The 72,089-nt window shown below is 40.6% G+C and overlaps 2 pseudogenes; both read right to left on the reverse strand.

Annotated features, from left to right (window-relative positions):
- Positions 1–19,864: 19,864 nt before the first annotated feature.
- On the reverse strand, positions 19,865–23,382 carry LOC147003479 (kinesin-like protein KIF11 pseudogene; annotated as a pseudogene).
- Positions 23,383–23,451: 69 nt separating this feature from the next.
- LOC147003480 (oocyte-specific homeobox protein 4 pseudogene) lies at positions 23,452–47,907 on the reverse strand (annotated as a pseudogene).
- Between the last annotated feature and the right edge of the window lie 24,182 nt (positions 47,908–72,089).

Here is a 72,089-nt window from a genome sequence, read left to right on the forward strand (position 1 = left end):
AGATGGAAAGAGCTCCCTTGCTCATGGATTGGAGTGATCAATATAGTAAATATGGCTATCTTGCCAAAAGCAATGTACAGATTCAATGCAATCCCCTTCAAAATTCCAACTCAATTCTTCACAGAGTTAGAAAGGGCAATTTGCAAATTCATCTAGAATAACAAAAACCCTAGGATAACAAAAACTATTCTCAACAATAAAAGAACCTCTGGTGGAATCACCATGCCTGACCTCAAGCTGTCCTACAGAGCAACTGTGGTAAAACTGCATGGTACTTGTATAGTGACAGATAGGTAGATCAATGGAATAGAATTGAAGATGAAGAAATGAACCCACACACCTATGGTCACTTGATCTTTGATAAAGGAGCTAAAACAATCGATTGGAAAAAGACATTATTTTCAATGAATTGTGCTGGCTTAACTGACTGTTATCATGTTGCAGAATGTGAAATGACCCATTCTCATCTCCTTGCACAAAGCTCAAGTCTAAGTGGATCAAGAAACTCCACCTAAAACTAGAGACAGGGAAACTTATAGAGGACAAAGTGGGAGGAAAACCATGAAGATATTGGTACAGAATAAAAAATTCCTGAACAGAAGAACAGCTGTGGCTGGTGCAGTATGATCGAAAATTGACAAATGGGATCTGATAAAATTGCAAAGCTTCTGTAATGAAAAGACACTGCCAATAAGACAAAAAGGCCACCAACATCTTGGGAAAGGATTTTTACTAATCCCAAATCCGATAGGATTATCCAATATCCAATATATACAAAGAACTGAAGAAGCTGAACTCCCAAAATATCAAATAACCCCATTTAAAAATGGGGCAGAGAGCTAAACAAAGAATTCTCAACTGAGGAATACCGATTGCCTGAGACGTACCTGAAAAAAATGTTCAACATCCTTAATCATTAGAGATATGCATATCAAGACAACCCTGAGATTCTACCCCACGCCTGTCAGAATGGCTAAGATCAAAATTTAGGTGACAGCAGATGCTGGCGAGAATGTAGAGAAAGAGGAACACTCCTCCATTGCTGGTGGGATTGTAAGCTTGTACAACCAATCTTGAAATCAGTTTGGCGGTTCCTTAGAAAATTGGATATAGTAATACCTGAAGATCCAGAAATACCTCTCCTGGCCATGTACCCAAATGGTGTTCCAACTGGTAATAAGGACACATGCTCCAGTATGTTTCTAGCAGCCTTATTTATAATAGCCAGGAGGTGGAAAGAAGCAAGAGATCCATCAACAGAGGAATGAATACTGAAAATGTGGTACATATACACAATTGAGTACTGCTCAGCTACTAAAAACAATGAATTTAGGAAATTCTTTGGCAAATGGATGGGTCTGGCGCATATCATCCTGAGTGAGGTAACCCAATCACAAAAGAACTCACACAATATGCACTCACTGATAAATGCATATTAGCCTAGGAACTTAGACCACACAAGGGACAATTTGCAAAACACATGAAACTCAAGAAGAAGGAAGAACAAAGTGTGGATACTTCGTTCCTTCTTAGAATGGGGAACAAAATACAAATGGAAGGAGTTACAGAGACAAAGTTCAGAGCTGAGATGGACGGAAGGACCATGCAGAGTCTGCCCTGACCGGGGATCCATCCCATAATCAACCACCAAACCCAGACACTATTGCATATGGCAGCAATATTTTGCTGACAGGACCCTGTCTCTTGTGATGCTATGCCAGTGCCTGACAAATACAGAAGCAGATGCTCACACTCATTTATTGGATAGGATACAGGGCCCCCAATGAAGGAGCTAGAGAAAGTACCCAAGGAGCTAAAGGGTCTGCAACACTATAGTTCGAACAACAATATGAACTCACCAGTAGCCCCCAGAGCTTGTGTCTCTAGTTGGGTATGTCATAGAGAATGGCCTAATTAGCTACCAATGGGACAAGAGGCCATTGGTATTGAGAAGATTATATGCTCCAGGACAAGGGAGTGGTAGTGGATAGGTTGGGGAGCAGGGTGGTGGAAGGTTAGAGGGGACTTTTGGGAAGGCATTTGAAATGTAAATTAAGAAAATATCTAATAAAAGAGGCTCCTGCCTCTTCAGAGACAAGCAGGTCTCCAAACAATGGATTTGAAGGCTTATTCACCAAAAAGAAAGAAGAGTGGAAGTGTGCTGTTTATTCTGTACAAAATGAGAGCTCTTCCCTAAAATGTGTGGCTTGTGAAGCCTCCAAGCCATCTCTTAAGCCACATTAAGCTCATTCAGCTTTTACAGTGGGCTCAAAGTCACAGTCAAATGAATCTGCAGGAAGTCAAGTGGGAACAGAATTCAAAAGTAACTTTCCTGAGAAGAATTTTAAAGTTGGCATTTCAGAGAAGAAATTTAAATTTGGGCATGTGGATCCAGAAAAACCACCTTCCTTTGCCTTTCAGGGTGGCTCTAATACAGAATTTAAGTCAATCAAGGATTGATATATTGGAGAGATCAGGAAATCAAGGCCCATTCCTAAACATCCTAGAAGCAAATTACTGCAAATGAACATCCAATAGCAAATTAAATGTAGAGATATTTGAAACAATCACTTAAATCAGGGACAAGACAAGGATGCACACTCTTCCCATATATATTCAATATAGTACTCAAATTCTAACTAGAGCATTAAGACAATATAAAGGGATCAAGGGGATGGCAAAGAAGAATTAAAGGTATCACTGATTGTAGACTATATAAGTGTGTCCATGAGTGACCCCAAAAATACTATCAGAGAACTACTACATCTGATAAACAGCAAAGGGACTGAACGTGAAATTAACTCAAATAAATCATTAGCTTTCCTTATACCAATGATAAACAGGCTGAGAAAGTATTTAGGAAACAACACCCTTCACACTAGCCACAAATAATATAAAATCTTAGGGTAACTCTAACCAAACAAATGCAAGATCTATATGAAAATGACATCAAGTCTCTCAAGAAAGAAATCGAAAAAGATCTCAAAAAATGAGAGTTCTCCCATGCTCACACATTGGCAGAATTAATATAGTAAAACTGGTCATCCTACTAAAAGCAATCTACAGATTCAATGCAACCTCCCAAAAAATCCTGACACAATTCTTCCAAAACATCTAAAGAGAAATTCTCAAATTCATCTGGAAAGCCAAAAATCTACAATAGCAAAAATAATTCTTTTTTGTTTGTTTGTTTTTTCAAGACAGGGTGCCTTTTGTAGCCCTGGCTGTCCTGGAACTCACTCTGTAGACCAGGCTGGCCTCAAACTTAGAAATCTGCCTGCCTCTGCCTCCCAAGTGCTGAAATTAATGGTGTGTGCCACCAAGCCAGGCTACAAAAATACTTCTTAGAAATTAAAGAAATCCGGGCATGGTAGCACATGCCTTTAATCCCAGCAATCAGGAGGCAGAGGCAGGCTAATTTCTGAGTTCAAGCTCAGCCTGGTATAAAATGTGAGTTCCAGGATAACCAGGGACATAGAGAGAAACCCAGTCTCGGGAAAAAAAAAAAAGAAATTAAAGAACTTCTGGGGGAATCAACACCCTTGACCTCAAGCTAGACTACACTGAAATAGTGATAAAAACAACTGTATGGTGTTGGGACAGAGATAGCCATGTTGAAAAATGAAATAGAATTGAAGATGCAGAATAAAGCCACATCCTTATGGACACTTGATCTTGGAGAAAGAAACCAAAAATATACAATGGAAAAAAGAAATCACCTTCTATAAATGGTCCTGGTGTAACTAGCAGTCTGTACACTTAATAATGAATATAGAGACATATTAGACACAGTACACAAAGCTCAATTCTAAGTGGATGAAGGACCTAAACATAACACCAGACACAAGAAATCTAATCTAATAGAAAAGAAAGTGAGAAAGAGCCTTGAACTCATTGTCACAGGAGGAAATTTTCTAAACAGAAATCCAAAATGGGATCTCTTCAAACAGGAAAGCTTCTATAAGTCAAAGGACATAGACAATAGGTAAAATCGGACACGTATAGACTGGGAAAAAAATCTTCACTAACCCTACATCCCAGGGAGATAATATCCAAAATATATAAAGAACTCAAGAAGCCAACCACAAAAAAATAAAAAATAAAAAATGGGATATAGAACGAAAATGAGAATTCACAACAGAGGAATCTGAAATGGCTCAGAATCACTTGAAGAAATGTTCAAAGTCATCAGTGATCAGGGAAATGAAAATTATATAGATCTTGAGATTCTACCTTACAATACCCAGAATGGGTAAGATGAAAACCTCAGGTTACCGCACATGTTTGACAAGATGAGAAGAGAAAGGAAGACTCATTATTTGCAAGTGGGATTGCAAACTGGTACAACCACTCTGCAAATCAATCTGGAGATTCCTCAAAAAATTAGAAATAGATCTACATGTAGACAAGCTATAGCACTCTTGGGCTTACACCAAGAAGATGCCACACTATGCCACAGAGACACATGTTGCACTATGTTCATGGTTTCCTTATTTATGATAGCCAGATGGTGGAAACAACCCGGATATCCAACAAAAGAAGAATAGATATAGAAAATATGGTTCGTTTACACAATGAAATACTACTCAGATATTAAGAACAAGAATATACTGAGTTTGCAGGCTAAAGGGGAGAAATAAAAAGTATCATCCTGAAAGCCATAATTCAAAACCAAAAGGATATGCATTGTATGTACTCACTAATAAGTGGATATTAACCAAAAATATAGAATGCCCAGGATACAATCTACAGAAAGCAAAATTTAGCAACCCAAAGGTCTAAAGTGAGGATAATTCAATACCACTTGGGAGGTAAAAGAAAGCAATCACAGGAGCTAGGACAAAGGGACCTGGGACAGAGGGACCTGTGTGGGAAAGGGGACAGAAAGAGGTAGATGGGGACATGATCAGGTATTGGGTGGGGGGAATAAGAAAGAAGCCCCGAGGGCCAACAAAATAATGGAAACAGGCAACTCTGGGAAGTAGGAAGTAGGGGGACACCCCAGAAAGTAGCCAAGTCCTTTGGGGGGGGGTGAGACTCTCAGGTCTCAAAGGGAGGAACCTGAGATGAAATGCCCTACAGTGAGGTGAGGGAATTTGTAAAGCCCACTTCAAGCAGAAAGATAGGACATCAAGTGAGGGATGGGATTACGATCCCACAGCAAAAATCTCTGACCCAGAATTGTTCCTGTCTGAAAGAACTGCAGGGACAAAAAAATGGAAAAGATCCTAAGGAGAAGGAGGTCCAGTGACAGGACCAAATTGGAATTCAGCTCCAGGGGAGGCACCAGAGTCTGCCACTATTACTAAGGCAATGGTGTACCTACGAAAGGGGGCCTGTCATGACTGCACCTGGAAAGACCCAAAAAGCACTTGAAAGAGTCAGGTGCAGATATTTATGCCCAATAATTGACAAAAGCTGCTGACACTTGTGGTTGAATTGGGAAAAAGCTGAAAGAATCTGAGGAGAAGATTGACTCTATAGGAGGGTAGAATTCTCAACTAACTTGTATCCCCAAGTTCTCTCAAAAACCAGGCCACCAGTCAGGAAACATACACCAGCTGATATGAGGCGTTCAACATATACAGGAGAAGACTGCTGGTTCTACACTCAGTCAGAGAAGATGTGTCTAATTCTCAAGAGACTAGAGGAACAATGGAGTGGGGATGTCTTCTATGATAGGGGTGTGGCGGGTAAGGTGGGGACATCCTTGTGGAGACAAAAGAAGGAAATATGAGATATGGAACAGTCATGGGGTGATTAGGAGGGATATAAAATCTGGACTATAAAAAGGATTACATAAAGTTTACATTAAAAAGGAATATTATCATAAATATAAAGAGAGAGTCCCAGTTTCTCCTCCTTTCTGCTGGACAATCAGCCACAAAACAACTAATAAAGGGCCATTGAACAGCCAAGATCCAATGGACCCCATTCCACCCACTTCTTCTAAACAAGATCATTCATAACATAATTACCCTGGATATCAAAAGGCTCATTCACCTAACACAGATGCCCACTGTTATTGAACTTCTATACCAAGGACTTAGCCTTATTTGAATCTCCCTATACAGGACCCTCCCACAGGCTCCTCCTTGCATCCTCTCATAGCCAGCATACTTTCACACCCTGGGGCCACACCCAGTCTGTAGCCACACCTTAACACCTAATGGAAACCTGGCCAGATGAAAGACAATTTTTGTTTGCTTTTCTTTCTTTTTTTTCTCTTCTCTTCTTTTCTTCTGAGACAGAGTTTCTCTGTATGAACTGTGCTGTGTGTAAGTCAAACTGAAGACAAGGCTGAACTAGAATTCAAAGGGATGCACCTGCCTGCTCCTTCCCACACAGGCCTAGGATTAACAGTATGTAACAAACAACTGACACATCCTTTGAGATTTATTCCCCTTTCTGGCTCCATCCAGAAAAATATTTTCTTTATATATATTGGATATTAGTCCCCTAACTGATTTAGGATAGGTAAAGTTTCTTTCCCAATCTGTTCATGTTTTTTTTTTTTTTTTGACTTATTGACTGTGTCTTTTGCCTTGCAGAAGCTTTGCAATTTTATGAGGTCTCATTTGTCTATTCTCGATCTTAACAGCACAAGCCATTGCTGATCAATTCAGGATTTTTTCCCCCTGTACCCATATCTTCGAGGCTTTTTCATACTTTCTCCTCTATATGTTTCAGTGTCTCTGGTTTTATGTGGAGTTCCTTAATCCACTTAGATTTGACCTTAGTACAAAGACATAGGAATGGATCAATTCCCATTCTTCTATGTGATAACTGCCAGTTGTGCCAGCACCATTTGTTGAAAATGCTGTCTTTTTTTCACTGGATGTTTTTTGCTCCCTTGCCAAAGATCAAGTGACCATAGGTGTGTGGTTTCATTTCTGGGTCTTCAAGTCTATTCCATTGGTCTACTTGTCTGTCGCTATACAAGTACCATGCAGTTTTTATAACAATTGCTCTGTAGTACAACTTTAGGTCACCATGGTGAATCCACTGGAGGTGTTTTTAATCTTTGAGCAGAATTTTTGCTATCCTAGGTTTTTTGGTATTCCAGACGAATTTGCAGATTGCCCTTTCTAATTTGTTGAAGAATTGAGTTGGAATTCCAAACACTAGTTCTCTTTATCTTGTACAGATTTTTCTCTGTTTGAACACTTCTTCAGGGAACAGCCTTATATACCTTGTCTGGGCAGGAACCTCAAAGCTCCGCCCACTCTTTGGCTCCTCCCACTCTGTGGACCTGCAAATTCAGTAGATAAACACACCCTTCAGTGCCACTGGGATTTTGGCCCCACCCTAGAGAGTCCTTGTCTTATTGATTGAATTACATTTTTTGTTTTGGTTTGTTTATTTGTAAGTCAGGGTCTGTCACTACAGGAAGTTGTCTTCACAGTCTATAAGGTGTCTAGTTCTCCCAAGAAAACAAATTCTTGCTTATTTAGGGGAAAACTTCCTACAATACATTCTATCAGCCTTGCTGGCGGTATACCTTAATTCAAACTACTCAGGAGTCAGAGGCAGGTCATCTCTGTGACTTCTAAACCGCCTTTCTCTACACAACACTTTACTGGACAAATAGAGCTACACAGAATTAAACAACCTCAAAATTAAAAATTTGTATCTATAAAGATGAATATTGTTTTAATCACATTCTTTCTCCTCCCCACGCTCTTATTCACATGTATACCCATCATACTTCAAAGCATTCTCTTAGCCATTCTGACTGGTGTGAGTTGGAATCTCAGGGTTGTTTTGATTTGCATTTCCCTGATGATTATGGATTTTGAACATTTTTTCAGGTGCTTCTCAGCCATTGGATATTCTTCAGGTGAGAATTCTTTGTTTATCTCTGAGCCCCATTTTTTAATGGGGTTATTTGATTTTCTGGAGTCCACCTTCTTGATTTCTTTATATATATTGGATATTAGTCCCCTATCTGATTTAGGATAGGTAAAGATCCTTTCCCAATCTGTTGGTGGCCTTTTTTGTCTTATTGACTGTGCCTTTTTCCTTGCAGAATCTTTGCAATTTTATGAGGTCTCATTTGTCTATTCTCGATCTTAACAGCACAAATCATTGCTGTTCTATTCAGAATTTTTTTCCCCTGTACCCATATCTTCAAGGCTTTTCCCTACTTTTTCCTCTATATGTTTCAGTGTCTCTGGTTTTATGTGGAATTCCTTAATCCACTTAGATTTGACCTTAGTACAAGGAGATAAGAATGGATCAATTCGCATTCTTCTACATGATAACTGCCAGTTGTGCCAGCACCATTTGTTGAAAATGCTGTCTTTTTTCCACTGGATGTTTTTAGCTCCCTTGTCAAAGATCAAGTGACCATAGGTGTGTGGTTTCATTTCTGGGTCTTTAATTCTTTTCCATTGGTCTATTTGTCTGTTGCTATACCAGTACCATGCAGTTTTTATCACGATTGCTCAGTAGGACAACTTTAGGTCACCATGGTAAATCCACCGGAGGTTTTTTTTTTTATCCATGAGCAGAACTTTTGCTATCCTCGTTTTTTTGTTATTCCAGACGAGTTTGCAGATTGCCCTTTCTAATTCGTTGAAGAATTGAGTTGGAATTTTGATGGGGATTGCATTGAGTCTGTAGATTGCTTTTGGCAAGATAGCCATTTTTACTATATTGATCCTGCCAATCCATGAGCATGGGAGATCTTTCCATCTTCTGAGATCTTCTTTAATTTCTTTCTTCAGGGACTTGAAGATCTTATCATACAGATCTTTCACTTCCTTAGTTAGAGTCAGGCCAAGGTATTTTATATTATTTGTGACTATTGAGAAGGGTGTTGTTTCCCTAATTTCTTTCTTAGCCTGTTTATCCTTTGTGTAGAGAAAGGCCATTGACTTTTTTGAGTTACCTTTATATCCAGCTACTTCACCAAAGCTGTTTATCAAGTTTAGGAGTTCTCTGGTAGAATTTTTAGGGTCACTTATATATACTATCATATTATCTGGAAAAAGTGATATTTTGACTTCTTCCTTTCCAATTTGTATCCCCTTGATATCCTTTTGTTGTCGAATTGCTCTGGCTAGGACTTCAAGTACAGTGTTGAATAGGTAGGGAGATAGTGGGCAGCCTTGTCTAGTCCATGATTTTAGTGGGATTGCTTCCAGCTTCTCACCATTTACTTTGATGTTGGCTACTGGTTTGCTGTAGATTGCTTTTTATCATGTTTAGGTATTGGGCTTGAATTCCTGATCTTTCCAAGACTTTTATCCTGAATGGGTGTTGGATTTTGTCAAATGCTTTCTCTGCATATATGGCTAAGATAAAAAAATTCAGGTGACAGCAGATGCTGGCGAGGATGTGGAGAAAGAGGAACACTCCTCCATTGTTGGTGGGATTGCATGCTTGTACAAACACTCTGGAAATCTGTTTGGTGGTTCCTCAGAAAATTGGACATAGTACTACGGGAGGATCCTGCAATACCTCTCCTGGGCATATATACAGAAGATGTTCCAACCAGTAAGAAAGACACATGCTCCACTATGTTCATAGCAGCCTTATTTATAATAGCCAGAAGCTGGAATGAACCCAGATGCCCCTCAACAGAGGAACGGATACAGAAAATGTGGTACATTTACAGGATGGAGTACTACACAGCTACTAAAGACAATGAATTTAAGAAAGTCTTAGGCAAATGGATGGATCTGGAGTGCTGAGTGAGATAATGCCATCACAAAAGAACACATATTGTATACACTCATTGATAAGGGGATATTAGCCCAGAAATTTAGAATACCCAAGATACAACTCGCAAAACATATGAAACTCAAGAAGAAGGAAGACCAAAGTGTGGATACTTAGCTCCTTCTTATAATTTTAAACAAAATACCCATGGATTGATTTACAGTGACAAAGTTCAGAGCAGATCTTGAAGGAATGACCATCCAGAGACTGCCCTACTTGGGGATACACCCCATAAACCACCACCAAACCCAGACACTAGGCAGATGCCAGCAAGAGCCTGCTGACAGGAGCCTGATATAGCTGTTTCCTGTGAGGCTATGCCAGTGCCTGGAAAATACAGAACTGGATGCTCACACTCATATATTGGACTGAGCACAAGATCCCCAATTAAGGAGCAAGAGAAATACCCAGGGAGCTGAAATGGATTGAGTCCCCATAGAAGAAACAACAATATGAACTAATTAGTACTCTCAGAGCTCCTTGGAACTTGTCTTAGTCAGGGTTTCTATTCCTTCACAAACATCATGACCAAGAAACAAGTTGGGTAGGACAGGGTTGATTCGGCTGACACTTCCATACTGCTGTTTATCAGCAAAGGAAGTCAGGCCTGGAACTCAAACAGGGCAGGAAGCAGGAGCTGATGCAGAGGCCATGGAGGGATGTTCTTTACTGGCTTGCTTCCCCTCCCTTGCTCAGCCTGCTCTCTTATAGATCTAAGACTACCATCCCAGAGATGGTCCCACTCACATGGGGCCTTTCCCCTTTGATCACTAATTGAGAAAATGCCTTACAGTTGAATCTCATGGAGGCCCCTGACCAGTGTCTCTAGTTGCATATGTAGCAGAGGATGGTCTAGTAGGCCATCATTGGGAAGAGAGGCTCTTGGTATTGCAAAGACCATATGCCCTAGTACAGGGGAATGCCAGGGCTAGGAAGCAGGAGTTGGTGGGTTGCGGAGCAGGGCAAGGGGAGGCTATAGGGGACTTTTGCGATAGCATTTGAAATGTAAAGGAAGAAAATAGCTACTAAAATTAATTGATTAATTAATAAATACATAAACACATGAATACATAAATTAATAAATGCCAGCAGAGGAATTGAAAAGGTAAAGAGAGGTGCTGGAAGTGTGAGGAGGGAAGGCAGTTTTGCAGAAGATTTTGTTAGCACACAGTTTGTCCAGGAGAAGCAAACCTGTGAATGACAGTAGGCTAGATCAGTTGTTATAATTTAGAGTATGGCATTGTGAAACTTGGAGAAGGGACTGTTTAAGCAATCTTTAAAAAACCAAGGGAGGAACTGTTGGTATAAATGTTTATAAGAAGTGGGCGGGAAACTTGGAGTGGGCAGGGACTTAAGAGAATTGTTCAGTGAAAATAGCCACTTTACAAAAGAGTCCCCCAGGTGGTGCTGGTTTTGAAGATCTGACAGGAGCATAAAGAGCAGCTGAGCCTTGGCACTCTGTAGCTGAGGTGGAGTCCCTGAAGGTAGTCCAGGTGAGGCTACTCGTTAAAATGCAGTCGAGTTTCATCAGAAAACCCCAGCATTTTGGAGATAGCAGTAACCATGGGATGGTTACCCAGAACACCAGCAGCAGTGAGATGGATCCAAGCCAAACCCTAGGAGACAAGCTGTGATGCAGAGGCCAGTGCTGCAGACATTCTAATTGGAAAATTGCATTTAAAGTTGTCTTTTTTACCTTTTATTAAACATAGCTTCTCTTCTCATACAATATACTAGGGGAGAACTAGGAAAGGGGATAACATTTGAGATGTAAATAAAGAAAATGTTGAATAAAAATATTAAGAAGAAAGGAAGACAGAAAGAAAAAGAGAGAGAGAGGAAGGAAGGAAGAAGGGAAGGAAGGAAGGAAGGAAGGAAGGAAGAAGGGAAGGAAGGAAGGAAGGAAGGAAGGAAGGAAGGAAGGAAGGAAGGAAGGAAGGAAGGAAGAGATTCTTTTGGAGAATAGATATTCAGAATTGAAATGCCATCTTGTTGGATTTTTTTCTTTGAGGTGTATAAGGTTTAATTCCCCATCTCTTTTGATTACTTATGGCTGGAAGTCTATTTTACTAGTTATTAGTATGGTGACTCAAGCTTTTGGGGTCCATTTGCTTGCATAACCTTTTCTAATTTTTTTTACTCTGAGATAGTCTATCTTTGTTGGTTAGAATCTAAAGAACATCCCTATTGATATTGAATGTCTACTGCTAGGACTTGGCTGTAATTGAATCTCCACCCAGGAAAATCTCAGCAGCTCCAATTTCATCCCTGAATATCCAGTGGATACTCTCCCTGTCCCACTGTGTGACTCCTCTATGTATGGTCAAGGTGAGGACATCAATCTTTTTTTTGGTTTTTGGTAGGTTTCTATTTATTTGTTTTTTTTTTTCCTGGCTGTTCTTTTTGAGAGGGGATTTCATTGGATAAACTCCTTGGCTGTCCTGTAACTCAATTGATAGAAAGAGCTAATGAGGAACTCAAAGGTCTGCCCACCTCTGATTCCTCAGAACTGAGATTAAAGGTGTGATCCACCACATCTGATTTTGAGGATATCATTATTACTTCAGCAGACATACTCAATTCAGATTTGATTGTGTCTGAGAAAATATCACAGCCGTTGCCCCATCATTGGGGGTTTCCAGTTCAGTAGAGATTAGGCCTTCCCTAATCAATAACCACATCGAGAAATGGGTCTCATCTCATTCTGTCATACAGGGGTTTCTTGCCCACTGGGGTCACCTCTTAATTGTTCCCTCCTTTCTAAACAGTTCATGTAGTCATCAACTCACCAGGAAACAAGTGGTCTGCTGCAGCTTCCCCATTCCTGTCTGACCTCTACTCAAAGGACCTGCACTTAAATATCTCTCCAAGCTTGAAACTCATTTTTTTCTCCCAATATTTCCATCCACCCACTCCACAGAACCTCAGATCCATCATGCTTACCCACACTTTGGTGCCACTCAGGTTTCATCCTTACCTCATTTAGGCTTAGTCCTGTAGATTTAATTACTCCTGCTTATTTTCTTTTGTTTTTGTTTTGAGACAGTCTTTCTGTTTTTATAGCTCGTTCTACAGATGACCTAGGGTCAGCCTCCTGAGTCCTAGTTGTGGGTCAGGACAATGTTCAAGACTTAATCATTGTTCCAGAGCAATTATAGGGTGACAATGGGTTAGTGTAGTAATTGAAAATTAAGGGAAAATTGGCATTTGTCTCATGAGGTTCCAGCTTGGTAGACACTGGGGCTGCATCTCTAGTTACTTTCTCAGGAAATAGATTTCTACATAGTCTACTTCCTTGCTTCCTACCCATTATTCCTCATATAAGCATCTATCCTTAGAGGCCAACATCCTGTTCAGTCTTCAACCACCTTTTTTGCCCCCCTTATTCAAGCACCCTCTCCATCCTGGACAATCTCCAATATCTAAATGGCCATTGGAGATCTCTGTAAACATTGTGGTATGTATGAAGATGCTCCAGTGCTCCTCAACAGAGGGCTTAAGGTTTTGAAATTTTGGTGCATAAGTCTCTGCTCCCAGATTGTCCCCAGGCTAGATATCATTAAGTAGAAAATGCTGGTGTCTTTTTGTGAAGGAATGAAGTGTTTTTAAATCAATGCTTAGGAAATTCAGCTTGTTTCCCAGGAGTCCAGCCACTCACAAGTGGAAGAATACAGAATCTCCAGCTGGTCCTTTACTTATTCTCAAAACTTGTCTTTGGGATCACCTTACATTACTAGGCCAAACCCTGGGAAGCTTTCTTGACAACTACAAAGGATTACAATTAATCACAGAAGCACCTGCAAATTCTCCAAAAAAGGATGCGGTGAGGTCTTTGTCATGGTATTGGCCTACATCTTTGTGAGATTCTAAAAACAAACATCAATATTTTGAGGGAGCAAAAGGAAAAATAGGAAGTTATTTTTTCTTATGCCATGCCTTATTTTGTGTATGACTTTGGTCTTTATCTTACCAGGGTCCACGTGTGGATATTAGAAAAGAACATGTGGAAACTGGTTTTGCCTTTCCACTATGTGGACATTAACCTCGGGTTTGATGGCCCAGTCTTTGGTTGCGTGATCACACCAGCTTCAGATTTTTTTTTTTTTTATTTTCAGGATGAGCTCAAACTCACTGTATGACTGAAATTCTCATTTAATTCCTGAACAAATAATGCCATTAGAGATCAAGATCTCTTGTTTGAGCCTCTGCCCTATATGAATAGTTCATTTCTCTTTGCTTAGAAAACTTGTGTCCTCAGGGGACAATTTGTCCTGCTTACTTTTATTATCACTGTGTCTTTGTCTCTGTCCTCCCTGTGTGTGTCTTCTTTCTTTCTTTCTTTCTTTCTTTCTTTCTTTCTTTCTTTCTTTCTTTCTTTCTTTCTTTCTTTCTTTCTTTCTTTCCTTCTTTCTTTTCTTCTTCCTTCCTTCCTTCCTTCCTTCCTTCCTTCCTTCCTTCCTTCCTTCCTTTCTTTCTTTCTTTCTTTCTTTCTTTCTTTCTTTCTTTCTTTCTTTCTTTCTTTCTTTCTTTCTTTCTTTCTTTCAGAAATTGTTTCTCTGTGTTTGCCTGACTCACCTGAAGAACATGCTGGTCTCAGATTCACAGAGATATAACTGCCTCTTCCTCTCAGGTGCTGGGAATAAAGTACTCAGCCTCTCCTGCCCAGTCTTTATCAAGATTCTTTGGCTTCTACAAAGACACTGATCCTACAACTGACCTTTGTATAAGCCAGAGCATTTATATTGCAGAATACTTGACCAGTGTACTTTCTATTGAAAAAAATTCTTACCGATACTTTTATTTTATGTCATGCCTTTTATATCCTAAATGGGCCTCAAAATTGCTGGATAGTTGATGATGACCCTGAGAAAATGGGATTATAGCATGTCCCACCACACAGTAGACTGGCTAGTAAAGATGGTGCTATTTTACACACAGAGCTCCCACACAATACTTTTTTTTGGTTGATTTGCTGAGGAACCAAGGTGGAGAAATAAGGACATTAACCAACCCATGGAATATTTTACCCAAAGTTTGTCAGGTCTAAAAGAAATTCAGGATAAAGTTGGACCACAGAGCAAAAAACTAGACCAATTTGAGACTCATTCCATGGGCAAGGAATGTTAAATCCCTAACAACATTATGCTTGCACACAGTACCTTAGCATAACTGTCTTCTGAGGGGCTCCATCCATTAGCTGAAATAAAGTCAGAGAACCTGAACCAAACACTGAATAGAGCTCAGGGACTCTACTAGAAGATCTGCGGAAAGATCGAAGGCTCAGAAGGGCATAGGAACTCCAGAAGAAGAGCAACAGTGTCAACAACCTGAATATTTGAGGGCTTCCAGAGACTGAAGCACAAACCCAGAGCTACCTTGGGATAGACCTAAACCCTCCACATATGTAACAGATAGGCAACTTGAATTTCAGGCATGTCCCCAAAAAACTGAAGAGGAGACTGTCTCTCAAAACGTGTTGTATCTGTGGATCTAATTATCCTAGCTGGGATGTCCTACTTGGTCTCAGTGGGAAAGGATAAGCCTAGTCCTGCAGAAATTTGATGTACTGGGGTGTAGTGATCCTCAGTTGGGTCTCCCTCTTCTCAGGAGAGACTAGAAAAAAATGAATGGTGTGAGAAGTTGTGGGATATGTGAAGACTGGGAGGAGAAAGGGGTGATATTTAGGTGAAAAGAGAATAAATAATTAACAATTAAAAAAAGAAAATATCACATTTGAATCAATCTGCAGTTCTACCACACATTGTACCATGCAATGTCATGTGCTTCCTCTCTTTCTCGCTCTCTCCCTCTCTCACTTTCTCTATCTCTCTTTCTTAAATCATTTTATTTATTTACATTCCAAATGTTGCCCCCATCCTGATTCCCCCTCCTAGAGTTCTTCACTTCATCACCCCTCACTTTTGGCTCTGAGATGGTGCTCCTCTATCTTTACTCCCCATATGCTCCCAGCCCTCACTTCTCCATTCTTCCTGACACTACACACCCCTCCCATATTCCCCTTACCTGGGGCATCAACGATCTACAGATCAAGCAGATCCTCTCCCACTGAAGCCAGACAATGCACTCCTCTGCTACTATGTGCTAGGAAATATGGAGCAGCACATGTATGCTTTTGGGTTGATGATTTAGTCTCTGGGTCAGGGTTAGTTGACACTGTTGATCTTCCTATGGGGTTACCATCTCCTTTGATTCCTCATGCCTTCCCATAGCTCTTAAGTAGGGGTCCCTGACTGATCTCAGTCCAGTAGTTGGCTGTCCATATCTACACATGTCTGAGTCGGTGACTGGTATATCCTCTCAGAGGATAACCATGATAGGTTCCTGTCTCAAGCACAACCAGACACCAGTAATAGTATTAGGGTTTGGTGCCTGCCCATGGTATAGATGCCAAGTTGTGCTAGTCACTTGATGGCCTTTCTTTCACTCTCTGTACTAATTTTACCTCTTTATTTTTTAGACAGGAAAAATTCTGGGCCAAAAGTTTTGAAGGTAGGCTGGTGGCTCCATACCTCCACTGAGGGCCGTGGCTGGATGTGGTCTCTTCCAGTCCAATCTAACCACTATTGAGCATTTCTGCAAAGGTCATCCTTATTGAGTCCTGGGAGCCTCTCACATTCCAGGTCTTTGGTACTTTCTAGAGGTTCCACCCAACTCTTGTAGCTGCATATTTCCATTCATTCTTCTCACCCACTGGGCTTCTCTCCTGTCTTCTCCCATACTGGATTCTTCCCCCATTTCTGCCCTTCACCCTCCCACCAGTTCCCTTCCTTCTTTCCACCTCCTGTTATTATTTTGTTCCTCCTTCTAAGAGGGATTATAGTATACTCAATGGGTCCTTCCTTTTTTTTATACTTCTTAGGGTCTGTAACCAAGGTATTTTGTAGTTTATGGCTAATATTCACCTATACGTGAGTACATACCATGCATACTCTTTTAGGCCTGGGCTCCCTAAGTCAGGTAGATATTTTTAGTTCCATCCATTTGCTTGCAATATTCATGATGTCCTTGTTTTTTCACAGCTGAATAGCACTCCATTTTGTAAATGAACCACGTTTTCTGTATCCATTCTTAAATTGAGGGACATCTGGGTTGTTTTCAACTTCTGGCAATTACAAATAAGGCTGCTATAAAAATAGTGGAATACCTGTCTTTTCAGTATAGTAGAGCATCTTTTAGGTATATGACCAGGGGTGATATTCTTAGGTCTTCAGGTTCCTCTGTCATCACATCCTAGACAGCATGTGCTGGCACTTGAGTCTTTGATCTTAGACATGCTGGTTGCTGTAATGTGGAATCTTATGGTTATTTTAATTTTCATTTCCCTGATGAGTAAGGATGTTAAACATTTCTTTGAGTGCTCTTCGCCATTTGATATTACTCTGTTGAGAATTCTGTTTACCTTTGTACTCAATTTTTAAAATAATTTTACTTATTCATATTCCAGCTATGGGGAGAAGACAGGAAGCCCAGAAGAATCAATGGAAGTATGCAACCTCTGGGTTTAGAATGTACAGGTACCCTAAGGAAAATACCAGAGAGGAGGTGAGGGACTCTCAGGACCCAATGGGAGTGACCTTATCCAAGATGTCCAACAGTGGGGAGAGGCAACTCCAAGAGTCCACCTCCAGTAGATAGTAAGGACCTCAAGTGGAAGGATAGTGTTACCAACTTCACAGTCAAAATTTCTGACCCCAAATTGTTCCTGTCTAAATGAACTGTAGGGACAAAAATAGGAAAGTAACTGAAGAAAAGGAGGTCCAGTGTTCGGCCCAAATTGGGATCCATCTTAAGTCCTGCTACCAATGCCTGACACTCATATTGATGCTATGATATGCTTACAGGAGCCTAGCATGCCTGTCCTCTGAAAGGCCCTACAAGCAGCTGACTGAGGCAAATGCAAATACTTATCCTAACCATTGGACTGAAGTCTGGAACCCCTAAGGTTGAATTAGGAGAAGGATTGAAAAAGCTGAAGGGGAGGGCAACCACTTAGGAAGGACAGCAGTTTAAAATAACCTGGATGCCTAAGAGTTCCCAGAGACTGAGCCACCAATCATGTAGCAGACATGGGCTGGTTTGAGACCCCCAGCACATAAGTAGTAGAGGACTGCCTGGACTGGCCTCACTCGATAAAAATTAGTCTGATCCTTGAGAGACTTGAGGCCTCAGCGAAGAAGAATGCTGTATTTAGCTTTTGAAAACTAACTTCTAGAATTCTTTATATATTTTGAATATTGGCCCTCTAACAGATGTAGGGTTAGTGAAGATGTCCTATTGGCAATGTTTTTTACCTTACAGAAGCTTTTAAATTTCATGAGATTCCATCTGTCATTTTTGATATTAAAGTCTGAGACATTGGTGTTCTTTTCAGGAAAATTTCCCCTGTGCCACAGAGTTCAAGGCTATTTTCCATTTTCTCTTCTATTGGATTCAGTGTATCTGGTTTTATGTTGAAGTCCCTAATCCATTTGGACTCGTGGTTTGTATAAGATGATAAATAAGATAAGATGTACAAATATGGATCAGTTTGCACTCAGGTACAGGCAGAACTCCAATTAGGCCAGCATCACTTGTTGAAGATGCTTCCTATTTTCCCACTGTATGTCCTCAGGTTCTTTGTCAAAGATCAAGTATGCACAGCAGTGTAGGTGTATTTCAAGACCTTCATTGTATTTGATTCATCAACAGGTCTTTGTCTATACCAATACCATGAAGTTTTTATCACTACTGCTCTGTAGTACAGTCTGAGGTCGGGGATGATGGTTTCCATAGACGTTCTTTTATCATTGAGATAACGTTTGGGTACCTCAGGTTTTTTGATTTGCCATATTGTTGAAAGTTGTTCTCTTCATGTTTGTTAAGAATTATGTTCGAATTTTGATATGGATTACTTTGAATCTGTAGATTGCTGTTGGCTTTGTTCACCATGTTAATCCTCCCTATACCTGAGCACGGTAGATCATTCAATCTTCTGAGATCTTCAGTTTCTTTCTTCAGGGATGTGTAGTTCTTGTCATATAGATCTTTCACTTGCATGGTTAGAGTTACACTTAGATGTTTTATATTACTTGTGGCTATTCTGAAGGGATGTAGATTCCCTAAGTTCTTTCTCAGCACATTTATTATTTGTATCAAGGAAGACTACTGATTTATTTGAGTTAATTTTATTTTTATTTTTTTTTTGAACAAAAATTAAAATAATTTAATTTAAAAAATTCAAAAACAATTACCAATTAGAGATTTACCAAAAGCAAATTAGATAATATCCACAGATTAGGTTGACATCTGTTTGTAGAGAAATTTATGCATTATTTTTATTAAAATAACATTTCTATTTCTACAAGGAGTTGGAGAAATGATACAAGAAAATAAATTTCTTAAAGTAGCGTTTTTTTCTAATTTTCTACTAGCTCTTTGTTACAAAGTTCTATTTCTTTTGGTTTTTTTGAAATAGGGTTTCTCTGTAGCCCTGGCTGTCCTGGAACTCACTTTGTAGACCAGGTTGGCCTGGAACTCAGAAATCCCCCTGCCTCTGCCTCCCGAGTGCTGGGATTAAAGGCGTGTGCCACCACGCCTGGCCAAAGTTCTATTTCTAAAGCAGGCATAGTGATGATGTCTGTAGCCCCAGGCCTTGGAAGGATGACTGTCCTGCTGCATAGTGAGACAAAGCCAGCCTGAGCTCCATAGTGAGACTGTGCCAAAACCATAACAAGTCACATTTCTCTGAACCGTATACATGAACTTGACGTGACCACACTTACTCTCTGCTTACACTTTTAGGTAGGTGCTCTGGTTCATCTTAAAATGGCCAACTTCCAGAAACAGGCTTATCAAAGCGAAAGAGCAAGGGTTAATATTTCAACAGAGGGAATGGTATATATACATTTTTATTATATACAAGGAATAAAGTTTTAAAAGATAAACAAAATAGAAGTTATCATCATAATTGGTAGTTTGAAAACAATCTTGTCATTTCTAAGAGACTTAAAGGCCTTAGAGCGGGGCCTCAAGGATGAGTTAGAGCTTTAGACAGGTCTCCTGTAGTAGGAGCTGACACTACAGGGAGGCTGGTGATGTGTCAGACCTCAGGAAGGAATGAGATGTGTGCGAGGAACAAATGAAGAGCTGGGAAGGAAGGGTCCTTCCAGGGTCAGGTGTTCTGACAGTGATTGTAAAGGTAATCAGTGAGATAGAAGAGTTCCAGGTAAAACCCTGGGTTTCTCATACTAAAGAAACCTTTCTGTAGGCTACAAATGGTTAAGGGACAGGAAAAGGGAGACATGAGCCGAAGACAAACTAGAAAAGGCTGGTTGGAGATAGGGAAATAGCCTTAGCCAGACAGCAAAGGAGATGGCATTCACCAATACAAGTCTAAACCTGGAACAACGATTTCCATATATTTGGTATTTAATTATATACAAGAAAAATACTTACTTGTTACAGAAGAGCTTCTTTATATAAAAAGCTAGAAACACACACACATATTCAATGTAAATCCCAAATGGCACCCAGCTTACTACATCCTTGGACTACAGGGATTATAAAAAAAACTTTCAGTTCAACTACAGTTACTGTGGGGCCCTCATACAGCAGTCCCCTTTTCATCTGTACATATCTTCAGACTGTGGAGTTTCAGGTTGTATTTTAAAGATGACACCCTAAGCCTCAGATCAGCTAGAGGTTTATGGAGGTGTGCAGGGGCAGTCTACTCTTGGAGATGGAGAGATCCGAGGCCTCTTCCACTTTATACTTCTCCACCGGGTTAAGGCCTCTGTTTTCTTTGTCTTTTCCATGTGGCTTTTTACGCTGGAAAAAAGGAAGCCCTCTGCTGGAAGAGCAATCCGCACTGGTGTGTTCAGTTGTCTCTGGACTTACAGGTTCCTCAGTGCACTGCTCCAGAGCCTCCCTCTCTTCATCCATGTCCTGACTGGTCTCCTTGCTGGTTTCTGAGCTGTTTAGCATCATTAGTGGCTGTTTCTTTTGCAGCTGATCAAGCAGCTGCTCTCGTGGTTCAGTTCTCACAAGTGTTGTTGGATATAAATATTTTTTCCTCTCTGGTGTCATACCTGTTGGGATATCTAGTTTGAGATCCTGTTTCAGAAAGCAATTCAGCTTTGTTAACCCAGTCTTTATAGTTTTATCAAGCTCCAGGCTTCCTGCTTTACATTTTTCTTCATCAGAAGTCATCTGAGCAACAAAGGAGCTGTGCTGGTTCTCAACAGCTGTGCTCTGTTCTCTTACTTTCTTAGTGATCTCCGAACTTGAAGCTTTACAACATCCATTTACAAACTCCATTAAATTCTCAAGTTCTTCCTTTCTCTTGCTTAGGCAGGATGCCCACTGATCAGAGAAATGAACTGTGCTTGTGTTCAGGGTCCCACACTTCTGGGTGATCTCTTGGGATACAATCTCCAGGTTGCTGTTGAGTGAACTGCAGTGTCCTACAGACTCTTCAACCAACTGTGTGCCTTCTTGATTAAAGTGTCTGAGTTCTTGTAATAATCCATCAGATTCAGCAAGAAGTTTCTTACTGTGAACTGTTGTTTTATTGATTATATCAGTAGACCTCCGCTCTGTATTTTCTTGAATACTGTTCAGTGGTTTCTGGATGTTTTCATACTTCTTCTCCAAAGCACAGAACCTCTCTGCCCAACTACTGCTTAACTGGCAAAGTTCCTGTGAATGGGTTTCCTTTATTGTCTTCAGGTCTTCAGTTAGGTTTCCACAAAGCTTTTGTGATTCAACCAAGGAAGAAACTGTGTTTTCTCGGAGTTCATGTAAATTGTTACATAATATGCTGAGAAAACTGTCTATTTCTCTTTTTTGATCTTCTACCTTTTCAGCCACTGTCGATGAAGCCCTGAAAATATGCTGTAGCTGCCTATTTATGTTCAAGATGGAAACCACACCAGGGGCTACGATGGTCTTCAGGGAAGTGAAAAGGTCGGTCACAAGTTCATCAATCAATCCTTGCAGAACACTTTTACTTTGTGCTGCTAACGATTGCTCTTCCAATATCATATCAGAATTCTGAGAAACACGAGCTGACACATTTTCTGGAATAGACATGAGAGATTCAAGTGCTGTCGTGGTAATGGTGTCTAATGCAGAGACACTAGAAGACATCAGGTTACCAAACAGTGTCTTATGAACGTCTAGCATGGCCTTTTGTTTCTCACTGCCATCCTTAATCAATTCTTCCATATTATTAAACAGACTGTTGAGGTTTTTGCCAAAGCTCTCCTGAGCTTCAGCATTGTGTTCATCAATTGCTCTCTTGCGGTCCAGTTTAGAATGTAGGCCAGATACAGCCCTGGTGGTTTCTTTAACTGTGTTAAGCAACTTGCTGGCAGTGTCATGTAGCGTCTTCTCGGTTCTTTCCAAGGCTGAAGAGACGTATTCCTCTTTAACAAGTTGTAATTTTGTTTCTTGCAAATGTTTCTGAGTGGTTTCAAGTTCCTGTGTCTTGGTTTGCAGGTCAGATTTACACTGGTCAAGTAATAACTCTTCCCAGAGTCAAGAGGGATTGGTTGATATTTCCAGCTTCCCGGGCCCTCTTGTCAACAGCTCCAGAACGCCCAATATTTTCACTTCCTGCGAGATCAACCAAATTCAACTTTCCTATTTTAACAAGCTCTTCTCCATCAATTGTTGTTTCTTTCATGTGTATCGTAACAGAGAAAACTGAGTGTGAACGACTAGAGTAAGCATTCATCAAGGTTGCTGCAGTTGTCCTTTTTGCTGCTCCCTTCTCTAAGATTTGGTAGACTTCATCTTTATTGTGTACTGTGATTTCCTCTAAGCCTTTGATTATCACTCCTCTCTTGTTCCGGGGATCATCAAACATCTGCAGCCTTTCAGAAACATCAGAAGATGGACTAAGAAGATCAAAAAGCTCCTCATTATAGATTTCCAACAGGGACACTTTAACTGAAAACTCAGTGCCATTATCAGAAAGTTTCTCAAAAATTTGATGAAGAGTGCGTGGAATTATACCAGCCAGAGGATCCTCCTCCCAGGTATATACTTCATTAGGTGACCTTTCACCTTCCATTGTAAAAGTTTTTCCAGTGCCAGTCTGACCATATGCAAAGATGGTGCAATTATAGCCCATAATAACTTCATCTAGAATTGGACAAACAACACTTCGGTAAACATCAATTTGTTTTGTAGATGCTCCAAACACCATATCAAACGTGTATGTCTTCTTTGAGGTCTTGTCCGTCAACCCTGCAGTCCGTACACTGACTTCTTTCAGTGGGCCCGGGAAGCTGGAAATATCAACCAATCCCTCTTGACTCTGGGAAGAGTTATTACTTGACCAGTGTAAATCTGACCTGCAAACCAAGACACAGGAACTTGAAACCACTCAGAAACATTTGCAAGAAACAAAATTACAACTTGTTAAAGAGGAATACGTCTCTTCAGCCTTGGAAAGAACCGAGAAGACGCTACATGACACTGCCAGCAAGTTGCTTAACACAGTTAAAGAAACCACCGTGCATGGTCACATTCCACTACTGAGTGGGCATTAGCTTTCCGCTCTGCCAGATTAAATGGTCTGCATCTCACCACCACCTGGATGTTCCTGCCCTTTTCCTCTTTCTTCTTCAAAGAACTCGGCTGGGACGCCATGACGGTCGAGCCAAAACCTGCCGGCCTAGCGGAGACTCCGACACAGTGAGAACCGGGAGTCGCCTCTCCTCACCCCGGTGCTGCCAAGGCCACGAGGACCAAGACTCGCAGCTCGGCGTCCCCGAGGTCCACGCAGGCCTCTTGGCCGTGGCCACCGCCCCGCAAAAGCCGGACAGGACGAACCTCCTCTGCTCGGAAATCAGCAACCTTGAGTTAATTTTATAATGAGCCACTTTCCTGAAATAATTTTTCATCTGTAGGTGTTCTTTGGTATAACTTTGGGGGTTGCTTTTGCATCCTATCATATCATATCATCTGAAAATAATGATATTTTGCCTTATTCCTTTCCAATATATATCCCCTTTACCTCTTATTGTTCTCTAACTTCTCTAGCAAGAACTGTGGATGGTATATTGAATAGATAGGCAGAGTTTGGGTAGCCTTGATTGTCCCTGATTTTAGTGGGATTGTTTCATGTGTGTATTTAATTTTATGTTGGCTGTTGGTTTCTTTATGATTGCTTTATGTTTAGTTGTGTGCAATGAATTCCTAATTTCTGTATGACTTATAACAGGAAAAGGTGTTGCATATTTTCAATTGCTTTTAAGGCATCTAAAAATATGACCACATCTAAAAAAAATTGACCACAGTGAATTATGTTTTTAATGCGTTCTTAAATTTGTTCTGAGAGAATTTTATTGAGTAGTTTTGCATTGCTATTCCTAAAAAAAGTCGCTCTGAAGTTTCTTTGTTTGTTGGGTCTTTGTATCATTTAGGTATCACAGTAACTGTGGCTTTGAAAGACTCCAAAACTCCCAAAGGGAGGCACTTACTCAAGCCTCGGGTCAGCCGCGCACCCAAGAAGACACTGAGACCGAACTTAAGATGTATAGAGAGTAAGATTTAATACAGCAATGACAAGAAAGAACATAAAAAGCACATATACCAGATATCTGGGGTCGAAACTCATGCAGCCAGCAAGGTGGTGCAGAGGAGATTCGGCAATTGGCCCAAACTTTTCACAGGCTTTTATAGGAAATAGCCAGGGGAAAAGTAGAAGTTTTACGTCACCAAGGTGTTCTGCCAAGGGGCTTTACATAACCAAGGGGTCGTGTCCTATATTTTGGCAATGTACTCGATCTATTGGAACATTCTGGGGTGGTACCAGGAGGCCTCCATCTCAAAAATGTTCTTGGCATAGTCTTCAGTTAGGAGGGGTAGGACTAGGTTTTTTCCAGGAGACCCCTTATCTAAAAAATGTTCTTGGAGCAGTTTCCAATTGGGAGGGGGTACCTTGGGGTAAAAAGTTCAGGAGTGCTCCGGGAACAGTCTCTGGATGGGAGGGGTAAGAGAGTTCAGGAAAAGTTCAGGTGTTCAGTAATTTTCCCTCTTTCATTCCCCCCTTCTTTTAGTAAATAATTCTAATCTTAGAATTTCAGAAGTCTATATTTTTATGCGGAGAATACTGCATTTACCCTATTTTAACATGGGAACAAAAACAGAATAAGAAGCATTAGTAAACAGAACTAGGCAGGGGCCCTTTTAGCGAGGCTTGAGGGTCTGGGCATGATGCAGGTGCACGTAGATCAGATCTCTGGCTGGAACTGGTGAGATGTCCTTGGGGTACCCAGCTCGTTCACTGTCTCAGCTGTTGGGATCCCTGGCGCGATGTCGTCCGCGTACTCAGTCCAATTTTTCCCAGTTGTGACCAGACCACCTGCAAGCCTTTTAACTTAGCATACAGATCATTATTATAACAGCATAAGTTTAAACACATCATTTAAGACTATGATGGGCATAGGAGTTTCATAAAAGGATTTTAAAAAGAGTAAAACTGAATCAAGAAATAGGGCATAGGGAAGGAACACCAAGTTCATGCCAGTCTCCACGATTAATTTTGTCAAGGTCTGTCTTAGAGTTTTAAACTAATTTTTATCTATCCTGAGCTCTGAGGTCTATATACACAATGTAATTTTTATTTGACCTCCAAATGCTTGGCCACACCCTGACTTACCTGGGCAACTATTGCTTTTGGCACTCTGAACCTTGGAAAAAAATTTTCTTTAATAGTCTTCTTGATGACTATGTGAGCAGTATCATTTATCCATATTGAGAACGTCTTTTTCTGCAGATGTCAACAGCTTTCTTTGTCTGCATATTGTTCCATACAGTGGCAAAAGCATACCCGCTGTCAGTGTCATTTATAAAGCTTGTATCAAAACCACAAATTTAGCTTTCTGGGCTGAAGTCTCTTTAGGGAGGCTGCTGGCCTAGATCACCTGCTTTTTGTCCACTGCTGCACTGCTGTCCCCGCCTTCCGCTTACCTTTAACCATGAGGCTACTGCCATCCGTGTACCAGTTTAAACTTTCAGGCCAAGGCTGATTTGATCTTTACCTGCGGAGGTAAGTAGCCCCCTCTGTTGGTAGATGGTCCCATGGATATGAGCTGCTTTCCATCTACTACTGCTGCTCCTGTGACAAAGCTGCTGCCATCTGTGTACCAGGCAGGCACACCTGGCCAAGGCTGATCAGTCAGATCTTTCCTTGTTCCAATTTTATCAGCACATTGATGTACAGGAGTGGAGTCATCCGCCAACGGGAGGTGGCAGGATTGAGGATGGCAGGTGGAGCAAAAGTTACTCAATCATTCAGCAACAAATTCTGGTAGTGGGTATAGTCACATGCTGACCCAGAGTAAGCTTGTCAGGGCCCCAGAGTAAAAGGCTCAGTCAAATCTGGCAAAGCCAGGGCGGGGGCTGCAAGCAAGGCTGCCTTTATGCTGTCAAAGGCTTTTTGGTGTTCCTCAGTCCAGGTGAATGGGACTTTTTCTTTTCAGAGCCTGCAAAAGCCCACCGTCCCCAGAAACTCACGTACTTGGCGCGGGGTGGTGGGGGTTGGGATCAGCATCACAGTCTTTTTCTTGGCTTCGGTGAGCCACCGCTTTAGCTGAGCTTTCTTAGCCGATACCCGGTACCCCAACTCACCCAGTTCATTCAGGAGCTTCTAGGAGGGCCAGAATTTTTTCTTTGTCTTTGATGTCTCTGCCTTCAGCCAACCGCAGGGCTTGGGTTAGCGCCAAGAGTTCAGCCCTCTGAGCCGAAGTTCTTTCTGCCAGAATGTCAGAGTGACGAGTAGGTGAAGACTCAGCAGGTTAGCAGGGGAAGCGAAGGTCACTTGTTCTGTCAAAAAAAGCTCTAATAATGTGTCCATCAGTCAGGGAAACAATTGAATCATGTGTCCCTGACCAGAAGCCACTATGTGCAGACAAGCAGGCCATCCCTCAGTCACCAGGTCTAATTTTTTAAGTGCCACTGGTCTTTTAGGGTCCCAATTTCTGAGTAAGAACCTCTTTGGCAATACTTTTGTTCTCAGTCACATTTAGGAGTCCCAAAGTTGGGGACAACATTAGGGCAGTCTCAATAGCATCTAAGGCCATCCAAGGTTGTTCTTTATTTCTTATACGAAGGGCTGTTTATCTTTTTAATGCAGCAAAACCTGGAATCCACAGTTTGCAAAGACCTGTAGTGTCCAGGGACCTTTTAAACTTGCTTTGCACTGGTCAGTGGAGGAATATGAAAACACAGTCTCTTTTTAGCTGCTTCAACAGGTAGACTACCAGTCTCTTTTAAGGACTCAGCCTCTGTGTTAGCACCCCTTCTGCTATCTTTTTCATGAGGGGGGTTCCTCTTCTTTTTGTTAGGACAGTCTCTCATCCAGTGCTCTTCTTTTTCAACAGCAAACACTCTGATCTTTTAGCCAAAAGCTTTCCTTTTTTTTTTTGTTGCCAGGTACTAAGTTTTCTAGTCTCCCTGACTTTTGTGACCAGCATTTCATTTCTCTTATCTTTTTTAGAAAATTTTCTGGCTCCCTATTTCTTACAGATCATCTCTAAGTGCTAGCATTATTAGCAAGTGTCACTTTGCTAGGTTCTAGTCTTTGTCATTTATCTCTCTTTGCTCCTATTTCTTAACTGCAATGGAGATCTCATATAATGTCTCTCTTTCTATCTATATATATCTCTTTCTTGTCTTTGCTTACTTTGAATGTTATCTAATTATTACATCTATATTCTGTCACTTAACTTTTTTCATAGTTTACCTCTATTTACTGTTAGATCAGATTGATGGGACATTTTCAGTCCCACAGAGACGAGACCTCATCAGAGCCTGGCAGTTAGACCCATAGGTGCTCCTTACCTTGTATGTCTCCCTCACCGGAGCCCAGAACAGACTCACTGCCAACAACTCAGGGCAGTGCCTGAGAAGAGAAAACACATGGGGCAAAGAAGGGAGTGCAGTTTTCACATCTGGCTATACCAAACCACTGATATTTCAAAATGAACACAATTTTTCTGTTAACAGTTAACAAGAGACAGGATACAGGGGACAGGGAAATGAGCCCTTCTCCCACCCAAGAGGCAGGCAAAGGCTGAAAACAAATCCTTTGATGTGAAGAGCCCAGCGCCGAGTCTCCGCTGCGCGCCGCCGGAATGCAGCGTAAACTCCTGGGAGTGGCAAACAAACACTGGCAGGCAGAGGCAGCAATTTAACTATTTAACTACTTGATAGACACCCTGTGCTCTCTGCACTGTCTTTGGGGAGGGAGCACGCAGCCAGGCAGGCACAAGGGAGTGCGGGTAGACTCTGGGGGGGGGGGACCAAAGGAGGGACGCGGCTGTAGTCGGCCCCTCCCCAGCTGTGGCAGGCTTCACGGCCACTCCGGGACTGGCAGGCGGGGGCCGGCAGGCCGCTGCACTTACCACCAGCATCTCACAACTCGCCTGCGGGGCACAGACAGCCTCTGCTGCTGCCGTGCCCGCAGAAGCCAGAACCTCAGCGCCACTGCTGCTATCAAAGCCCTACCCGCGCTGCCAAAGCCGGAAATTCTTAGCCCAGCTCTGCAATCTCAGAGCTCTTTTGAGCAGCCTGGGGAGGACCTGCCTGGTGGTTTTCTTTCCTTTTAAAACCATTTCTGACAAATTCTGTCCCGACGTCAGTCCAAGTCTACAGTCGGCAAAGGGTTAACACACACACACACACACACAGTCTGTCATGTGGCCACAAACAAGCACACTCGTCCACGCCTGGACTTACACAACCAGCCAAACACTATTTTCTGACGGGGTCGGATTTCACATTGACTCTTTTTCCTGATAGGGGTGGGATTCTACATCCACTCCCGTTCTGGCAGAGAGAACACTCTCTCTCTCTTTCACTCTGCCAGGCAACAGCCAGGTCTTTTTGACTGTTCTGTACCCTGGGCACTCCCTCCAGGGTCTCCCTTGGAACATCTTTTTTGGGGTGCAGACTGTGAGGCCATAGACAGTCGTCCTCTCACAGCCACTGCCAGAATAAACCCACAATCTCAGAATACACAAATGCAGCAGTTCCACACCTACACACCCAGCAGACTGTCCCATTTCTAGAATAATAGCAAACAACAAGAGCAGACACAAGATTCAGACAAAAAGAAACCAAAAACAGCGGCGACTTCCCGTCGCCCACAGGCAACTCACAGATTCAGATGGCCTTTCCAAGGCCGGCGGCTCAGACCTTCCACCTAAGTGATGGTCTCTCGGCCTTCAGAGGGGTCCGCCAAGCGTCCTTGGCCCTCCCCTTGTCTTCCTGGGGCGTCCCCCAGGGCGATCGGACGGTGAGCACCAGGCACGTCTGTCTCTACTCACCCCGCGCTCTCTATTGAGACCTGCCTGGTCTCCAGCTCCCGGAGCACGGTCTCTGGTGCTCGTACTGAGCACAGAGCGTCACGCAAAACCAGAATTGCGATCGCACCAGATACAGATTCAGATGGCCTCTCCAAGGCCCACAGATTGAGACTCTCCTGGTCTCCAGAAACAGAACACAGACACCAGACCAAAGCAGAACAGTAAATCTTACTTCTGAGTGGGTCCAGGACTTCTGGGTAGTCGCGCTGATTCCCGGCCAATGCACCAAATGAAAGACTCCAAAACTCCCAAAGGGAGGCACTTACTCAAGCCTCGGGTCAGCCGCGCACCCAAGAAGACACTGAGACCGAACTTAAGATGTATAGAGAGTAAGATTTAATACAGCAATGACAAGAAAGAACATAAAAAGCACATATACCAGATATCTGGGGTCGAAACTCATGCAGCCAGCAAGGTGGTGCAGAGGAGATTCGGCAATTGGCCCAAACTTTTCACAGGCTTTTATAGGAAATAGCCAGGGGAAAAGTAGAAGTTTTACGTCACCAAGGTGTTCTGCCAAGGGGCTTTACATAACCAAGGGGTCGTGTCCTATATTTTGGCAATGTACTCGATCTATTGGAACATTCTGGGGTGGTACCAGGAGGCCTCCATCTCAAAAATGTTCTTGGCATAGTCTTCAGTTAGGAGGGGTAGGACTAGGTTTTTTCCAGGAGACCCCTTATCTAAAAAATGGTCTTGGAGCAGTTTCCAATTGGGAGGGGGTACCTTGGGGTAAAAAGTTCAGGAGTGCTCCGGGAACAGTCTCTGGATGGGAGGGGTAAGAGAGTTCAGGAAAAGTTCAGGTGTTCAGTAATTTTCCCTCTTTCAGCTTCATGCAATGAATTAGGTAGTGATCTTTCTTTCTGTTTCTGTTTTGTGGAATAGTTTGAGGAGTATTGGTATTCGTTCTTTTTTGAAGGTCTGGTAGAATTCAGCAATAAAACCATCTGGTCCTGGGATTTCTTTAGCTGACAGGCTTTGAATTTCTACTTCTGTTTCCTCAGGTCTTGTGGAGCTGTTTAGATAGTTTACTTGATGTTGATTAACATTGGTAGGTTGTGCCAGTCTAGAAAATGATCCCATTTCTTCTAGATTTTCCAGTTTTGCTGCATATAGGCCTTAGTAGCAAGATCTCATGATTCATTGAATTTCCTCAGTTTCTGCAATGTCTCACCTTTATGATTTTCTTAACTTGGATACAGTCTCTGTGCTCTTTAGTCGGTTTTGTCAAAAGGTGTATTTATCTGTGATTTTCTCCCAGAACCATGTCCCAGTTTTGTTGATTCTTTGTATCTTTCCCTTACTTTCTTATTTGTTGATTCCAGCCCTGAGGTTTTCCATTTTCTTCCATTTACTGCTCTTAGGTGTGTTTGCTTTTTTTTTATAAATATAGCTAAATAGAGAATTAAATAAACCATACCCAGAAACATACAAAGACAAACACACACAGTAAGAGAGAGGGGGGAAGAGAGACAGATAGACAGACAGAAAGGCAGTGACAGAGAAACTGAAATTGTGTCCATTAAACCAACAATTAATGAACTGACCATGGTGCTTACATAATAGGATGTTTCTTATATTTAGTGTTGAACAATCTCTAACTAACCCTTTGGGTGGAACAACAATATGAACTAACCAACACCCCCAGAGCTCTTGTCTCTAGCTGCATATGTAGCAGAAGGTGTCTTAGTCGGTCATCATTGGGAAGACAGGCCCCTTGATCTTGCACACTTTACATGCCCCAATACAGGGGAATGCCAGGACCAAGAAGTGGAAGTGTGTGTGTAGGGGAGCAGGGCAGGGGGAGGGTATAGGCCACTTTCAGGATAGCATTTGAAATGTAAATAAAGAAAATATCTAATAAAAATAAAAAAATAAAAAATTCTCAATAAAATCGTCACAAACTGAATCCAAGAACACATCAAAATGATGATCCCTCATGATCAAGTAGGCTTCATCCCAGGGATGCAGGGATGGTTTACTATAAGGAAATCCATCAATATAATCCACTATATAAACAAACTCAAAACAAAAACCACATGAACATCTTGTTAGATGCTGAGAAAGCATTTGACATAATCCAACACCCATCCATGATAAAACTCTAGGAAAGTTCAGGAATTCAAGACCCATATCTAACAATAATAAAAGCAATATACAGCAAACCAGTAGTCACCATAAAACTAAATGGAAAGAAACTTGAAGCAATCCCACTACAATCAGGGAGTAGACTAGGCGGCCTACTTTCTCCCTACCTATTCAATGTAGTACTGAAAGCCTAGCCAGAGCAATTAGACAACAGAAGGGCACCAAATTGATACTAATTGGAAAAGAAGAAGTCAAAATATCACTATTGCAGATGATATGATAGTATATACAAGTGACCCTAAAAATTCCACCAGAGAACACCTTAACCTGATACACAGCTTCAGTGAAGTTGCTGGATATAAAATTAACTCAAACAAATCAGTGGCCTTTCTCTACACAAAGGATAAACAGGCTGAGAAGGAAATTAGGGAAACAACACCCTTCACATTAGTCACAAAAAATATAAAATACCTTGGTGTGACGCTAAATAAGGATGTGAAATATCTGTATGATAAGAACTTCAAGTCTCTATAGATAGAAATCGTAGAAGATCTCAGAAGATGGAAAGAGCTCCCTTGCTCATGGATTGGAGTGATCAATATAGTAAATATGGCTATCTTGCCAAAAGCAATGTACAGATTCAATGCAATCCCCTTCAAAATTCCAACTCAATTCTTCACAGAGTTAGAAAGGGCAATTTGCAAATTCATCTAGAATAACAAAAACCCTAGGATAACAAAAACTATTCTCAACAATAAAAGAACCTCTGGTGGAATCACCATGCCTGACCTCAAGCTGTCCTACAGAGCAACTGTGGTAAAACTGCATGGTACTTGTATAGTGACAGATAGGTAGATCAATGGAATAGAATTGAAGATGAAGAAATGAACCCACACACCTATGGTCACTTGATCTTTGATAAAGGAGCTAAAACAATCGATTGGAAAAAGACATTATTTTCAATGAATTGTGCTGGCTTAACTGACTGTTATCATGTTGCAGAATGTGAAATGACCCATTCTCATCTCCTTGCACAAAGCTCAAGTCTAAGTGGATCAAGAAACTCCACCTAAAACTAGAGACAGGGAAACTTATAGAGGACAAAGTGGGAGGAAAACCATGAAGATATTGGTACAGAATAAAAAATTCCTGAACAGAAGAACAGCTGTGGCTGGTGCAGTATGATCGAAAATTGACAAATGGGATCTGATAAAATTGCAAAGCTTCTGTAATGAAAAGACACTGCCAATAAGACAAAAAGGCCACCAACATCTTGGGAAAGGATTTTTACTAATCCCAAATCCGATAGGATTATCCAATATCCAATATATACAAAGAACTGAAGAAGCTGAACTCCCAAAATATCAAATAACCCCATTTAAAAATGGGGCAGAGAGCTAAACAAAGAATTCTCAACTGAGGAATACCGATTGCCTGAGACGTACCTGAAAAAAATGTTCAACATCCTTAATCATTAGAGATATGCATATCAAGACAACCCTGAGATTCTACCCCACGCCTGTCAGAATGGCTAAGATCAAAATTTAGGTGACAGCAGATGCTGGCGAGAATGTAGAGAAAGAGGAACACTCCTCCATTGCTGGTGGGATTGTAAGCTTGTACAACCAATCTTGAAATCAGTTTGGCGGTTCCTTAGAAAATTGGATATAGTAATACCTGAAGATCCAGAAATACCTCTCCTGGCCATGTACCCAAATGGTGTTCCAACTGGTAATAAGGACACATGCTCCAGTATGTTTCTAGCAGCCTTATTTATAATAGCCAGGAGGTGGAAAGAAGCAAGAGATCCATCAACAGAGGAATGAATACTGAAAATGTGGTACATATACACAATTGAGTACTGCTCAGCTACTAAAAACAATGAATTTAGGAAATTCTTTGGCAAATGGATGGGTCTGGCGCATATCATCCTGAGTGAGGTAACCCAATCACAAAAGAACTCACACAATATGCACTCACTGATAAATGCATATTAGCCTAGGAACTTAGACCACACAAGGGACAATTTGCAAAACACATGAAACTCAAGAAGAAGGAAGAACAAAGTGTGGATACTTCGTTCCTTCTTAGAATGGGGAACAAAATACAAATGGAAGGAGTTACAGAGACAAAGTTCAGAGCTGAGATGGACGGAAGGACCATGCAGAGTCTGCCCTGACCGGGGATCCATCCCATAATCAACCACCAAACCCAGACACTATTGCATATGGCAGCAATATTTTGCTGACAGGACCCTGTCTCTTGTGATGCTATGCCAGTGCCTGACAAATACAGAAGCAGATGCTCACACTCATTTATTGGATAGGATACAGGGCCCCCAATGAAGGAGCTAGAGAAAGTACCCAAGGAGCTAAAGGGTCTGCAACACTATAGTTCGAACAACAATATGAACTCACCAGTAGCCCCCAGAGCTTGTGTCTCTAGTTGGGTATGTCATAGAGAATGGCCTAATTAGCTACCAATGGGACAAGAGGCCATTGGTATTGAGAAGATTATATGCTCCAGGACAAGGGAGTGGTAGTGGATAGGTTGGGGAGCAGGGTGGTGGAAGGTTAGAGGGGACTTTTGGGAAGGCATTTGAAATGTAAATTAAGAAAATATCTAATAAAAGAGGCTCCTGCCTCTTCAGAGACAAGCAGGTCTCCAAACAATGGATTTGAAGGCTTATTCACCAAAAAGAAAGAAGAGTGGAAGTGTGCTGTTTATTCTGTACAAAATGAGAGCTCTTCCCTAAAATGTGTGGCTTGTGAAGCCTCCAAGCCATCTCTTAAGCCACATTAAGCTCATTCAGCTTTTACAGTGGGCTCAAAGTCACAGTCAAATGAATCTGCAGGAAGTCAAGTGGGAACAGAATTCAAAAGTAACTTTCCTGAGAAGAATTTTAAAGTTGGCATTTCAGAGAAGAAATTTAAATTTGGGCATGTGGATCCAGAAAAACCACCTTCCTTTGCCTTTCAGGGTGGCTCTAATACAGAATTTAAGTCAATCAAGGATTGATATATTGGAGAGATCAGGAAATCAAGGCCCATTCCTAAACATCCTAGAAGCAAATTACTGCAAATGAACATCCAATAGCAAATTAAATGTAGAGATATTTGAAACAATCACTTAAATCAGGGACAAGACAAGGATGCACACTCTTCCCATATATATTCAATATAGTACTCAAATTCTAACTAGAGCATTAAGACAATATAAAGGGATCAAGGGGATGGCAAAGAAGAATTAAAGGTATCACTGATTGTAGACTATATAAGTGTGTCCATGAGTGACCCCAAAAATACTATCAGAGAACTACTACATCTGATAAACAGCAAAGGGACTGAACATGAAATTAACTCAAATAAATCATTAGCTTTCCTTATACCAATGATAAACAGGCTGAGAAAGTATTTAGGAAACAACACCCTTCACACTAGCCACAAATAATATAAAATCTTAGGGTAACTCTAACCAAACAAATGCAAGATCTATATGAAAATGACATCAAGTCTCTCAAGAAAGAAATCGAAAAAGATCTCAAAAAATGAGAGTTCTCCCATGCTCACACATTGGCAGAATTAATATAGTAAAACTGGTCATCCTACTAAAAGCAATCTACAGATTCAATGCAACCTCCCAAAAAATCCTGACACAATTCTTCCAAAACATCTAAAGAGAAATTCTCAAATTCATCTGGAAAGCCAAAAATCTACAATAGCAAAAATAATTCTTTTTTGTTTGTTTGTTTTTTCAAGACAGGGTGCCTTTTGTAGCCCTGGCTGTCCTGGAACTCACTCTGTAGACCAGGCTGGCCTCAAACTTAGAAATCTGCCTGCCTCTGCCTCCCAAGTGCTGAAATTAATGGTGTGTGCCACCAAGCCAGGCTACAAAAATACTTCTTAGAAATTAAAGAAATCCGGGCATGGTAGCACATGCCTTTAATCCCAGCAATCAGGAGGCAGAGGCAGGCTAATTTCTGAGTTCAAGCTCAGCCTGGTATAAAATGTGAGTTCCAGGATAACCAGGGACATAGAGAGAAACCCAGTCTCGGGAAAAAAAAAAAGAAATTAAAGAACTTCTGGGGGAATCAACACCCTTGACCTCAAGCTAGACTACACTGAAATAGTGATAAAAACAACTGTATGGTGTTGGGACAGAGATAGCCATGTTGAAAAATGAAATAGAATTGAAGATGCAGAATAAAGCCACATCCTTATGGACACTTGATCTTTGAGAAAGAAACCAAAAATATACAATGGAAAAAAGAAATCACCTTCTATAAATGGTCCTGGTGTAACTAGCAGTCTGTACACTTAATAATGAATATAGAGACATATTAGACACAGTACACAAAGCTCAATTCTAAGTGGATGAAGGACCTAAACATAACACCAGACACAAGATTTCTAATCTAATAGAAAAGAAAGTGAGAAAGAGCCTTGAACTCATTGTCACAGGAGGAAATTTTCTAAACAGAAATCCAAAATGGGATCTCTTCAAACAGGAAAGCTTCTATAAGTCAAAGGACATAGACAATAGGTAAAATCGGACACGTATAGACTGGGAAAAAAAATCTTCACTAACCCTACATCCCAGGGAGATAATATCCAAAATATATAAAGAACTCAAGAAGCCAACCACAAAAAAATAAAAAATAAAAAATGGGATATAGAACGAAAATGAGAATTCACAACAGAGGAATCTGAAATGGCTCAGAATCACTTGAAGAAATGTTCAAAGTCATCAGTGATCAGGGAAATGAAAATTATATAGATCTTGAGATTCTACCTTACAATACCCAGAATGGGTAAGATGAAAACCTCAGGTTACCGCACATGTTTGACAAGATGAGAAGAGAAAGGAAGACTCATTATTTGCAAGTGGGATTGCAAACTGGTACAACCACTCTGCAAATCAATCTGGAGATTCCTCAAAAAATTAGAAATAGATCTACATGTAGACAAGCTATAGCACTCTTGGGCTTACACCAAGAAGATGCCACACTATGCCACAGAGACACATGTTGCACTATGTTCATGGTTTCCTTATTTATGATAGCCAGATGGTGGAAACAACCCGGATATCCAACAAAAGAAGAATAGATATAGAAAATATGGTTCGTTTACACAATGAAATACTACTCAGATATTAAGAACAAGAATATACTGAGTTTGCAGGCTAAAGGGGAGAAATAAAAAGTATCATCCTGAAAGCCATAATTCAAAACCAAAAGGATATGCATTGTATGTACTCACTAATAAGTGGATATTAACCAAAAATATAGAATGCCCAGGATACAATCTACAGAAAGCAAAATTTAGCAACCCAAAGGTCTAAAGTGAGGATAATTCAATACCACTTGGGAGGTAAAAGAAAGCAATCACAGGAGCTAGGACAAAGGGACCTGGGACAGAGGGACCTGTGTGGGAAAGGGGACAGAAAGAGGTAGATGGGGACATGATCAGGTATTGGGTGGGGGGAATAAGAAAGAAGCCCCGAGGGCCAACAAAATAATGGAAACAGGCAACTCTGGGAAGTAGGAAGTAGGGGGACACCCCAGAAAGTAGCCAAGTCCTTTGGGGGGGGGTGAGACTCTCAGGTCTCAAAGGGAGGAACCTGAGATGAAATGCCCTACAGTGAGGTGAGGGAATTTGTAAAGCCCACTTCAAGCAGAAAGATAGGACATCAAGTGAGGGATGGGATTACGATCCCACAGCAAAAATCTCTGACCCAGAATTGTTCCTGTCTGAAAGAACTGCAGGGACAAAAAAATGGAAAAGATCCTAAGGAGAAGGAGGTCCAGTGACAGGACCAAATTGGAATTCAGCTCCAGGGGAGGCACCAGAGTCTGCCACTATTACTAAGGCAATGGTGTACCTACGAAAGGGGGCCTGTCATGACTGCACCTGGAAAGACCCAAAAAGCACTTGAAAGAGTCAGGTGCAGATATTTATGCCCAATAATTGACAAAAGCTGCTGACACTTGTGGTTGAATTGGGAAAAAGCTGAAAGAATCTGAGGAGAAGATTGACTCTATAGGAGGGTAGAATTCTCAACTAACTTGTATCCCCAAGTTCTCTCAAAAACCAGGCCACCAGTCAGGAAACATACACCAGCTGATATGAGGCGTTCAACATATACAGGAGAAGACTGCTGGTTCTACACTCAGTCAGAGAAGATGTGTCTAATTCTCAAGAGACTAGAGGAACAATGGAGTGGGGATGTCTTCTATGATAGGGGTGTGGCGGGTAAGGTGGGGACATCCTTGTGGAGACAAAAGAAGGAAATATGAGATATGGAACAGTCATGGGGTGATTAGGAGGGATATAAAATCTGGACTATAAAAAGGATTACATAAAGTTTACATTAAAAAGGAATATTATCATAAATATAAAGAGAGAGTCCCAGTTTCTCCTCCTTTCTGCTGGACAATCAGCCACAAAACAACTAATAAAGGGCCATTGAACAGCCAAGATCCAATGGACCCCATTCCACCCACTTCTTCTAAACAAGATCATTCATAACATAATTACCCTGGATATCAAAAGGCTCATTCACCTAACACAGATGCCCACTGTTATTGAACTTCTATACCAAGGACTTAGCCTTATTTGAATCTCCCTATACAGGACCCTCCCACAGGCTCCTCCTTGCATCCTCTCATAGCCAGCATACTTTCACACCCTGGGGCCACACCCAGTCTGTAGCCACACCTTAACACCTAATGGAAACCTGGCCAGATGAAAGACAATTTTTGTTTGCTTTTCTTTCTTTTTTTTCTCTTCTCTTCTTTTCTTCTGAGACAGAGTTTCTCTGTATGAACTGTGCTGTGTGTAAGTCAAACTGAAGACAAGGCTGAACTAGAATTCAAAGGGATGCACCTGCCTGCTCCTTCCCACACAGGCCTAGGATTAACAGTATGTAACAAACAACTGACACATCCTTTGATATTTATTCCCCTTTCTGGCTCCATCCAGAAAAATATTTTCTTTATATATATTGGATATTAGTCCCCTAACTGATTTAGGATAGGTAAAGTTTCTTTCCCAATCTGTTCATGTTTTTTTTTTTTTGACTTATTGACTGTGTCTTTTGCCTTGCAGAAGCTTTGCAATTTTATGAGGTCTCATTTGTCTATTCTCGATCTTAACAGCACAAGCCATTGCTGATCAATTCAGGATTTTTTCCCCCTGTACCCATATCTTCGAGGCTTTTTCATACTTTCTCCTCTATATGTTTCAGTGTCTCTGGTTTTATGTGGAGTTCCTTAATCCACTTAGATTTGACCTTAGTACAAAGACATAGGAATGGATCAATTCCCATTCTTCTATGTGATAACTGCCAGTTGTGCCAGCACCATTTGTTGAAAATGCTGTCTTTTTTTCACTGGATGTTTTTTGCTCCCTTGCCAAAGATCAAGTGACCATAGGTGTGTGGTTTCATTTCTGGGTCTTCAAGTCTATTCCATTGGTCTACTTGTCTGTCGCTATACAAGTACCATGCAGTTTTTATAACAATTGCTCTGTAGTACAACTTTAGGTCACCATGGTGAATCCACTGGAGGTGTTTTTAATCTTTGAGCAGAATTTTTGCTATCCTAGGTTTTTTGGTATTCCAGACGAATTTGCAGATTGCCCTTTCTAATTTGTTGAAGAATTGAGTTGGAATTCCAAACACTAGTTCTCTTTATCTTGTACAGATTTTTCTCTGTTTGAACACTTCTTCAGGGAACAGCCTTATATACCTTGTCTGGGCAGGAACCTCAAAGCTCCGCCCACTCTTTGGCTCCTCCCACTCTGTGGACCTGCAAATTCAGTAGATAAACACACCCTTCAGTGCCACTGGGATTTTGGCCCCACCCTAGAGAGTCCTTGTCTTATTGATTGAATTACATTTTTTTGTTTTGGTTTGTTTATTTGTAAGTCAGGGTCTGTCACTACAGGAAGTTGTCTTCACAGTCTATAAGGTGTCTAGTTCTCCCAAGAAAACAAATTCTTGCTTATTTAGGGGAAAACTTCCTACAATACATTCTATCAGCCTTGCTGGCGGTATACCTTAATTCAAACTACTCAGGAGTCAGAGGCAGATCATCTCTGTGACTTCTAAACCGCCTTTCTCTACACAACACTTTACTGGACAAATAGAGCTACACAGAATTAAACAACCTCAAAATTAAAAATTTGTATCTATAAAGATGAATATTGTTTTAATCACATTCTTTCTCCTCCCCACGCTCTTATTCACATGTATACCCATCATACTTCAAAGCATTCTCTTAGCCATTCTGACTGGTGTGAGTTGGAATCTCAGGGTTGTTTTGATTTGCATTTCCCTGATGATTATGGATTTTGAACATTTTTTCAGGTGCTTCTCAGCCATTGGATATTCTTCAGGTGAGAATTCTTTGTTTATCTCTGAGCCCCATTTTTTAATGGGGTTATTTGATTTTCTGGAGTCCACCTTCTTGATTTCTTTATATATATTGGATATTAGTCCCCTATCTGATTTAGGATAGGTAAAGATCCTTTCCCAATCTGTTGGTGGCCTTTTTTGTCTTATTGACTGTGCCTTTTTCCTTGCAGAATCTTTGCAATTTTATGAGGTCTCATTTGTCTATTCTCGATCTTAACAGCACAAATCATTGCTGTTCTATTCAGAATTTTTTTCCCCTGTACCCATATCTTCAAGGCTTTTCCCTATTTTTTCCTCTATATGTTTCAGTGTCTCTGGTTTTATGTGGAATTCCTTAATCCACTTAGATTTGACCTTAGTACAAGGAGATAAGAATGGATCAATTCGCATTCTTCTACATGATAACTGCCAGTTGTGCCAGCACCATTTGTTGAAAATGCTGTCTTTTTTCCACTGGATGTTTTTAGCTCCCTTGTCAAAGATCAAGTGACCATAGGTGTGTGGTTTCATTTCTGGGTCTTTAATTCTTTTCCATTGGTCTATTTGTCTGTTGCTATACCAGTACCATGCAGTTTTTATCACGATTGCTCAGTAGGACAACTTTAGGTCACCATGGTAAATCCACCGGAGGTTTTTTTTTTTATCCATGAGCAGAACTTTTGCTATCCTCGTTTTTTTGTTATTCCAGACGAGTTTGCAGATTGCCCTTTCTAATTCGTTGAAGAATTGAGTTGGAATTTTGATGGGGATTGCATTGAGTCTGTAGATTGCTTTTGGCAAGATAGCCATTTTTACTATATTGATCCTGCCAATCCATGAGCATGGGAGATCTTTCCATCTTCTGAGATCTTCTTTAATTTCTTTCTTCAGGGACTTGAAGATCTTATCATACAGATCTTTCACTTCCTTAGTTAGAGTCAGGCCAAGGTATTTTATATTATTTGTGACTATTGAGAAGGGTGTTGTTTCCCTAATTTCTTTCTTAGCCTGTTTATCCTTTGTGTAGAGAAAGGCCATTGACTTTTTTGAGTTACCTTTATATCCAGCTACTTCACCAAAGCTGTTTATCAAGTTTAGGAGTTCTCTGGTAGAATTTTTAGGGTCACTTATATATACTATCATATTATCTGGAAAAAGTGATATTTTGACTTCTTCCTTTCCAATTTGTATCCCCTTGATATCCTTTTGTTGTCGAATTGCTCTGGCTAGGACTTCAAGTACAGTGTTGAATAGGTAGGGAGATAGTGGGCAGCCTTGTCTAGTCCATGATTTTAGTGGGATTGCTTCCAGCTTCTCACCATTTACTTTGATGTTGGCTACTGGTTTGCTGTAGATTGCTTTTTATCATGTTTAGGTATTGGGCTTGAATTCCTGATCTTTCCAAGACTTTTATCCTGAATGGGTGTTGGATTTTGTCAAATGCTTTCTCTGCATATATGGCTAAGATAAAAAAATTCAGGTGACAGCAGATGCTGGCGAGGATGTGGAGAAAGAGGAACACTCCTCCATTGTTGGTGGGATTGCATGCTTGTACAAACACTCTGGAAATCTGTTTGGTGGTTCCTCAGAAAATTGGACATAGTACTACGGGAGGATCCTGCAATACCTCTCCTGGGCATATATACAGAAGATGTTCCAACCAGTAAGAAAGACACATGCTCCACTATGTTCATAGCAGCCTTATTTATAATAGCCAGAAGCTGGAATGAACCCAGATGCCCCTCAACAGAGGAACGGATACAGAAAATGTGGTACATTTACAGGATGGAGTACTACACAGCTACTAAAGACAATGAATTTAAGAAAGTCTTAGGCAAATGGATGGATCTGGAGTGCTGAGTGAGATAATGCCATCACAAAAGAACACATATTGTATACACTCATTGATAAGGGGATATTAGCCCAGAAATTTAGAATACCCAAGATACAACTCGCAAAACATATGAAACTCAAGAAGAAGGAAGACCAAAGTGTGGATACTTAGCTCCTTCTTATAATTTTAAACAAAATACCCATGGATTGATTTACAGTGACAAAGTTCAGAGCAGATCTTGAAGGAATGACCATCCAGAGACTGCCCTACTTGGGGATACACCCCATAAACCACCACCAAACCCAGACACTAGGCAGATGCCAGCAAGAGCCTGCTGACAGGAGCCTGATATAGCTGTTTCCTGTGAGGCTATGCCAGTGCCTGGAAAATACAGAACTGGATGCTCACACTCATATATTGGACTGAGCACAAGATCCCCAATTAAGGAGCAAGAGAAATACCCAGGGAGCTGAAATGGATTGAGTCCCCATAGAAGAAACAACAATATGAACTAATTAGTACTCTCAGAGCTCCTTGGAACTTGTCTTAGTCAGGGTTTCTATTCCTTCACAAACATCATGACCAAGAAACAAGTTGGGTAGGACAGGGTTGATTCGGCTGACACTTCCATACTGCTGTTTATCAGCAAAGGAAGTCAGGCCTGGAACTCAAACAGGGCAGGAAGCAGGAGCTGATGCAGAGGCCATGGAGGGATGTTCTTTACTGGCTTGCTTCCCCTCCCTTGCTCAGCCTGCTCTCTTATAGATCTAAGACTACCATCCCAGAGATGGTCCCACTCACATGGGGCCTTTCCCCTTTGATCACTAATTGAGAAAATGCCTTACAGTTGAATCTCATGGAGGCCCCTGACCAGTGTCTCTAGTTGCATATGTAGCAGAGGATGGTCTAGTAGGCCATCATTGGGAAGAGAGGCTCTTGGTATTGCAAAGACCATATGCCCTAGTACAGGGGAATGCCAGGGCTAGGAAGCAGGAGTTGGTGGGTTGCGGAGCAGGGCAAGGGGAGGCTATAGGGGACTTTTGCGATAGCATTTGAAATGTAAAGGAAGAAAATAGCTACTAAAATTAATTGATTAATTAATAAATACATAAACACATGAATACATAAATTAATAAATGCCAGCAGAGGAATTGAAAAGGTAAAGAGAGGTGCTGGAAGTGTGAGGAGGGAAGGCAGTTTTGCAGAAGATTTTGTTAGCACACAGTTTGTCCAGGAGAAGCAAACCTGTGAATGACAGTAGGCTAGATCAGTTGTTATAATTTAGAGTATGGCATTGTGAAACTTGGAGAAGGGACTGTTTAAGCAATCTTTAAAAAACCAAGGGAGGAACTGTTGGTATAAATGTTTATAAGAAGTGGGCGGGAAACTTGGAGTGGGCAGGGACTTAAGAGAATTGTTCAGTGAAAATAGCCACTTTACAAAAGAGTCCCCCAGGTGGTGCTGGTTTTGAAGATCTGACAGGAGCATAAAGAGCAGCTGAGCCTTGGCACTCTGTAGCTGAGGTGGAGTCCCTGAAGGTAGTCCAGGTGAGGCTACTCGTTAAAATGCAGTCGAGTTTCATCAGAAAACCCCAGCATTTTGGAGATAGCAGTAACCATGGGATGGTTACCCAGAACACCAGCAGCAGTGAGATGGATCCAAGCCAAACCCTAGGAGACAAGCTGTGATGCAGAGGCCAGTGCTGCAGACATTCTAATTGGAAAATTGCATTTAAAGTTGTCTTTTTTACCTTTTATTAAACATAGCTTCTCTTCTCATACAATATACTCAGAAAAGAAATTTCCCTTCCTCTACTCCTCCCACTTCTTTTCCCCTCCTCTTCCAACAGGGTCCACACCATTTCTCTCTCTTACTAAGCTTCTAAGAGGTAATATTAAAAAAAACAGTAAAATATAGAAGATGAAACAAAAGCTACCATATGGAACTTGGGCCTAACAAGTCAAGAGAAATATTCCTGATAGGAATGTCACAGAAACAATATAAAAAAGCTGGCAGGAATGGAACAAAGTGGCTACAGTTATGCTGGGGGGGGTAGTTTTCAACAACATCTTTTCCCCACTTTATATCAGGCTCACTGTATCTGGTATTATGTTGAGGTCTATAATCCACTTGGACTTGAGTTTCCTGCAGGGTTATAACTATGGATCTACCTTTATTCTTCTACAGGGAGATATCTAGTCTGACAAGCACATGGTGATGTCCACTCACTAGGTGTGAATTGTTATCTTCTTCATCAAAAAATAAGGAATTGATATATGCATGTATTTATGTGCAGGTAGTAAGTTTAATCTAACTGATAAATGTGTCTGTTTTTATGATAATACTCTACTGTTGTTAATAACATAATTCAGTGTGTAGTACATTTTGCTGAAGGTGAGAGCTTCAGCTGTTCTTTTATTATTCAGGAGAGTTTTTCATAGTCTGGGTTATTTGTCTTTCCATAACTAAGTGGAAATTGTCCTCTGAAGATCTGTGAACCATTGTATGGGAATTTGGATGGGGATTGCACTGAATCTATAGATTGCTTTTGGTAGGCTGGCTGAGCATTGGAGAATTTCTATCTTCTGATACCTTCTTCAATATTTTTTCCTGAAGTTTTTATCATAGAATGGTTTTACTTGCTTGGTTAGAATTGCCTCAAGATATTTCATATTATTTGGGGCAATGTTAAAGAGTTTTTGCCTAATTTCCTTCTTAGTCAAATTGTAGTTTGTATAGAGAGGGGCACTGATTTTTCTGGTTAATTTAACACTACAGGTACTCTGCTGAAAGTGTTTATCAATCATAGACATTCACTAGTGCAATTTTTCAAGTCACTTCTGAACATTGTCATATCATTTAAATAAAGGTACTTTGACATACTCCTTCCCCATATGTATCTCCTTGACCTCCTACAAGTGTCTTCTTGCTTAAGCTAAGAACTTCAAGTAATGCATTGAACAGATATGGAGAGAGTGGCAGCCTTGACTTGTTCCCGATTTTAGTGGAATTCTGTCAATGTTATGCCTGGTTCTTCCTCCCAGACTCTTCCTCCCAGAAATAAGTCTCAGATTCAAAAAATATTTTAAAATAGCATGTGTAGGGCTGGAAAATGGCTCTGTGGTTAAGAGCACTGGCTGCTCTTCCAGAGGTCCTGAATCAGTTCCAACAACCACATGGTGGCTCACAACTATCTGTGAAGGGACGTAAGGCTCTCTTCTGGTGTGTCTGAAGACAGCTATAGTGTACTCGTATACATAAAATAAATATTAAAAAAATACCATGCCTATAAATTTTAGCTCCTCTTTGACTAGATCATAGCTTAGATGACTTAATTGTATTACCCTACCTTCTTCTATGTGGTTGATTACCTGTGCTCAGGAACTATGCATCTGTCCTCCCTGACCCCCACATGTTCCTGAAGACAGGTGTATTAACTCACCTGGAAATTCAACACTCAGGAGAAGCAAGAAGATGGCATGAAACACTGTGACAACCAATAATCCATGCTTCCCCTGATGTGAAGAGCAAGAAAGATACTATTGCTTTGATATTGAAGGATGAAGACTCACAGTCAAGAGGAAGGGATATGGAAAGCTCCTGCCATAACACCTATTCATATGCCAACTTACCCCACCTCCCAAGAAAGTAGCATACTAGTTATAGAGGCACTGAAGAGAACACTTAAATGGGTTGGGATACAGAAATGTACCTTCCCACAATGGGTGACTAATGGAAGACGTAGAAGGAGAAGGGGTATATTCTGTTATTGGGAAGTCTATGAAGATTATGTTCCCATACTCCAGTGAGAATACAGATGACAGAAATATGTCCTTTTTATAATTTTTTATTTTTTCACACTTTGGGGAAGGGGAGGGCACAAAGGTTGGTAGACATAGCAGGACAGGGAAATGCGTGCAATCAAGTGCTAACCAATGTAAAAATAGGAGAGAATCAATTTAATTGCTATGTTCAATAAATTACTGTACCCTTTTTGATACATTGAAAATAAGTAACACTAGAGTAATTGAGACATTTTCACAAAATCTTCCTTGAAAGCTTTCTACCTCATGTGTTCAGACAATCAGTCTCCAAATTTAACCCATTCACTTTGGTAGATGGAGAGAGGAGTGCCCCAAACTTCTGGATCAACAGTTCTTAGATGACATCCACAAGTCAGAAGTGCTCAGGGAAGTCAGACAGTGACACTTGGTCTGACACAGAATCCAAGTCACTGAGATGTACAGGGAAGAGCTGGTCTTGTAAAGCAGTCTGGTCTTAAACACCTGTGAGTGTGTATTGAGCAATGGGTCTCCCTTGGATGCCCAAATGTCAAAGCTGTGCTGGTATGTGGAGTTTGGGCTATTTCTGGATCTTGGTCTGCAGCGGGGTGTGCAGATAGTGCACAGACTGATGATTGACAGAGTATACTCTCCCCTGTTGCTGGGTTTCAGTCAGCCTATAGAGACATCATGGCATCACTTAATAAATTCTCATTAATATGAATAATGGACAAGGTTGATTCCGGGTCTGAGAACATACTTGGGCTGAAAGGAGGAGGAAAGCTGATATGAGATGTTCCCTCCCATGTAGAAAATATGGATTCTGAGTCTGGAGATGTACTTGATGGGCTGCATGGAGGAGAACTGAACACAGACTGTCTCTCACCCAAGGTCTCCTGACAGGCAGAGCTTGGCAGAGAGACCGTGCCTTTAGGGCTTTCAGTTTTTTCACAGGAATCCTGGCCATGCATCAAATTTTGCACCGTGTTCTTCTCCCTGTCCTTCCTTGGCTTCTTAGACCTTGTATTCTTTTGATAGTTTTCACAGACCTGATCCATGTTGGAAAAGATGGCCATCTGGTCTAGGGAATTACTCAAGGGGCTGAGTTCAGGAAGAGGGCTCAAAACTGATGGTGTCTGGCACATGGAGAAGGTGGATTCTGAGTTTTGGGTCACACTTGGAGGTCCGAGTTGAGGAGAAAGGCTTAATCCCGAGGGTATGTCACACGGAGATTCAGCAGTGGCTGGTGTAGAAGGTGAGGAAAGAACGTTGGAACAGCCAGACCTTTCACTAGATAGGTGCCCCGTTTCCCTGGAAAGTTCTCTACATTTCTGCCTTTGATGCTCTGAGATAATGTGGCTCTTGCTGGGACACATCTCTACCAACGGTTGATCAATGAGGGAAGAGTTGAATTCCTGGTGAGGGGAGTTCCTTGATGGTCTAAACTCAGGAGGATAGCTGACATCCACATGTCTCTGGCACACAGAATCTGGACTGGCAGCGAAATCAGGAACTTCACCACCACTGCTGGAAGTAGGCCTATAGTGAGGTCCACTTCCAATTCTCAGAGGGAGTTGTGAACTCTTCCGACATTCTTTAGCTCGTCTGTTCTTGAACCAGGTCTGGAAAACAAAGGAGACATCAGAAGAATACCTGATTGCCCCTAACCGGGCCACAGTTTGAAGCCTTTGGATGGGAGGTGTTTTTATAGTAATAGAAACTGCATGAGGCAGAAACAGAGAAGTCTGAGGCTGTAAATCCCTAAGAGATTGTAGTAAGGTAGGATGTATATGACTTGAAACCAAAATCTGGGGAAGATTCAGCTAGTGTGTCCTGTGTCTTAGTAGAAGCTGTGGTGTATGGGTCTCTAAGACCCTGCAGGATAATAATCTTGACTCAAATTGGTACCAGGTTGAAGAAGAATGAGAGGTCCAGCCCTAGAGGCCTGACTATTCACCATTCACAAATCACCAAGGTGCCCTTAGCACATAAGAAACACAGAGTTCAGGTAATTGATCGAGGAAGAGATCCATTTGGTGTTGAACAGAGGGAAAAGAGAGAGGCATACCTGGATCTTGTATTCTGTCACACCAATCAGTAATGCCAGTACCTTCCGTTGTTCCAGGTCTGGGTTCTGGCACTGATGAAAATGTTCTTGCAGCAGACACTTTTGTTCTTTGGAGTACACAGTGCGTTCCTTTCAACACTTTCTTGGAGGCCAGGTTGTTTGTTACAATATTTATCCGACAGCGGCATAGAACCTATGGGAACAGGGAAACCAGAACTCACTGAGGGTCTTGAAAGTATGTGATGACTTGGCTGCCCTGAGAGTCTTCTCAGAGTTGGTAAACCTGGGCCCATTACATCACTTGGTTGCATTCACATATCTGAGTTTCTGGATAGTTCTTGGGACTCTTGCTGTTGTAGGTCCCTTTCATGGAGTGAAAGACTTGATTGCAGTGGAGTTTTTGGGGTCACTAGAGGACTCTGACACATTTGAAAAGGTAAGTTCCTTGTAGGCTCTTTAGGCACTAGGGAACTGGTTTCTCTGGGTATATTTGAAGCCATTTGGAATTTAGGATGCAAGGAGGAATCTTTGGACATCTATGTGTTTTGAACTGATTGGAGTATGTTCCTGCACTGGAGACCCTGGAAATAGGAAACACATCAAAAGAGATCGTGAGAGCACCCATTTATACATCATGCCTACACAGCATTTGCCTTGAACTTCTTAGAAAGCAGGAATCAGGATTCCTCAGGTGGCCTCAGTCTTCCTGACCAACTGCCTCTGATTCCCAAAATCAGTATTCTCAGTATTGCAATAAACATGCAATTAGCTCCTGTGTTAATATCACACTGTCAGACCACAAAAGAGGGCAATTGGATGTCATCCACTTAGGTTTAAAGCTAACAGATCCTCTTAATTTCCACTGGTGTTCTCTCTCTCTTCCAACAAGGAGTCAAGGGCCATGGAACAGGCAGCATCGATGTGATCCCATCCCACCCCCATCTCCTACACAAGAGCATTGATGATCTAATTACCCACTATATGATAGGGCTCTTACACCTAACCTAGACCTACCCTAGGATTGAAAATCTTCTCTAGGGACTTGTTTTTTATTGAATCTCGACCCAGGACACCCACATAGGTTCCCCTTTCTTCCCCTCACATCCAGCAGACATTCCTACTATGTGGCCTGACTCGTTGGCAGATATAACTTATGGAAACTTGGACAGGTGGAAGACACCTCTTTTAGACAAGTTTTGTCTGTCTGACTTTGGCTGTCCTACAACTCGATTTCAAGACAAGGATGAAATTGAGCTCTCAGAGATGCACCTGTCTGTGACCAGCCTGTCAAGTTCCTGGAATAAAGGCATGTAACACTGTATTGGACTCATTCTTTGGGGAGTCCTGCCCTCTTTGGTTTCATCCAGAAGAAATTTCTTCTACAATCTTCTGTGACCATCTCAAAAAAATATCTCTTCTCATGCTACTGCCCAAGTTAACCTGCTCATTCCTGCCCACTGTTGTCACCTTGTAATTACCCTCTCTTTTCTTTCTTTCTCTTTCTTTCTTTCTTTCTTTCTTTCTTTCTTTCTTTCTTTCTTTCTTTCTTTCTTTCTTTCTTTCTTTCTTTCTTTCTTTCATTCATTCTTTCGTTCTTTCTTTCATTCTTTCTTTCATTCTTTTGGTCATTCTTTCTTTTTTTGTTTTTTCATTCTTTCTCTTTCTCTCTCCTTTTCTTTCTTTCTTAGTTTCTTTCTTTCTTAGTTTCTTTCTTTCTTAGTTTCTTTCTTTCTTTCTTTCTTTCTTTCTTTCTTTCTTTCTTTCTTTCTTTCTTTCTTTCTTTCTTATTCAAAATTAAGACTGGCCATTGTACATGTTCCTCACTTTCAGAATCCCACTATAATAACAAGCTAGCCCTCAATATCAGAGAGTCCCACTGCCAATGGGTCCAGAGAAGTGGGATAAAGTGTGTGCTCCATATACCCAATATGGTTACCTCTTCTTGTTGAATGAGGACCTGTTTAGTCATAAAGCTGACAAGGTGTCACATTTTCCTGTCAAAATACCACCACCATGACTTATTTTAGCCACCCCAGACCTCACTTTCGTCCCAAGACCACTGGAGATCTTATTGTGTGTTCATCCAAGTCCTGCATGACCTTGTAAAAGGAAATAAATCAGAGAAACCCCACAGTTTAAACCTCCTCTTGTCAAGCCTCTCCATCTAATGATTCAGACTTTCTATACAACAGAGCTCTCAGACCAGTGCCTAGAATTCCGAACAGAGCACCTAGGAGCCTCCTTAAGCTCATTCACAGACTGCTTGAATCCCTGCACCTGACTGATTCTCAGCTCCTAATTTACATATTTCCTGCCTATCAAGCAACCATACAAGCCAAATAGTGTGATCCAAGTTCCCCTTCACTTTCTCTCAGAATTCCACACCATGATACCCCCTTCACACAACAACCTGAAACATTTCATGCAGCCCACTACCTCAACAGCTATCTAGTGGGCTGCTGTATTTTGGCCAATCTGCTATTTGACTTCTATTCAAGGACCTGCACTTACATATCTCTCCAAACTAACTCTTTGGAATCTTTGCACCCTACGAACTTTCAAATCCATTATACGCATTGACATTTGGTGCCACACTGGTTTCAGAGTAACTGCTTAGAGCCCTACTCTTATGGGTATAATTCTACTTGTTTTGTTGTCTTTTGAGTCAGAGTGTCTCTACTAGTACAGGCTGTTCTAGACTTATTGAACATCAAAGGGCTCAGGTCTCTGCTTGGTTGGAACACAAAACCACAGTAGCTGAGCCAGCAACATGGGGTTTTATCTGCCGTCTAGTTCTTTCAACCATGAGCCCTGCATGCCTCGGTTTTCCAGTGTTAACATCTATGGGGAAATATCTGCACTGCTCCTGTCTTTTCTCCACACTGCCTACTCAACTCTGGGGATGTGTTGGACCTCAACTTCCAAACATGTACACCAGCTGCAGAATGATCACAAAAAGCTCTTCATCTGCTAGCTCCCTCTCTCCTCTTTTAGATTAGCCACCCACAACAAACCCAACGTATACAAAATATATTCAGGAAAACACTCACCTGACAAACACCAGTTCTCTTTATCTTGTACAGATTTCTCTCTGTTTGAACACTTCTTAAGGGAACAGCCATATATACCTTGTCTGGGCAGGAACCTCAACGCTCCACGCACTCTTTGGCTCCTTCCAGTCTGTGGACCTTCAAATCAGTAGATAAGCACACCCTTCAGTGCCACTGGGATTTTGGCCCCACCCTAGAGAGTCCTTGTCTTATTGATTGAATTACAATTTTTTTTTGTTTTGTTTATTTGTAAGTCAGGGTCTGTCACTGCAGGAAGCTGTCTTCACAGTCTATAAGTTGTCTAATTCTCCCAAGAAAACAAATTCCTAGCTATTTAGGGGAAAACTTCCTACAATTCATTGTATCAGCCTTGCTGGCGGTATACCTTAATTCAAGGTACTCAAGAGTCAGCGGCAGGTCATCTCTGTGAGTTCTAAGCTGTCTTTCTCTGCATAACACTTTACAGGACAAATAGAGCTAGACAGAATAAAGCAACCTCAAAATTACAAATATGCATCTATAGAGATGAATATTTATGTAATCATATTCTTTCTCCTCCCCACGCTCTTATTCACATGTATACCCATCATACTTCAAAAGCATTCTCTTAGCCATTCTAACTGGTGTGAGGTGGAATCTCAGGGTTGCTTTGATTTGCATTTCCCTGATGATTAAGGATGTTGAACATTTTTTCATGTACTTCTCAGCCATTGGGTATTTCTCAGGTGAGAATTCTTTGTTTAGCTCTGAGCCCTATTTTTTAATGGGGTATTAGATTTTTCTGGAGTCCACCTTCTTGAGTTCTATATATATATTGGATATTAGACCCCTATCTGATTTAGGATAGGTAAAGATCCTTTCCCAATTTGTTGGTGGCCTTTTTTGTCTTATTGACTGTGTCTTTTGCCTTGCAGAAACTTTGCAATTTTATGAGGTCTCATTTGTTGATTCTTGATCTTACAGCACAAGCCATTGATTGCTGTTCTATTCAGAATTTTTTCCCCTGTACCCATATCTTTGAGACTTTTCCCTACTTTCCCCTCTATAAGTTTCAGTGTCTCTTGTTTTATGTGGAGTTCCTTAATCCACTTAGATTTGACTTAGTACAAGGAGATAGGCATGGATCAATTTGCATTCTTCTACATGATAACTGCGAGTTGTGCCAACATCATTTGTTTAAAATGCTGTCTTTTTTCCACTGGATCATTTTTACTCCCTTGTTAAAGATCAAGTGACTATAGGTGTGTGGTTTCATTTATGGGTCTTCAATTCTATTCCGTTGGTCTACTTGTCTGTCGCTATACCAGTACCATGCAGTTTTTTTCACAATTGACCTGTTACTTTAGGTCAGGCATGGTGATTACACTGGAGGTTTTTTTTTTTTATCCTTGAGCCGAATTTTTGCTATCTATCCTAGGTTTTTTGTTATTCCAGATGAATTTGGAGATTGCCCTTTCTAATTTGTGGAAGAATTGAGTTGGAATTTGGATGGGGATTGCATTGATCTGTAGATTGCTTTTGGCAAGATAGACATTTTTACTATATTGATCCTGCCAATCCATGAGCATGGGTGATCTTTCCATCATCTGAGATCTTCTTTAATTTCTTTCTTCAGAGACTTGAAATTCTTATCATACAGATCTTTCACTTCCTTAGATAGAGTCAGGCCAAGGTATTTTATATTATTTGTGACTATTGCTAAGTTTGTTTTTTCACTAATTTCTTTCTCAGCATTTTTATAATTTGTGTAGAGAAAGGCCATAGACTTGTTTAAGTTAATTTTATATCCAGCTACTTCACCAAAGCTGTTTATCAAGTTTAGGAGTTCTCTGGTGGAATTTTTAGGGTCACTTATATATACTATCATATCATCTGGAAAAAGTGATATTTTGACTTCTTCCTTTCCAATTTGTATCCCCTTGATCTCCTTTTGTTCTCAAAATGCTCTGGCTAGGACTTCAAGTACAATGTTGAATAGGTAGGGAGAAAGTGGGCAGCCTTGACTAGTCCCCAATTTTAGTGGGATTGCTTCCAGCTTCTGACCATTTACTTTGAAGTTGGCTACTGGTTTGCTGTAGATTGCTTTTAATCATGTTTAGGTATGGGCCTTGAATTCCTGATCTTTCCAAGACATTTATCATGAATTGGTGTTGGATTTTGTCAAATGTTTTCTCTGCATCCATGGCTAAGATCAAAAATTCAGGTGACAGCAGATTCTGGCCAGGATGTGGAGAAAGAGGAACACTCCTACATTGTTGGTGGGATTGTAAGCTTGTACAACCACTCTGGAAATCATCCCGTCGGTTCCTCAGAAAATTGGACATAGTACTACTGGAGGATCCTGCCATACCTCTCCTGGGCATATATCCAGAAGATGTTCCAACCAGTAAGAAGGACACATGCTCCACTATGTTCATAGCAGCCTTATTTATAATAGCCAGAAGCTGGAAAGAATCCAGATGCCCCTCAAAGAGGAATGGATACAGGAAATGTGGTACATTTACAAAATGGAGTACTACGCAACTACTTAAGATAATGAATTTAAGAAATTCTTAGGCAAATGGATGGATCTGGAGGATATCATGCTGAGTGAGATAATGCAGTCACAAAAGAACACATATGGTATACACTCATTGATAAGGGGATATTAGCCCAGAAATTTAGAATACCCAAGATACAACTTGCAAAAAATATGAAAATCAAGAAGAAGTAATACCAAAGTGTGGATACTTAGCTCCTTCTTATAATTTTAAACGAAATACCCATGGATTGAGTTACATTGACAAAGTTCAGAGCAGATCTTGAAGGAATGACCATCCAGAGACTGCCCTACTTGGGGATACACCCCATAAACCACCACCAAACCCAGACACTAGGCAGATGCCAGCAAGAGCCTGCTGACACGAGCCTGATATAGCTGTTTCCTGTGAGGCTATGCCAGTGCCTGGCAAATACAGAAGTGGATGCTCACAGTCATCCATTGGACTGAGCACAAGTTCCCCAATTTAGGAGCAAGAGAAATACCCAGTGAGCTGAAGGGGACTGAATCCCCATAGAAGAAACAACAATTTGAACTAATTAGTACTCTCATGGATCCTTGGAACTTGCCTTTGTCTGGGTTTCTATTCTTTCACAAACATCATGACCAAGAAACAACTTGGGGAGGAGAGGGTTCATTCGGATAACATTGATATGTACCAGAAGATGTTCCAACTGGCAAGAAGGACACATGCTCAACTATGTTCATAGCAGCCTTATTTGTAATAGCCCGAAGCTGGAAAGAACCTAGATGCCCCTCAACAGAGGAATGGATACAGAAAATGTGGTACATTTACACAATGGTGTATTACTCAGCTATTTAAAATAAAGAATTTATGAAATTCCTAGGCAAATGGATGGACTTGGAAGGCATCATCCTGAGTGAGGTAATCCAATCACAAAAGAACTCACATGGCATGTACTCACTGATGAGTGGATATTAGCCCAGAAACTTATAATGCCCAAGATACAAGATACAATTTGCAAAACACATGAAACTCACGAAGAACGAAGATGAAATTGTGGATATTTTGCTCCTTCTTAGAATTGAGAACCAAACACCCATGGAAGGAGTTACAGAGAGAAAGATTGGAGCTGATCGGAAAGGATGGACCATCTAGAGACTGCCATACCTGGGGATCCATCCCATAATCACCCCCCAAACGCTGACACCATTGCACCCACTAGCAAGATGTTGCTGAAAGGAACCTGATATAGCTGTCTCTTGTGAGGCTATGCTGGGGCCTAGTAATCATAGAAGTGGATGCTCACAGTCAGCTATTGGATGGATCACAGGGCCCAGTGGAGGAGCTAGAGAAAGTACCCAAGGAGCTAAAGGGGTCTGCAATCCTATAGGTGGAACAACAATATGAACTAACCAGTACCCCCTGGAACTCCTGTCTCTAGCTGCATATGAACCTAAAGATGACTTAGTTGGCCATCAGTGGAAAGAGGGGCCTATTAGTTTTGCAAACTTTATATGCCTCAGTACATGGGAACGCCAGGGCCAAGAAGTGGGAGTGGGTGGGAGGGGAGTTGAGGGAGGGGAGTGGTGGGGAGGGGAGTGGGACTGAGGGTTTGGGGACTTTTGGGTTATGATTGGAAATGTAAATGTAGAAAATACCTAATTATTAAAAAATAAAGAAAACGTTGAATAAAACCTATATAAAAATTAAATGAACACAGGAAGAAAGAGAGAGAGAGGATAGAAGGAAGGAAGGAAGGAAGAAAGGAAGGAGAGAAACAAGAAAGAAAGATTCTTTTGGAGAATAGATATTCAGAATTGAAATGCCATCTTGTTGGATTTTTTCTTTGAGGTGTATAAGGTTTTTTTTTTTTGATTTTTAATATTTTTATTACATATTTTCCTCAATTACATTTCCAATGCTATCCCAAAAGTCCCCCATAGCGCCCCCCACTTCCCTACCCACCCATTCGCATTCTTTTGGCCCTGGCATTCCCCTATATTGGGGCATATAAAGTTTGCAAGTCCAATGGGCCTCTCTTTCCATTGATGGCCGACTAGGCCATCTTTCGATACATATGCAGCTAGAGACAAGAGCTCCGGGGTTCTGGTTAGTACATCATGTTGTTCCAACAATAGGGTTGCAGATCCCTTTAGCTCCTTGGGTACTTTCTCTAGCTTCTCCATTGGGAGCCCTGTGATACATCCAATAGCTGACTGTGAACATCCACTCCTGCGTTTGCTAGGCCCCGGCATCGTCTCACAAGAGACAGCTATATTTGGGTCCTTTCAGCAAAATCTTGCTAGTGTATGCAATGGTGTCAGCGTTTAGAAGCTGATTATGGGATGGATCCCTGGATACGGCAATCTCTAAATGGTCCATCCTTTCAACACAGCTACGAACTTTGTCTCTGTAACTCCTTCCCTGGGTGTTTTGTTCCCAATTATAAGAAGGTGGACAGTGTCCACACTTTGGTCTTCATTCTTCTTGAGTTTCATGCGTTTATCAAATTGTATCTTATATTTGGGTTTCCTAAGTTTTGGGCTAATATCCACTTATCAGTGAATACATATTGTGTGAGTTCTTTTGTGATTTTGTTACTTCACTCAAGATGATGCCCTCCAGGTCCATCCATTTGGCTAGGAATTTCATAAATTCATTCTTTTTAATAGCTGAGTAGTACTCCATTGTGTAAATGTACCATAATTTCTGTATCCATTCCTCTGTTGAGGGACATCTGGGTTCTTTCCAGCTTCTGGCTATTATAAATAGGGCTGCTATGAACATAGTGGAGCATGTGTCCTTTTTACCGGTTGGGACATCTTCTGGATATATGCCCAGGAGAGGTATTGCTGGATCCTCCGGTAGTACTATGTCCAATTTTCTGAGGAACCGCCAGACTGATTTCCAGAGTGGTTGTACAAGCTTGCAATCCCACCAACAATGGAGGAGTGTTCCTCTTTCTCCACATCCTCGCCAGCATCTGCTGTCACCTGAATTTTTGATCTTAGCCATTCTGACTGGTGTGAGGTGGAATCTCAGGGTTGTTTTGATTTGCATTTCCCTGATGATTAAGGATGTTGAACATTTTTTCAGGTGTTTCTCTGCCATTCGGTATTCCTCAGGTGAGAATTCTTTGTTCAGTTCTGAGCCCCATTTTTTAATGGGGTTATTTGACTTTCTGGAGTCCACCTTCTTGAGTTCTTTATATATATTGGATATTAGTCCCTTATCTGATTTAGGATAAGTGAAGATCCTTTCCCAATCTGTTGGTGGTTTTTTTGTCTTATTGATGGTGTCTTTAGCCTTGCAGAAGCTTTGTAGTTTCATGAGGTCCCACTTGTCAATTCTCGATCTTACAGCACAAGCCATTACTGTTCTATTCAGGAATTTTTCCCCTGTGCCCATATCTTCAAGGCTTTTCCCCACTTTCTCCTCTATAAGTTTCAGTGTCTCTGGTTTTATGTGAAGTTCCTTGATCCACTTAGACTTGACCTTAGTACAAGGAGATAGGAATGGATCGATTCGCATTCTTCTACATGTTAACAACCAGTTGTGCCAGCACCATTTGTTGAAAATGCTGTCTTTCTTCCACTGGATGTTTTTAGCTCCCTGGTCGAAGATCAAGTGACCGTAGGTGTGTGGGTTCATTTCTGGGTCTTCAATTCTATTCCATTGGTCTATTTGTCTGTCACTATACCAGTACCATGCGGTTTTTATCACAATTGCTCTGTAGTAGAGCTTTAGGTCCGGCATGGTGATTCCACCAGAGGTTCTTTTATCCTTGAGAAGAGTTTTTGCTATCCTAGGTTTTTTGTTATTCCAGATGAATTTGCAGATTGCACTTTCCAATTTGTTGAAGAATTGATTTGGAATTTTGATGGGGATTGCATTGAATCTGTAGATTGCTTTTGGCAAGATAGCCATTTTTACAATGTTGATCCTGCCAATCCATGAGCATGGGAGATCTTTCCATCTTCTGAGATCTTCTAGAATTTCTTTCTTCAGAGACTTGAAGTTTTTATTATACAGATCTTTCACTTCCTTAGTTAGAGTCACGCCAAGATATTTTATATTATTTGTGACTATTGAGAAGGGTGTTGTTCCCCTAATTTCTTTCTCAGCCTGTTTATTCTTTGTGTAGAGAAAGGCCATTGATTTGTTTGAGTTAATTTTATATCCAGCTACTTCACCGAAGCTGTTTATCAGGCTTAGGAGTTCTCTGGTGGAATTTTTAGGGTCACTTATATATACTATCATATCATCTGCAAAGAGTGATATTTTGACTTCATCTTTTCCAATTTGTATCCCTTTGATCTCCTTTTGTTGTCGAATTGCTCTGGCTAGGACTTCAAGTACAATGTTGAATAGGTATGGAGAAAGTGGACAGCCTTGTCTAGTCCCTGATTTTAGAGGGATTGCTTCAAGCTTCTCACCATTTACTTTGATGTTGGCTACTGGTTTGCTGTAGATTGCTTTTATCATGTTTAGGTATGGGCCTTGAATTCCTGATCTTTCCAAGACTTTTATCATGAATGGGTGTTGGATCTTGTCAAATGCTTTTTCCGCATCTAACGAGATGACCATGTGGTTTTTGTCTTTGAGTTTGTTTATATACTGGATTACGTTGATGGATTTCCGTATATTGAACCATCCCTGCATCCCTGGGATGAAACCTACTTGGTCAGGATGGATGATTGTTTTGATGTGTTCTTGGATTCGGTTAGCAAGAACTTTATTGAGGATTTTTGCATCAATATTCATAAGGGATATTGGTCTGAAGTTTTCTATCTTTGTTGGGTCTTTTTGTGGTTTAGGTATCAGAGTAATTGTGGCTTCATAGAATGAGTTGGGTAGAGTACCTTCTGTTTCTACTTTGTGGAATAGTTTGTGAAGAACTGGGATTAGATCTTCTTTGAAAGTCTGATAGAACTCTGCACTAAACCCATCTGGTCCTGGGCTTTTTTTAGTTGGGAGACTATTAATGACTGCTTCTATTTCTTTGGGGGATATAGGGCTGTTTAGATCATTAACCTGATCTTGATTCAACTTTGGTACCTGGTATCTGTCTAGGAACTTCTCCATTTCATCCAGGTTCTCCAGTTTTGTTGAGTATAGCCTTTGGTAGAAGGATCTGATGGTGTTTTGGATGTCTTCAGGATCTGTTGTTATGTCTCCTTTTTCATTTCTGATTTTGTTAATTAGGATGCTTTCCCTGTGCCCTCTAGTGAGTCTGGCTAAGGGTTTATCTATCTTGTTGATTTTCTCAAAGAACCAGCTCCTTGATTGGTTGATTCTTTGAACAGTTTTTCTTGTTTCCACTTGGTTGATTTCACCCCTGAGTTTGATTATTTCCTGCCGTCTACTCCTCTTGGGTGAATTTGCTTCCTTTTGTTCTAGTGCTTTTAGGTGTGTTGTCAAGCTGCTAATGTGTGCTCTCTCTAGTTTCCTTTTGGAGGCAGTCAGAGCTATGAGTTTTCCTCTTAGAAATGCTTTCATTGCGTCCCATAAGTTTGGGTATGTTGTGGCTTCATTTTCATTGAACTCTAAAAAGTCCTTAATTTCTTTCTTTATTCCTTCCTTGACCAAGGTATCATTGAGAAGAGTGTTGTTCAGTTTCCACGTGAAGGTTGGCTTTCTATTATTTATTTTGTTATTGAAGATCAGCCTTAGTCCATGGTGATCTGATAGGATGCATGGGACAATTTCAATATTTTTGTATCTGTTGAGGCCTGCTTTGTGACCAATTATGTGGTCAATTTTGGAGAAGGTACCATAAGGTGCTGAGAAGAAGGTATATCCTTTTGTTTTAGGATAGAATGTTCTGTAGATATCTGCCAGATCCATTTGATTCATAATTTCTGTTAGTTTCACTGTGTCCCTGTTTAGTTTCTGTTTCCATGATCTGTCCATTGGTGAAAGTGGTGTGTTGAAGTCTCCCACTATTATTGTATGAGGTGCAATGTGTGCTTTGAGATTTTCTAAAGTTTCTTTAATGAATGTGGCTGCCTTTGTATTTGGAGCATAGATATTCAGGATTGATAGTTCCTCTTGGAGGATTTTACCTTTGATGAGTATGAAGTGTCCCTCCCTGTCTTTTTTAATGACTTTGGTTGGAAGTCAATCTTATCAGATATTAGAATGGCTACTCCAGCTTGTTTCTTCATGCCATTTGCTTGGAAAATTGTTTTCCAGCCTTTCATTCTGAGGTAGTGTCTATCCTTTTCTCTGAGATGAGTTTCCTGTAAGCAGCAAAATGTTGGGTCTTGTTTGTGTAGCCAGTTTGTTAGTCTATGTCTTTTTATCGGGGAGTTGAGTCCATTGATATTAAGAGATATTAAGGAAAAGTAATTGTTGTTTCCTGTTATTATTGTTGTTAAAGTTGGCATTTTGTTCTTGTGGCTGTCTTCTTTTAGGTTTGTTGAGGGATTACCTTCTTGTTGTTTCTAGGGCGTGGTTCCTGTCCTTGTATTGTTTTTTTTCTGTTATTATCCTTTGAAGGGCTGGATTCGTGGAGAGATAATGTGTGAATTTGGTTTTGTCGTGGAATACTTTGGTTTCTCCATCTATGTTAATTGAGAGTTTGGCTGGGTATAGTAGCCTGGGCTGGAATTTGTGTTCTTTTAGTGTCTGTATAACATCCGTCCAGGATCTTCTGGCTTTCATAGTCTCTGGTGAAAAATCTGGTGTAATTCTGATAGGCTTGCCTTTATATGTTACTTGGCCTTTTTCTCTTACTGCTTTTAGTATTCTATCTTTATTTAGAGCATTTGTTGTTCTGATTATAATGTGTCGGGAGGTATTTCTTTTCTGGTCCAGTCTATTTGGAGTTCTGTAGGCTTCTTGTATGTTCATGGGCATCTCTTTCTTTAGATTTGGGAAGTTTTCTTCTATAATTTTGTTGAAGATGTTTGCTGGTCCTTTGAGTTGAAAATCTTCATTCTCATCCACTCCTATTATCCGTAGGTTTGGTCTTCTCATTGCGTCCTGTATTTCTTGGATGTTTTGAGTTAGGATCTTTTTGCATTTTACATTTTCCTTGATTGTTGTGTCGATGTTCTCTATGGAATCTTCTGCACCTGAGATTCTCTCTTCCATCTCTTGTATTCTGTTGCTGATGCTGGTATCTATGGTTCCAGATTTCTTTCCTAGGGTTTCTATCTCCAGCGTTGCCTCATTTTGGGTTTTCTTTATTGTGTCTACTTCCCTTTTTAGGTCTAGTATGGTTTTGTTCATTTCCATCATCTGTTTGGATGTGTTTTCCTGTTTTTCTGTAAGGACTTCTACCTGTTTGATTATGTTATCCTGTTTTTCTTTAAGGATTTGTAACTCTTTAGCTGTGTTCTCCTGCAATTCTTTAAGGGATTTTTGTGCTTCCTCTTTATTGTCTTCTGCCTGTTTAGCAGTGTTCTCCTGCATTTCTTTAAGTGTGTTATTAAAGTCCTTCTTGAAGTCCTCTATCATCATCAGGAGATATGCTTTTAAATCCGTGTCTAGCTTTTCCGGTGTGTTGGGGTGCCCTGGACTGTGCGAAGTGGGGGTGCTGGGTTCTGATGATGGTGAGTGGTCGTGGTTTCTGTTAGTAAGATTATTACGTTTACCTTTCGCCATCTGGTAATCTCTGGGGTTAGTTGTTATCGTTGTCACTGATTAAAGATTGGAGCAGAAGCTGTGTTCCACTCACCAGCAGTCCCAAAATCCTGCGGCGGGGGTCGTGGGTAGCTGGCGGGTGTCAGGCAACCCTGCTCTCCCGCTACCCCGACGCTGATCTGGCCGGATGAGGCCTGTGGCCCTACTCAGGCCGGTTTCTGCTTCCCTAACTAATGCAGTCTCAGGTCCCGCGCAATTGGATTGGAGCAGAAGCTGTGCTCCACTCACCAGAAGTCTTAAGATCCTGTGGCGGGTGTTGTGGGTAGCTGGCGAGTGTCAGTCGACCCTGCGCCCCAGCTGCCCCGGTGCTTTTCTCGTGTATAAGGTTTAATTCCCCATCTCTTTTGATTAGTTATGGCTGGATGTCTATTTTACTAGTTATTAATATGGTGACTCAAGCTTTTGGGGTCCATTTACTTTCATAAACTTTTCTAATTTTTTTACTCTGAGATAGTCTATCTTTGTTGGTTAGAATCTAAAGAACATCCCTATTGATATTTAATGTCTACTGCTAGGACTTGGCTGTAATTGAATCTCCACCCAGGAAAATCTCAGCAGCTCCAATTTCATCCCTGAATATCCAGTGGATACTCTCCCTGTCCCACTGAGTGGCCCCACTATGTATGGTCAAGGTGAGGACATCAATCTTTTTTTTTTTGGTTTTTGGTAGGTTTCTATTTGTTTGTTTCTCTCCTGGCTGTTCTATTTGAGAGGGGATTTCGTTGGATAAACTCCCTGGCTGTCCTGTAACTCAATTGATAGAAAGAGCTAACAAGGAACTCAAAGGTCTGCCCATCTCTGATTTCTCAGAACTGGGATTAAAGTTGTGATCCACCACACCTGATTTTGAGGACATCATTATTCAGATTTGATTGTGTCTGAGAAAATATCACAACTTTTATTCCATCATTGGGGGTCTCCAGTTGAGTAGAAATTAGGCCTTTTCTACTCAATAACCACATCGAGAAATGGGTGTCATCTCATTCTGTCATGCAGGGGTTTCTTGCCCACTGGGGTCACCTCTTAATTGTCCCCTCATTTCTTTCTTTCTTTCTTTCGTTCTTTCTTTTTCTTTCTTTCTTTCTTTCTTTCTTTCTTTCTTTCTTTCTTTCTTTCTTTCTTTCTTTCTTTCTTTCTTTCTCTCTCTCTCTCTCTCTCTCTCTCTCTCTCTCTCTCCTTCCTTCCTTCCTTCCTTCCTTCCTTCCTTCCTTTTTTCCTTTCTGTCTTTCTGTCTTTCTTTAATTTTTTGAGAAAGTGTTTCTCTGTGTATGCCTGGCTCACCTAGACAGCATGTGCTGACACTTGAGTCTTTGATCTTAGACATGCTGGTGGCTGTAATGGGGAATCTCATGGTTATTTTAATTTTCATTTCCCTGATGACTAAGGATGCTAAACATTTCTTTGAGTGCTCTCTGCCATTTGATATTACTCTGTTGAGAATTTTGTTTACCTTTGTATCCAATTTTTAAAATAATTTTACTTATTCATATTCCAGCCATTGGGAAAAGACAGGAAAGCCGGAAGAATCAATGGAAGTGTGCAGCCTCTGGGTTTATAATGTACAGGCACCCTCTGGAAAATACCAGAGAGGAGGTGAGAGACTCTTGGGACCCAATGGGAGTGACATTATCCAAAATGCCCAAGAGTCCACCTCCAGTAGATAGTAAGGATCTCAAGTGGAAGGATAGTGTTACCAACTGCACAGTCAAAATTTCTGACCCCAAATTAATTGTTCCTGTCTAAAAGAACTGTGGGGACAAAATTAGGAAAGTAACTGAAGAAAAGGAGGTCCAGTGATCGGCCCAAATTGGTTCCACCTTAAGTGCTGCTCCCAATGCCTGACACTCATACTGATGCTATGATGTGCTTACAGGAGCCTAGCATGCCTGTCCTCTGAAAGGCCCTACAAGCAGCTGACTGAGGCATATGCAAATACTTATCCCAACCATTGGACTGAAGTCTGGAACCCCTAAGGTTGAATTAGGATAAGGATTGAAAAAGCTGAAGGGGAGGGCAACCACATAGGAAGGACAGCAGTTTCAAATAACCTTGTTGCCTAAGAGTTCCCAGAGACTGGGCCACCAATCATGTAGCAGACATGGGCTGGTTTGAGGCCCCCAGCACATAAGTAGTAGAGGACTGCCTGGACTGGCCTCACTCTATGAAAATTAGTCTGATCCTTGAGAGACTTGAGGCCTCAGCGAAGAAGAATGCATTATTTAGCTTTTGAAATCTAACTTCTAGAATTCTTTATATATATTTAATATTGGCCCTCTAACAGATGTAGAGTTAGTGAAGATATCCTATTTGAAGTGTCCTTAACCTTACAGAACCTTTTATATTTCATGAGATTCCATCTGTCATTTTTGATATTAGAGTCTGAGGCATTGGTGTTCTTTTCAGGAAATTTTCCCCTGTGGCACTGAGTTCAAGGCTATTTTCCATTTTCTCGTCTATTGGATTCAGTGTATCTGGTTTTATGTTGAAGTCCCTAATCCATTTGGACTCGTGGTTTGTATAAGATGATAAATAAGATAAGATGTACAAATATGGAACAGTTTGCATTCAGGTACAGGCAGAACTCCAATTAGGCCAGCATCACTTATTGAAGATGCTTCCTATTTTCCCACTGTATGTCCTCAGGTTCTTTGTCAAAGATCAAGTATGCACAGCAGTGTAGGTGTATTTCAAGACCTTCATTGTATTTGATTCATCAACAGGTCTGTGTGTATACCAATACCATGAGGTTTTTATCACTACTGCTCTGTAATACAGCCTGAGGTCGGGGATGATGGTTTCCATAGAAGTTCTTTTATCATTGAGATAACGTTTGGGTACCTCAGGTTTTTTGATTTTCCATATTAAGTTGAAAATTGTTCTTTTCATGTTTGTTAAGAAGTTTGTTAAAATATTGATATGGATTACCTTGAATTTGTAGATTGCTGTTGGCTGTGTTCACCATGTTAATCCTCCCTAAACCCTAAATCTTTCCATCTTTGGAGATCTTCAGTTTCTTTCTTCAGGGATGTGTAGTTCTTGTCGCATAGATCTTTCACTTCCATGGTTAGAATTAAACCAAGCTGTTTTATATTACTTGTGGCTATTCTGAAGGGATGTAGATTCCCTAAGTTCTTTGTCAGCACATTTATTATTTGTATAAAGGAACACTACTGATTTATTTGAGTTAATTTTATAATGAGCCACTTTCCTGAAATTATTTTTCATCTGTAGGTGTTCTTTGGTAGAACTATGGGGGTTGCTTTTCCATCCTATCATATCATATCATTTGCAAATAATGATATTTTGCCTTATTCCTTTCCAGTATATGTCCCCTTTACCTCTTATTGTTCTCGAACTTCTCTAGCAAGAATTGTGGATGCTATATTGAATAGATAGGCAGAGTTTGGGTAGCCTTGATTGTCCCTGACTTTAGTGCGGTTTCTTCATGTGTCTATTTAATTTTATGTTGGCTGTTGGTTTCCTTATGATTGCTTTATGTTTAGGTGTGTGCAATGAATTCCTAATCTCTGTATGACTTATAATAGGAAAAGTTGTTGCATATTTTTAAAGGCTTTTAAGGCATCTATAAATATGAGCATATAAATTTTTGGAGTTTATTTATATAGTGGATTGTGTTGATGGATTTTTGTATACTGAAACATCTCTTCCTTCCTGGGATGAGGCCTACTTGACCACAGTGAATGATGTTTTTAATGTGTTCTTAAATTTGTTCTGAGAGAATTTTATTGAGTAGTTTTGCATTGCTATTCCTAAGAAAATTTGGTCTGAAGTTTTCTTTGTTTGTTGGGTCTTTGTATCATTTAGTTATCAGAGTAACTGTGGCTTCATGCAATGAATTAGGTAGTCTTCTTTCTGTCTCTGTTTTGTGGAATAGTTTGAGGAGTATTGGTATTAGTTCTTTTTTGAAGGTCTGGTAGAATTCTGCAATAAAATCATCTGGTCCTGGGATTTCTTTAGCTGACAGGCTTTTGATTTCTACTTCTGTTTCCTCAGGTGTTGTGGAGCTCTTTAGATAGTTTATCTGATGTTGATTAACATTTGTAGGTTGTGTCAGTCTAGAAAATTATCCCATTTCTTTTAGATTTTCCAGTTTTGATGCATATAGGCTTTAGTAGCAAGATCTCATGATTCATTGAATTTCCTCAGTTTTTGTAATGTCTCCTCTTTATGATTTTCCTTTTTTTCATGTCATTGCACTTTATTTTTCCATGTTTAGTTTTAAGTGAATTAGAATTTCAGCCCTCACATTTAGTTTGCTTTAGTAGAAGTTTACCTCATATTGTGTGAGGTAAGCTCTGAAACCTATCTTATGTCCTGTAGAGATTCTGAACCATTGCTGAAGGGATTACAGGATCCTCTTGTCATGTTTGTTAAAAATCTCATTATTGGAAAATTCAGCTATAATCCTGAACTCTAAAAGCTCTTCTTTTGATCCATGGGTCTAACCATACCCTAGTTATCACACTCTAGTTACAGACTGTATTGATCACTGAATTTTTACTTCATCAAAAGTATTGTGGCTTACAAATGCAACTCTTTTAGCATTATTCCCTGCCAAACTAATTTTGGTTATATCCATAATTCCTTCACTTCCATATAACCTATATAATCATCATACAGCTTCTTGAAATTCTGTAAGAGCAATAGGAATTATATTATAATTCAAAACATATTTATTCTGAATAACTTTGAACTTGCCAATCCTCCAGCAAATTTTAGATAAGGTGTAAAAGTCTGGCACAGGTTTGGTTTTTATAAGTGTCATCCTAAATGCTTGGTTCTTTGTGATCTTAATTTGAGTGTAATTTTTTTCACCTAATTTTCAGGTTAGTCTTTAGTAGAAAAAAGAAAGGTGTTTTCTTGTACTGGGCTTTTGTCTTCTGATAGTATTGAAATCATTTCTTAGTTTTTGATCTAATACCTGTAGGAGCATATTATATATGGAAAAATATTTGTTGCCTTTCCTTCAGCTTTATGTAGTCATTGACTATGCACTTGCATACATATTTTTCACTTAAGTTTTTCTTAAATTAGGACATATCTGGATAACTTTTTCTCTGAGAAAGAGGATTTCATGTTTAATCAGTTTTTTTTTATTTTTTTATTACATATTTTCCTCAATTACATTTCCAATGCTATCCCAAAAGCCCCTATACCCTTCCCCCCACTTCCCTGTCCACCCATTCCCATGTTTTGGCCCTGGCGTTCCCCTGTACTGGGGCATATAAAGTTTGCTTGTCCAGTGGGCCTCTCTTTCCAATGATGGCTGACTTGGCCATCTTTTGATACATATGCAGTTAGAGTCAAGAGCTCTGGGGTACTGATTAGTTCATAATATTGTTGCACCTACAGGGTTGCAGATCTCTTTAGCTCCTTGGATAATTTCTCTAGCTCCTCCATTGGAGGCCCTGTGATCCATCCAAGAGCTGACTATGAGCATCCACTTAAGTGTTTGCTAGGCCCCGGCCTAGTCTCACAAGAGACGGCTATATCCGGGTTCTTTCAGCAAACGCTTGCTAGTGTATGCAATGGTGTCATCGTTTGGAGGCTAATTATGGGATGGATCCCTGGATATAGCTGTCTCTAGATGGTCCATCCTTTTGTCTCAGCTCCAAACTTTGTCTCTGTCCATGGGTGATTGTTCCCAATTCTAAGAAGGAGAATAGTGTCCACACTTTGATCTTCTTTCTTCTTGAGTTTCATGTGCTTCGTATTGTGTATCTTGTGTATTCTAAGTTTCTGGGCTAATATCCACTTATCAGTGAGTACACATTATTCGAGTTCTTTTGTGACTGGGTTACCTCACTCAGGATGATGCCTTCCAGGTCCATCCATTTGCCTAGGAATTTCATAAATTCATTCTTTTTAATAGCTGAGTAGTACTCCATTGTGTAAATGTACCACATTTTCTGTATCCAATCCTCTGTTGAGGGTCATCTGGGTCCTTTCCAGCTTCTGGCTGTTATTAATAAGGCTGCCATTAACATAGTGGAGCATGTGTCTTTCTTACCAGTTGGAACATCTTCTAGATATATGGCCAGGATAGGTATTGCTGGATCCTCCGGTAGTAGTATGTACTATTTTCTGAAGAACCACCAGTCTGATTTCCAGATTGGTTGTACAAGCTTGCAATCCCACCAGCAATGGAGAAGTCTACCTCTTTCTACACATACTTGCCAGCATCTTCTGCCACCTGAATTTTTGATCTTAGCCATTCTGACTGGTGTGAGATGGAATCTCAGGGCCATTTTGATTTGCATTTCCCTGATGATTAAGGTTGCTGAACATTTTTTCAGGTACTTCTCAGCCATTCGGTATTCCTCAGGTAAGAATTCTTTGTTTAGCTCTGAGTCCCATTTTAAATGGGGTTATTTGATTTTCTGGAGTCCACCTTCTTGAGTTCTTTATATATATTGGATTTTAGTCCCCTGTCTGATTTAGGATAGGTAAAGATCCTTTCCCAATCTTCTGGTGGCCTTTTCGTCTTATTGAAAGTGTCCTTTGCCTTTCAGAAGCTTTGCAATTTTATGAGGTCCCATTTGTTGATTCTCATTCTAACAGCACAAGCCATTGCTGTTCTATTCAGGAATTTTTCCCCTGTGCCGGTATCTTCGAGGCTTTTCCCCACTTTCCCCTCTATAAGTTTCACTGTCTCTGGTTTTATGTGGAGTTCTTTGATCCACGTAGACTTGACCTTTGTGTAAGGAGATAGGAATGGATGAATTCGCATTCTTCTACATGGTAACAGCCAGTTGTGCCAGCACCATTTGTTGAAAATGCTGTATTTTTCCACTGGATGGTTTTACCTCCCTTGTAAAAGATCAAGTGACCATAGGTGTGTGGGTTCTTTTCTGGGTCTTCAATTCTATTCCACTGGTCTACTTGTCTGTCGCTATACCAGTACCATGCAGTTTTTATCACAATTGCTCTGTAGTACAGTTTTAGGTCAGTTATGGTGATTCCACCAGAGGTTCCTTTATCCTTGAGAAGATTTTTTGCTATTCTAGGTTTTTTGGTATTCCAGATGAATTTTCAGATTGCTCTTTCTAATTTGTGGAAGAATTGAGTTGGAATTTTGGTGGGGATTACATTGAATCTGTAGATTGCTTTTGGCAAGACAGCTATTTTTACTGTATTGATCCTGCCATTCCATGAGCATGGGATATCTTTCCATCTTCTGAGATCTTCTTTAATTTTTTCTTCAGAGACTTGAATTTCTTTTCATACAGATCTTTCACTTCCTTAGTTAGAGTCAGGCCAAGGTATTTTATATTATTTGTGACTATTGAGAAGGGTGTTGTATCACTAATTTCTTTCTCAGCCTGTTTTTTCTTTGTGTACAGAAAGGCCATTGACTTGTTTGAGGTAATATTATATCCAGCCACTTCACTGAAGCTGTTTATCAGGTTTAGGAGTTCTCTGGTGGAATTTTTAGGGTCTCTTATATATACTATCACATCATCTGCAAGAAGTGATATTTTGACTTCTTCCTTTCCAATTTGTATCCCCTTGATCTCCTTTTGTTGTCGAATTGCTCTGGGTAGGACTTCAAGTACAATGTTAAATAGGTAGGGAGAAAGTGTGTAGCCTTGTGTAGATCTTGATTTTAGTGGGATTGCTTCCAGCTTCTCACCATTTACTTTGATGTTGGCTACTGGTTTGCTGTAGATTGCTTTAATCATCTTTATGTATGGGCTTTGAATTCCTTATCTTTCCAAGCCTTTTATCATGAAGGGGTGTTGGATTTTTTTCAAATGCTTTCTCCGCAACTAACGAGATGATCATGTGTTTTTTGTCTTTGAGTTTGTTTATATAATGGATTATGTTAATGGATTTCCTTATATTAAACCATCCCTGCATCCCTGGAATAAAACCTCCTTGATCAGGATGGATGATTGCTTTAATGTGTTCTTGGATTCGGTTAGTGAGGATTTTATTGAGTATTTTTGCATCAATATTCATAATGGAAATTGGTCTGAATTTCTCTATCATTGTTGGGTCTTTCTGTGGTTTAGTTATCAGAGTCATTGTAGATTCATAGAATGAATTGGGTAAAGAACCTTCTGCTTCTACTTTGTGGAATATTTTGTGCAGAAATTGAATTAGATCTTCTTTGAAGGTCTGATAGAACTCTGCAATGAACCCATGTGGTCCTGGGCTTTTTTTGGTTGGGAGACTGTTAATGACTGCTTCTATTTATTTAGGGGATATAGGACTGTTTAGATCATTAACCTGATCCTTATTTAACTTTGGTACCTTATCTGTCTAGAAAATTGTGCATTTAATACAGGTTCTCCAGTTTTGTTGAGTATAGCCTTTTGTAGAAGGATCTGATGGTGTTTTGGATTTCTTCAGGATCTGTTGTTATGTCTCCCTTTTCATTTCTGATTTTGTTAATTAGGATGCTGTCCATGTGACCTCTAGTTTGTGTGGCTAAGGGTTTATGTATCTTGTTGATTTTCTCAAAGAACCAGCTCCTTCTTTGGTTGATTCTTTGAATAGTTCTTCTTGTTTCCACTTGATTTATTTCACCCCTGAGTTTGATTCTTTCCTGATGTCTACTCCTCTTGGGTGAATTTGCTTCCTTTGTTCTAGAGCTTTTAGTTAGTTGTGTTGTCAATCTGCTAGTGTGTGCTCTCTCTAGTTTCTTTTTGGAGGCACTCAGAGCTATGCGTTTCCCTCTTAGAAAAGCTTTCATTGGGTCCCATAAGTTTGGGTATGTTGTGGCTTCATTTTCATTAAACTTTTAAAAGTCTTTAATTTCTTTCTTTATTCCTTCCTTGACCAAGGTATCATTGAGAAGAGTGTTATTCAGTTTCTCCTTTTATGTTGACTTTTTATTATTTATGTTGTTATTGAAGATCAGCATTAGTCCATGGTGATCTTATATAATGCATGGGACAATTTCAATATTTTTGTATATGGTGAGGCTGGTTTTGTGACCAATTACATGGTCAATTTTGCAGAAGGTACGATGAGGTTCTGAGAAGAAGTTATATCCTTTTGTTTTAGTTCTGTAGATATCTGTTAAATCCATTTGTTTCATAAATTCTGTTAGTTTCACTTTGTCCCTGTTTAGTTTGTGTTTCCATGATCTGTCCATTGTTGAGAGTGGTTGTTGAAGTCTCCCACTATTATTGTGTGAGGTGCAATGTTTGCTTTGTGCTTTACTAAACTTTCTTTATTGAATGTCTCTGCCCTTGCATTTGGAGCAAAAATATTTAAAATTGAGAGTTCCTCTTGAAAGCTTTTAACTTTGATGCGTATGAAGAGCCCCTCAGTGTCTCTTTTCATAACTTTGGGTGGGAAGTCGATTTTATTAGATATTAGAATGGCTACTCCAACTTGTTTCTTCAGACCATTTGCATGCAAAATTGTTTTCCAGCCTTTCACTGGGAGGTAGTTTCTGTCCTTTTCCCTGAGATGGGTTTCCTCTAAGCAGCAAAATGTTGGGTCCTTTTTGTGTAGCCAGTCTGTTAGTCTGTCTTTTTATTGGGGAATTGAGTCCATTGATATTAAGAGATATTAAGGAAGAGTAAGTGTTGCTTCCTAATATTTTTGTTGTTATAGTTGGCATTCTGTTCTTGTGGCTGTCTTCTTTTTGGTTTGTTGAAGGATTACTTTCTTGCTTTTTCTAGGGCATGGTTTAGATCCTTGTATTTTTTTTTTTTTATTCTGTTATTATCGTTTGAAGGGCTGGATTCCTGGAAAGATAATGTGTGAATTTGGTTTTGTCGTGGAGTACTTTGCTTTCTCCATCCATGGTAGTTGAGAGTTTGGCTGGGTATAGTAGCCTGGGCTGGCATTTGAGATCTCTTATTGTATCACACTGTATAATATCTGTCCAGGACCTTCTGGCTTTCATAGTCTCTGGTGAAAACTCTGGTGTAATTCTGATAGGCCTGCCTTTATATGTTACTTGACCTTTTTCCCTTACTGCTTTTAATATTCTATCTTTATTTAGTGCATTTTTTGTTCTGATTATTGTGTGTCGGGAGGAATTTCTTTTCTGGTCTAGTCTATTTGGAGTTCTGTATGCTTCTTGTATGTTCATGGGCATGTCTTTCTTTAGGTTTGGGCTGTTTTCTTCTATAATTTTGTTGAAAATATTTCCTGGCCCTTTACGTTGAAAATCTTCATTCTCAACTACACCTATTATCTGTAGGTTTGGTCATCTCATTGTGCCCTAGATTTCCTGGATGTTTTGAGTTAGGATCTTTTTGCACGTTGTATTTTCTTTGATTGTTGTGTTGATGTTCTCTATGGAATCTTCTGCACAGGAGATTCTCTGCTCTCATCTATGGTTCCAGATTTCTGTCCTAAGGTTTCTATCTCCAGCATTGCCTCACTTTGGGTTTTCTTTATTGTGTCTACTTCCCTTTTTATGTCTTGGATGGTTTTATTCAATTCCATCACCTCTTTGTGTTCTCCTGCAATTCTTTAAGGGATTTTTGTGCTTCCTCTTTAAGGTCTTCTACCTGTTTTGCAGTGTTCTCATGTATTTCTTTAAGTGAGTTTTAAAAGTCCTTCTTGATGTCCTATACCATCATCATGAGATATGCTTTTAAATCTGGGTCTCTCTTTTCAGGTTTGTTGGGGTGCCCAGGATTGGGTCGGATGGGCGAGCTGCGTTTTGATGATGGTGAGTGGTCTTGGTTTCTGTAAGATTCTTATATTTGACTTTAGCCATCTGGTAATCTCTGGAGTTAGTTGTTATAGTTGTCTCTGTTTAGAGCTTGTTCCTCAGGTGATTATGTTAGCCTCTATCAGCAGACCTTGCAGACTAGCTGTCTCCTGAGTTTCAGTGGTCAGAGTATTCTCTGCAGGCAAGCTCTCCTCTTACAGGGAAGGTGCCCAGATATTTGGTGTTCAAACCTGCCTCCTGGCAGAAGTTGTGTTCCACTCACCAGAGGTCCTATCATATGGTGGAGACTCCTGTGGGGACCTTGGGGGTGTCCACAGACTCAGTGCCCAAGGTGCCCCGTGCTGGTGCTAGTGCCGACTGGAAGGGACTTGTGACCCTGGTCAGGCTGGGATTTCTGCTACCCTAATTAACGCTGTCTCAGGACCTGCTCGATTGGATTGGAGCAACAGTGTGTTCCACTCACCAGAGGTCCTAAGTTCCCATGGAGAGTCCTGTGGGGACCTTGGGGTGTCCTCAGACTCTGCGTCCAAGGTGCATTGTGCTGGTGCCGACCAGAAGGGACCTATGACCCTGGTCAGGCTGGTCTTTCTGCTTCCCTAATTAATACTGTCTCAGGTCCTGAGTGATTGGATTGGAGCAGCCATTGTCTTACACTCACCAGAGGTTCTTTGATCTCGTGGAGAGACCTGTAGGGACCTTGGGGGTGTCTGCAGACTCCGGGCCCAAGGAGCGTCAGTGCTGGCACCGACTGGAAAGACTACACAGCTATTAAAAAGAAAGAATTTATGAAATTCCTAGGCAAATGGATGGACCTGGATGGCATCATCCTGAGAGAGGTAACTCAATCACAAAAGAACTCACATGATATGTACTCACTGATAAGTGGATAGTAGCCCAGAAGCTTAGAATACCCAAGATAAAAGATATAATTTGGAAACACATGAAGCT

The sequence above is a fragment of the Mus caroli genome, unplaced genomic scaffold, assembly GCF_978045245.1.
Source record: "Mus caroli unplaced genomic scaffold, Mus_caroli_1 scaffold_8, whole genome shotgun sequence".
Classification (NCBI taxonomy): Eukaryota; Metazoa; Chordata; class Mammalia; order Rodentia; family Muridae; genus Mus; species Mus caroli.